Raw genomic sequence first — 72089 nt, 5'->3', positions numbered from 1 at the left:
CGGAATGTGTTGTTTACAAACCTGGGGTTTAAACTATCAGGGTTTCTTATACTAATTTTGTAATGCAGTTTAAATAAATTATTGACATTATAAAGTGACGACCTCCGAGAATTCATTTGAAGAGAATATCCCAAGATTTGTGTGTGGAATCTGTTGGTTATCTCCTTCCTTTTAACCTATCATTGCTAAGATAGGAACGGCTAGAGTTGGTTAGCAACAAAGAAACATTCTTTATGTCTTGTTTTTATTGTTAAATGATCATTTATTAAGTGTGTTTAATTCCTTGTTACTAAATTTGAAAAATTCCTTAATTAATAGTTTAGAATCTCATTCTGAGGAAGATATGAAACATTGATAATAAAAATCAAACAAACCAACAAACAAAATGCAGAGATAAAGTCATACGAGAGAATGGCAATGGTATTGTTCGGAAACAGTTCAAATGGGGCGACAATAATTACATTCATCTTCCAACACAACCACTGGAACTCAATCGCCGCTGCGATCCATTGTCATCAGCTATGCATCGTTTACAAATTATGCTCCCTAAAACATGGCTTGTGTTTGCCGAAAGTGGATTGAATGATAAGCTGGCCACAATAAGATTGCACGTGTGCGTCTAAACCGCCCCCTACGAATTAAAGACCATTTATAAATAAATAAGCAGTAACTATAATCTCGGTCTTTGCAGTTTTTATCATAAATGTAAGAATCTATAAAATATTGTCGAGACCAGGAACATCCAATAATATTTCCAAATAGCTGGTTAAGGCACTCGACTCGTAATCCGAGGGTCGCGGGTTCAAATGCCTATCACTCAAACATGATCGTCCTTTCACCCGTGGGGGAATTATTATGTGACGGTCAATCCTACTATTCGTTGGTAAAATAGCAACCCAAGACTTGGCGGTGGTTGGTGATGACTAGCTGCCTTCCCTCTAGTCTTACACTGCTAAATTAGAAACGGCTAGCGCAGATAGACTATGTGTAGCTTTGCGCGAAATTCAAAACAAACCAAACAATCAAACAAATCTCCAAATGGCCACAACGTATTTAATAGAGGTGATCCTTCTTTACTTAAGAGTAGAGGCGAGGGTTGTCCCATGATAGAGCTTTGAACTTTAAAGTTGCCAAGCTGATTTCGAATCCGTGCGGTACACCAAAATATTTCTCTTTCCTTGAGTTGTAGGTGCGTTGTAAAAGTAACAACCAATCAGTCCCTTATCGAGGTAAAGTGTTGCTAACTGCCTGGTTTCCTCTTGTTCAGTGTTTTAAAAACAGGATAGCAGTAGACAGTCTAAATAGCTTCGCCATGAACTTAAATGTTCAATAGCAACTAAAGTAATGTTTGTTTATACATGGGCCCGGCATGGCCAAGCGTGTTAAGGCGTTCGACTATAATCCGAGGGTCGCGGGTTCGAATCCCGATCGCACCAAACATGCTCGCCCTTTCAGCCGTGGAGGCGTTATAATGTTACGGTCAATCCCACTATTCGCTGGTAAAAGAGTAGCCCAAGAGTTGGCGGTTGGTGGTGATGACGAGCTGCCTTCCCTCTAGTCTTACAGTGCTAAATTAGGGACGGCTAGCGCAGATAGCCCTCGAGTAGCTTTGCGCGAAATTAAAAAAACAAAACAAAAACAAACTTGTCTATACATACCACTAAGCGTATGTTTTTACCCTTTTCTGCCCCATCACAAAGTCTATCCTTTATCTCTTTTAGTACCCCGTATCAGCAATAGTTTATGCCACTAAGCTACACTAAAAAATCTAAATTATCTACTGATACAGACAGATTTAAAATAGGCAGTGTGATATTGTAATGGACAGAGAGACAAGCCAAATTACTAGGTTGAGGGCATAGAACGTCGTCGGAGCGTGGTCAGGGGTAACACGGGCTCCGATCGCAGCGACGGAAAAATCTTCATTTCACCCTGTGGCTCGGAGATAGCCCCAGTGTAGCTTTGCGCGAAATTAAAAAAAAACAACTAAAAAGAAGAAAATCGTGGCTCTAACGAATATGAACTACTGGAAAACTCTCGTTCCAGTTTCGTAAAGTAGTTACTCCACAAGTTGCTACGTCCGTTACTCCTGCACTGCACAGGTCATTAGTTTTATTGGTATTTGTACATCCAGGTAGCGTTCGACCCTAGCCAATGGATTTTCTACTTGAGTGGTTAACCATTTCCTGCAAAAGCGTCAGTTCTGTAGCATTTATTTTCAGTTAATGATGTGTAAAGAATTTTCTAATTCCTATGAAGTTTTCCAGTAAAAGATTGGTAAATTTACGGGCCCACAACCCTAAAATCCAGTGTCTATCTCAGCGGTGAACACAGCAAATTGTTTCAATGCAAAGACACGTTGAACTAACAAAACAACAAACAAAAACAGATTTGTTCCGTACCAGCCTTCCAAAACCTCAAGCAAATGTGTACCAGAAGATGGCGCTTTTCAGTTTGCTCTACTAGAAAATATGAACCTCTTACAGGAGACGCTAATTACTTCAACATATATCGTTGTCACATCATAACAATAATAAGACAATTATAATTTAACTTAAAAATATAAAAAAAAAATGAAATTTTCAAGAAAGAAGATTTGCATTATTTTAATTGTATAAGTGAAGGATTTGTTTTTTATATATTTTTTTAAAATTTCGCACAAAGCAACACGAAGGCCATCTCCGCTAGCCTTCCATAATTTAGCAATGCAAGACTAGAGGGAAGGCAGCTAGCCATCACCAACCACTGCCAACTATTGGGCTACTTTTTTACCAAAGAATAGTGGGATTGATCGTTACATTGTAACGCTCCAACGACTGAAAGAGTGAGCATGTTTGTGTGACGGGGATTCGAACCCCCGACCCTCAGCTTACGAGTCGAGTGCCCTGACCACCTGAAAGTGCCGGGTCCTTCTTTTTTGTCTATCGCATAGAATTTTAGTTTTGTATATAACTTTGTATTTCGCTCTTATAAAACAGGACTGTTATGTGCCGGTTTTTTTACTTCGTGGTAGACCATATTGACCGATTACGTAAACTTTACGATACATTTTATTCCAGACAGGTTTTCATTTTTGTTGTTAAAGTGCAAAGCTAAATAATGAACCATCTTCGCTCGTTCCACAAGTTTTCGTAGGACAGAGACTGCGAGGCGGGTTTGGATAAAACACATTTTATTTTTAAAAGAAGAACTCACGATTCGTGGTTGAGTCACTAAACCTGGGTTAAGAAGTAATTCGTATCACGTTTATAGACCGTAAATTATAGATTTAGAAACGGCTGGGCTACTGGACGTCGTCAGGTTCACATGATAATTGCGTCAACTTTATTAGTTTTCCAACTGAAATATCTCACCTTTTCTTTTATGTGTATGTTTGTAACATACGTTGTTGATCAGAAAATAAGTGTTTGTTTGTTCTTGAATTTCGCGCAAAACTACACGAGGGCTATCTGCACTAGCCGTCCCTAATTTAACAATGTAAAAATATAGGAAAGGCAACTAGTCATCACCACCCACCGTCAACTTTCGGTCTACTCTTTTACCAACGAATAATAGAATTGGCCGTTATATTATAACACCACCCGGCTGAAAGGGCGAGCATGTTTGGTGTGATAGAGATTCGAACCCCGACCCTCAGATTACGAGCCAGGTGGTTACTTTTTCTTACACATTTTACTTGTAAGTAAGAGTTTTCATGTTTTCTATTGCCTTGTGTTATATACATAAATATATATTTATTTCAAGTTCTTATAATAGCTTACAAAATCTTATAAATAAATCCCCCGTACATATCTTACGAAGACATAAAAACGTCCACATATACACATCATTAAGATGTGAAGTTGTCTACATACATATCTCTTGAAGATGTATAGTTGTTTATATATACATACCATAAAGATGTACAACCACGTACAACTCTAGTGAAACAGTTGTTAAATCCCTTCTCAGTACTCGGTATTCACGTTATTTATATGTCCTATATTGTTTGTTTGTTTCTTTTTGAGAAGAGCCAGAATAAGTTACCTGCTGTTTTACCGTGGGGAATCGAACCTGGGATTTTAACGTTATACGTCCGTACAAATACCGTTGTCCCACCAGGTACTTCCAACAGATATGTTTAAATGGTGATAAGCACAGCTAACATTTCTGCTCTAAGCACAGAAGGTTGCTAACATTTCTGCTCCAAGTAAGTTTCTTGCAAGTTAAGTTTGCTGTGGTCTGGTGGTAAGAGCATTCAACTCGCGATCTGCGGGTCTTGGGTTCGAAGTACTTGCCTTTTTAGCCACGGAGGCGATATTAAGTGACACTCAATCTAATTATTCGTTGATAAAGGAGGTGGCGGTGGGTGGGTTATCACTGCTAAATGGGGATCGGCCAGTACAGATTCCCCTCGTGTAGCTTTGTGCGAAATTAAAAACAAGTAAAAACCACAAATCTTAGAAGTTAAATTCCCGAAGGTATAGAGTACGTTCAGAGGAAAAAAAAATTAAAGAGAGAGAACAGATGAGATAAAAAATGATTTAGTTATACAACTGTTTGGGTTTAGTTTGTTTTAAATTTCGCGCAAAGCTACACCAGGACTGTCTGCGCTAGCTGTCCCTAATTTAGCAGTGTAAGACTAGAGGGAAGGCAGCTAGTCATCACCACCCACCGCCAACTCTTGGGTTACTCTTTTACCAACAAATAGTGAGAATGACTGTCACTATATAACGCTCCTACAACTGAAAGGGCGAGCATGTTTGGTGTAATAGGGATTCGAACCCGCGACCCTTGGATTACGAGTCGAGTGCCTTAACCACCTAGCCATGCCGGGTTGTCCGTTTGGGTCGAAATTATTACCGGGAAGACTGTTTAACATGTTCTTGGATAATCATTGGTGTTTAATTAACATTACAAGCGGTCCTGTGGTAGAGCTCTGAATTTCACAGCTGAGAAGTGGCGTTTGAATTCATGCAATACTAAAATGACTTCTCTCATTTTAAATTGCGGGTGCTTTGTAAAATGAGTAAGGGTTAGTAGTGCTGTCTGCGCTGGTTAGTAGTTCAAAGCGTTCCCACTGGTTACTCGTAATCTAGTTCAAAGTCAGAGTCAATCAACAGTAGCAAGATTGGCGGTGGGTGGTGATGACAGCTGCCTTCCCTCTAGTCTTACACTGCTAAATTAGGGACGGCTAGCACAGATAGCCTTCGAGTAGCTTTGTGCGAAATTCACAAACAAACAAACCATTTTTTTTTCGTCAGTATGAAAAATAAAGTCCTTAGACCGTGTTGAGGAAATACTCTAATGATGCATTTGAAACTGATTAAAATAACTTCAGATTTATAATTTTGTTTTATTGTTTGTTTGTAGTTAAGTACAAAGCTACAAAAGGGTTATCTGTGCTCTTCTCACCACAGGTAACGAAACCCGCTTTCTGAATCCGCAGACAGACCGTTGTATCACTGGGAGACAATTTTCTTTTAATATTTATAAGATTGCACTTATTTTGATTTACAATGTGGTCAAATTGTAATAATTCGAGTTAGGCATTACAAAATATAAATTAGCAAAAATCAGGCTAATGATCCCTCTGGTTAAATAAATAAAAGTGTGATAAAAATGACAGTAAGTGAGACATTCGAGCTCTCATGGCTATAAAATTAATCAAAACAACAACTGTTTCATTTCTTATAAGAGCACCAAGATGTTTCGAATTGACAAGAATAGATGACCAATCAAAGAAACTCAGACCCGGAATGGCCAGGTGGTTAAGTCACTCAACTCGTAATCCGAGTTGCGGGTTCAAATCCTCGTCACACCAAACATGCTCGTCCTTTCAGCCGTGGGAGCATTATAATGTGACGATCAATCCCACTATTCGTTGTTAAAAGAGTAGCCTAAAGTTGGCGGTGGGTGGTGATGACTAACTGCCTTCCCTCTAGTCTTACTCTGTTAAATAGCCCTCGTGTAGCTTTGCACGAAATTCAAAACAAACTAAAACCAAAGAAACTCGTGCAGGTAGATATTACTCGGATAATTTTATGTTGTTTTATACATCAGTTAATAGATATAATTTAACAAATTTGAAAATAAAATAAAATGGGACATTCACAAGAAGTAGGACAAACGAGATAATTTCGAGGAAACATCGACCGTTTGGCTCATTTTATTTACAGATTGTAAATTATTGAAATGCTACTCTTGATGACGAGAAATAAGAATGTATCTCAGAACGGCTGGTGTGGGTTTTAACATTTTTATTGCTAAGCAGTGAACAACATTTCGACCTTCCTAGGTCATCTTCAAGTTATCATCAGTCAAGACGTCATTAGCATATAAATGATTTCTTTTGATGCTTTATCTGTTTATAACATATAAGAAAAACAGTCCTTATATCTATTAGCTGTGAGAATGCACAGCCGAAGGGCTTCTAACTTTACCTTCTGCACATAATATTACTCAACCAAGAGAGTTGGAAAATAAATAGAATAAGATAGAAGAGTGTACAATGACTACTTTCATAGTTTTAATTATTTCTGTAACACAACAAATGTGTAATAATGTTTTAATGGAGTTTTAGTTAGTTCTATAACACAGTAAGTGTATAGAAGGAACGTCTTCAGTTTTCTTTAGTTAATTAACATGAGATTTGTCTTGAAAGATTGTTTCAATAAACTACTTATGTTAGTTCTCACTAGAAACACATACCTGAGTAAAGATAGTTACGTGTAATAGTGTCTCCATTTCCTCTCTATACACGAAGTTCCGATCTTTTACGTATAATTCAGGGAACCTAATTTACACCAAACGTAAGAGATGCTCAGTGGTGTTTGTAATAAACTAAAACACTGCCTGTTTCACGCAAAGCTTCAGGGGCAGAGAACTCGTTTTCCTTCAAATAATACATGTATACGTTAAGCCTACCTATCTTTACAGACATGGATTAATAAACCGAAGGACTTTTGGAGCGTTTCAAGTAGGAAATGGAACATACGGTACTGTGAGGTTATAGTAGTTTACAGCGTGTCCTATAGACAGCAAACCCACTTAATTATTTTCCAATGCTTTAATGTCTTTGAGTTTTAATCTCCATAAACGAGGGATTAGTAAGGCGTGCAAAGTGATTCTAGTTTAAGTTAATTTTCATAAGTTCAGTAACAAATGGGCAGTAGTGTTTTACTCACGTAACTCAGGTTTGAACATTGTAATTACAGGCTCTCTTATTATAAATTCCTGTATATTATTGGCCTTAACAAAGTGTTTAAATTGTCCTCTATTTATGGATACAAGTGCAACAAATCCACAAATAGAGGGCATTTAAACTCCTAGCGGACAACAAGATACCTATTAAGCCTAGTTTTTAATTCAGAATTCGCGGATCAGTGGAACGTTAAAGCTACTCCTATAGAAAAAAAATAAATCGCTTCTTTTGAACGCATGCAAGATAGAAAGCATTTTTATCTAATTCCTAATGACAAAGAAGTAATGATTGAATAACCGAGTAAAGAAAAGATTTACCGAGTGACAGTGTGAGCTGATCGTTGGAGTTTCGACTTTACTGCCAGTTTCTCCAAAACTGGTATATTAAATTGAGATGTGCAGTTGCGAGTGGAGCACACAATCACTAATTACAGAAGGTTTATGGTTAGAATTAAGAATTGGCTCTGATACTGAGATTCAGGATACACTTCAATATTTAATACAACAAGTTGCTTGTTATCTGTTCTCTGCCAACCACAGCTATTGAAACTCGGTTTCTAGAGTTTCATATCTACAGACATATCACTGTACTATGTGTGTGTGTGTGTGTGTGTGTGTGTGTAGTATAATATAACCATGTGTGATTAAACTTACAAGTTTTTAAATCTCTTATTCACTTTCATAACTACTAAATGGGGGACAGCTAGCAGTGATTCCCCTCGTGTAGCTTTGCGCGAAATTAAACACAAACTTTAAAAGTTGAATTCTCGAAGTTTTGGAGTACGTTCAGAGGAAAACAAAACAAAAAGAGAGATAGAACAGTGAAATAAAAATGATTTAGTTATTGTCCCCCGCTAGTACAGCGATAAGTCTATAGATTTACAACACTAAAATTAGGGGTTCGATTCCCCTCGGTGGGCTCAGCAAATAACCTGATGTGGCTTTGTTATAAGAAAAACACACAAACACTCATTTTCATAACGCCCTATTCGAATATTATCAATCTTGACTCAATGTATCAGGTCATCCCTTAAGTAATGTCCGATTTTAGGTTCAAAAAAAGGATTTCAAACGTTTTTAATGTTATTTAATCAATAATGCATATTACATTATTATTAATTACTTCCTGTCAACGATTAACAAGCTTCTGCATGCTACTTCTATACACTTATTGGGGTTTGGAGTAAAAGAACGCAAAGAGTTGGTTTCCCATCTTCATGTGTTCCAAGCTCTTTTCCATCATGATAGTTCTGCAAACTTCAGAATAGTTGATAATCAGATGGGGCAAGGTCTGAAGAATAAGGAGGATGTGGAAGTTTTTCACACTGTAACTCTTCAATCTTTGCAGATGTGATCCTTGCTGTATAGGGCTGTGCATTATCCTAGTGTAATACAACACCTTTACGACTGATCAAAGCAGGCCTCTTTTCTTTCAGTGCAACATTCAAGGGCTCTACCTGTTGACAATAGAAGTCTGATGTAATCATGAGATTGAGTGGCAGCAACTCGAGGTGGATCACACCAACAATATACCACCAAACACTTAACAAGACTTTCCTAGGGTGGAGGCCCATTTTAGACTGTACTTTAGCCAGTTTACCTGTCTGTGGTGCTTAACATTTTCATAAAATATCCATTTTTCATCTCCAGTCACTAACTTGTCCAAAAAAGGTGAGTTACGTTCACGAGAGTACAGAGAAGTGCAAATGCCTACTCTTGCTCTAAGGTTGGCTTCTGTTAAATCATGAGGGACCCATTTTTCCATGTTTCGACATGTTTCCAAGCTGTTGCAGATGACGGCGAACTGTTAAATCGGTTGAATTAAGCTTTTGTGTTAGTTCTTCAACTGTTACAGCACAATCTTCATCAAGTGTAGCCAGCAGCAAGTCATCATTAAACTCAACAGGACGACCTGAACATCACTTAAGCTGTAGTCACCTGATTTGAACTTCTGAAACTGCCTCCGACACATTCTTTCATTGAGAAACTCCGCACTATAAACATCTTGAATGGTTCGTGTAGTTTCTGCTGCACTATTGCCTTTTTCAAACCCATAAAGCATTATATGCCTAATATACTGCTCAGACACATCCATCTTCGTAAGGATTTATTCGATTAATGATCTGAAAAAGTGCAGCTGGGTTAATTTATTTTATTTGTCTAGACATTTTTATACACGTCCTACTACATATTTTAGTCACTGAAACCTTTTGCAAAGAGAGAAATGGTGATGCATTTTTGTGTACTAAATTTTCGGACACTACTTTTGGGATGACCTCTTGAGCTCTTGTTAATACTATATGTTTACGTTATTTGATTCAAAAGAGATAGTATTGATTACTTACATGAAGCTTGAGCAAGATGTATTATCTGGGTCTTGCAGGGGAGACACTGGCATGACTGTTCTATACATCATATCTTAAGTTGACAACTTCTCTCATGAGACTGTCAGAACAAAACTCAATTTTCGACTTCACACACACTGAATTTTGGCCAAAAACAGGGTTTTTCATCTTTAGTATCCTTTCTATGACTCTCCAAAATAATTTACATGTCCACCTGAAAGTACATCTGTCACTTAGCTGGACGATTTTTCACAACCAAAAACTTCATGATTGGCTGTAATAGAAGATAACACAGCTGCTTCTTTACATGCATTTATCCTCGTCTTCTAGATATCAATTCTACTTCAAAGGATCCGACTAATCCTTTATTTGGAAGTTTTTTCCAAGATAATATAAACATATCTCGTATCTTTCTCTGTTATACAACAGTCTATTTATGTCGTTCTCACGTCCAATCTGTAACACTGTTTGTATAAATATTCTCATGACCCTTTTCTCTGAGATGTTAGTGTTGGTTCAAACACCTCTTCTCTAGTGTGTCCTTAACTTACTTTTCTTTCATAGTCAAATGTAATCAGTGCATTCCAATGCACTAGTTAATATTGTTCAATATTTCCAAGCATATACTTCTCTCTTCTTGAAGCATTATAAACAACAAAATACCTCATAGTAGCACATTGCTTCAGAAAATCCTCTTAAACTATGAGGTAATTATTTAAAAAATTGTAAAAATTCTGACAGAAAGTTCAAGGAAATAGTTCTTAAAAGAATAAAACGCTGAGGCCCGGCATGGCCAAGTGGATAAGGCACTCGACTCGTAATCTGAGGGGCGCGGGTTCGTATCCCCGTCACATCAAACATGCTCGCCCTTTCAGCCGTGGTAGCGTTATAACGTAACGGTCAATCTCACTATTCGTTGGTAAAAGAGTAGTCCAAGAGTTGACGGTGGGTGTTGGTGACTAGCTGCCTTCTCTGTAGTCTTACACTGGTAAATTAGTGACGGCTAGGACATATAGCCCTCGAGTAGCTTTGCGCGAAACCCAAAACATACCAAACAAACGTTGAATTTAATCGTTAGCCACCCACGGATCTTTGTCAATATAAAACAAACTACAGAGACCACGTATGTTTTGCAGTATGCCCTACTGATTTTGTGCCACTGAGATAGTTAAAGTAAAAATAAAGGACCTTTTTGTGTCTCTGTAATTAAGCTTATACCTGGAATACAAACACATGAACTGATCTCTCCAATAAGTGATGTCAAATAAAACCCTAGAAAATATGTTCCGTGCTTTATTAACACTCTTCAACTTATTAACGAAATGTCAACATCTTTATCAGAGGTGTGGTAGTGGACTAAGGGTTTATTTGACCACACAAAGTGAGGAAATGTGGTGGCACAAGCACACCTATTATAACCTCCATCTGGTGTGTGTGTTTTCTTTCAGCAAAGCCACGGCGAGCTATCTGCTGAGCCCACCGAGGGGAATCAAACCCCTGATTTTAGCGTTGTAAATCCGTAGACTTACCACTGTACTAGCGGGGGGCCCTCCATCTGGTGCTTGTCTTTATGACTAATTTAGTTCCTCCTATTAAACACCAAATTCCACTAACAATTTTAAACTACTTTTCAACTTATCCTTAAAACAAAAGTAGATGTTACTTTGCTGTTGGATTGGAACAAAGTACAATAATTTACAACAGAATGATTTAAATATAAAACCGTTTGTTCATCTGGACGGCACTTTGTTTGACTAAAAAACCGGTGATTTACACCTACTTCAATAAATAACTGTGGATCAAATGAAACGCAACTATTTGTAAACACCCGCAACCTGAAGAAAATACTTTTAATTAAGTATTGAGGTTGACTATAACACTTACAATGTACCCACAGCTGAAAGTGAAAGGTTTCTGGCAACAACACATATTCAGCTGTGGCCAGGCGGGTTAAGGTGTTTGACTCGTAATCTGAGGGTCGCGGGTTCGAATCCCGGTCACACCAAACATGCTCGCCCTTTCAGCCGTGGAGGCGTTATAATGTAACGGTCAATCCCGCTATTCGTTGGTAAAAGAGTAACCCAAGAGTTGGCGGTGGGTGATGATGACTAGCTATCTTCCCTCTGGTCTTACACTGCTAAATCAGAGATGGCTAGCGCAGATAGCTCTCGAGTTGCTTTGTGCGAAATTCAACAAACAAACAAACATACTGAGCTCGAACTCCAGTCCAATAGAATGAAGTTTAGTCCCCTCCCTGGTTCTCGATTGAAGAATTTACGTAAATTTGAACAATATATCAAGCGAAATGTTTAAGAAGCATTCGTTGTTGTCTGTAATATTTTCAAGCGTCTAAAACAGAGCATAAAAAATAATTAGAAAGAAGTATCCTTTCAAATATTTGTTTTTAAATAAGCAATGCATATCTCGTGTGAGTGTGTATAATAAGTGTACAAATAAACTAAAATACATACAAATGCTAGCCAATACTCTTAGTGATAAAAATACATAAATATTATATATTACATTTCATAAAATGTTTTGAAAGTACAGACCGTCGGGGCACCTGAATATTGTATTTGTGTAGGCTATTCTTTCGCGTGTACGACTTGATTAGCTGGGAAAAATCAGTTGCACTGCACAATAAATGAACTATTTTCAGTGACAAACATACACAATCTTTCAAAACTATTTTAAAATATTTTTCACCTGGTTAGTTAATACCTTGTGTGGAACAGTTTATTTGAAGAAACTAAACCCACTTAAAGTTTATGTAGAGAAGCTAAGAATATTATATGGATTGTCATGCTCTAACCCATAAATCTGAGGTTCTGCTTTCTGTAACATTTTAATTTGGTGTCGCTCGAAATACTTACATCTTCACTGTATCAGAATCTAGTTTCTAGAACAGTTTTTAAACACACAAAACAATCAGTAAAGGAATACAATAGTTTTGAGAATGGATTTCTAAAACAAACAAAACAGTAAATAAATAAATAAATGTGATATTCTTGAAAAGGGACTTCTGGAGCAAACAAAATCAATAGAAGTGTGTCATACTTCTTGATGACAAGAAACCCAATTGAAGTAAAAAATTTATCTCAAGACGGTTAGTATGGGTATTAAAACACTTATTAAAGTAGAGAACAATGTTTCAACCTTCTTAGGACAAAACTTTGTTAACCTGAAAATGACCTAAAAAGGTCGAAACATTGTTCTCTACTTTATTTAAATAAAAGGAGTGTCATGCTCTTGAGAATGGACTAATGGACTTCTAAAACAAACAAAACAATCAATAAATGATTGGTTGATGGTTTTGGAGTTTAAAGGCTCAAAGGGACATGGCTATCTGCATCAGTTGGTAAAACTTTGTATATATATATTTATAAATGGATATGTTTCATTTCTTTTTTAGCTCTCCACTAGCACAGCTGTATGTCTCTGGATTTAAAATGCTAGAAACTGAATTTTGATACTTGTGGTTGGCAGAGAACAAGTAACCCCCATTGTGCAGTTACGTGTTTAACTTCAAACAAACAAACATTTCTTTCTGAAAGTAAAACAAATCCACTGAAAACGTTAACAATGTAAAAAAAGGAAAAATAGCAACAAACATACAATAGTTAAACATACACAAGGTAAAATGGTATGCGCTAAAATATGGAATTTTTGTTTTGTTTCTTTTTCGTTTGGTGTTGTAAAATGTCCAGAAAAAAGCAAAACCTAAACACAATTAAAAAGGCCAATGGTCCATAAAAAACAAAAAGCTGAAAATGTAGTCAAGATAGACAGTGTCACTGTCACCAATGACACCGTCCAAAGTAAATGATAAATTATGAGTGTAAACATGTCTAAAATGATACCACCACTACCATGATGATAATGACAGCACGATAGTAAAATGTGGGCTATTATGGCGTGAGAGTTACTAAGGTCACATAGCAATGTATCAGTGCCAGATCAAATAAAAAAGTGAGGTTAAAAGGCTATGATCAACACAGAGTTTTGCCAGAACAACTTCCTCTTTACGATCCTTGTGGAAACTAGATGTTCGAAGAGCAATAGTAGGTTTGATCTGAGAAAACTTGTTGGAATGTTCTTCACTTCAAGTCGACTGCCGATTGGGACGAAGTCGTGCCTTGATCACAGGCGCATACTTCATATATGAAACAGACCCTACCGTAATGTCACCAGAGCAGACATACTTAGCTGCGGTGTTGGTGAGCTCGTTATCCCAATATAGCCCGGTATCCAGTGAAACCTGATACGAACAGATGACAAAGAAAACTGGGCCAGGTAGTTAAAAATGTCGAGAAGAACAGGGTGAGAAGTCACGTGAAGCAATTCCAGAGCCTGTAGACAGTCAATAGAATCTGTGTAAACAATACATTCATGGCAAGAGATGGTATACAACTTGGCAGTGAACACAAAAACTATGAAGGGGAGTCTGTGCATTACTACCAAGTCCTGACAAACCAAGGCACAGCTATAGGGAGATGGTTTGAGAGATGTTTGGCAAAAGCAAGCAGTTCTTCCAGTCTGGAGTACCTACCTTCTTCAGGTGACTCAGCTGCTTCGTGGGAGATGAAGGCAGGGAGCTCTTTGGTTTGGGACCACATCACTTCTCTTTAGAAGACAGAAGTCTGTTGACCTCCAAGGATTCTGCCCAAGATTGAGTGGGCAGATCTCTGTCACAAGATGATAAGTCTAGTTCCATGTTATGTTGGCATGACCATATAATGGGTTTTTACCATGAGCTCGATGGGGAGGAACCAAAGCAGCCACCAGAAACAGAAGTAAAGACAGAGACAGGTGTTGATGTGACCTGTCAACTCCCTTTTTCAAATAGGGCAACAAACTCTGAAGACAGAAGGGGAAAAACTCTTCAAAGAGGCATGGAAAGTGGGTATGCGAACCCACCAATGTGGTAGAGTAACAATGTGGAGGGCAACAGTGCATGCTACTGTTAGAAAGGAAGACAAAAATTTCCATGCTGTTAACAGTCCTCAAGCACTGTACTTCTTTTTTCCTTGATCCACATGGGACAAGTATGGGAAAAGAAAGGGTGCATCCATCACAATTGATGCAGTGAGGCTCCTTCCTACATAGATCTGCCTTGTGGTCTTTGCCACCACATCAGACACAGCACAAAGAGCCACGGCAAACGGTTTTAGAGTGATATATATATACAAATAAATTCTCAAAAGTCTTAAATTTCAAGTGGAGTTTGGTGTGTTCTGGTTTGAAGTTTCAACCAGAATGTCTCAAGATTTTAATTTTCAGACAGATTTGGTAGAGCCAGCAAACCCTTCCAATCCCTTCTGAATGAAAAAAATGGTAACATCTACCCAAGATACTTTCCAGATAGTGAGTGTAAAATTAGACATCAAGGTATTAGTTTGTCTGGAAATAAATGTTGGAATTCTCACGATGATATTTAGAAGCTGAATATTGAGTAACTTATCGTTGGTTGGCTGGTTGGTTTAATCCAACGTTTATTACTTACAAGGTATCTTAATTGTCTGCTGTTTCAACTCTACTCAGAGCAAGTTTTGCAACCCCCAAGGCAAAATAGACAAGAAGGACTTTCGTTTGATTTTCCACTACAATCTACAACTTGGATGAAAAGCTAACAAAACTACATGGAACATCAATCTGACATTCGGCCATGGATCTGTCACTGAACATACAGTTAAGCGTTGGTTCCAAAGGTTTTGAAATAGAGATGAAAGTCTTTAAGGCCACGAAGATTATGGAAGGAAGCCATCCTTAGATGAAAACACATTAAGGGAAGCAGTTGAGAAAGACCCTCGCACAACAGTGAGCTTACAGAAAAGCTATACACAAACAAATCAAGCATTGCTAACCACCTGAGTGCAATTGAAAAGACGAAAAAGTTGGATAAGTGGGTTCTGCATGAGCTACCTGAAGATCAACAAAATCAGCGTTATGATACCTGTCAAGGATGACCCTCGAAAAATTGAAGAAAGTGGGAATCAAGGTTCTGCCTAACCCATCTTTTATTCCCCAGACCTTCCCCTAAAGATTTTCGTTTTTTCAAGCATTTTGAAAAATTTTTGAACAATAAATGCTTTCAAAACCAGGAAGCTGCAGAAGAAGCTTTCAGGGAGTTCATTAACCATAGAAACTCTGATTTCTATAGCAAGGGCACAAACAGCATCGTTACACTTTGACAAAAGTGTGTTGAGTCAAATGGTGCTTACTTTAATTAAAGCATGTTTTAAACACTGATTTATACTTTTCCAAACTTCACAGTTCAATAATTACATTTATTTCTGGACAACCTAATACTATATCAACTGTAGCTTGGGATTTGGTATTAGAGTCCTCAAGCGTGGTTATTTACCAATCAAGTTTTTTAGCTTTAGTAATGTGTAGGTGAGAGGTGTTAGAAGCCACGATAAAAATTTTGGTGTCCATTGACCACACCCATCATGAAGCCCTACGAGAGGACATGCTACAGAGCTGAAAACAAGAAGCTCGGCAGCAACGTGAGGGTTTCATGGACATTATACCCAAATACCAGCATCAGACACAACATCTGTTGAGAACGTCTAATATTGGCACTTGGTTGACCCTAACCCCAAAGGATCAGCTAATTGCCCCTTCAGGACCACCCATCTACAGGAACTAAAGGCAAAACTGGTGTGTTGGGGTTGGACCCCTCAACCACCAGGAATCTGTCCTCCCACCCACAGGTCAAAATGCACATTGAACACATAATAGGTGGACATTCAGATCGCAGAAGAGGTGAAATTAAAAGATAGAACCTTCTTTCGAAGGTTTCCCTCACCACATACAAGCATCCACACAGAAATATCTAATAAAGGAAAGTGATACACTTGAGAAGGGACTTCTGAAACTAAAAACAACCAATAAGGGAATGTGGTACTCCTGAAAAAGAGTTCTGAAACAAACCACCAGTAAAGGAATGTGGTACTCCTGAAAAGGGAGTTATGAAACAAACAAAACAAACAATAAAGAATTGGTTGGCAGTTTGGAGTTTAAAGGCTCAAAGCAGCAGGGCTAGCCAAAGAGCAATAAAAAGATGATACTCTATATAAAAGAATCTGAAAGAAACAAACTGGATAAATCAATATCATTCTCTTTACAAAGGAAACAAAAGAAGGTTAATAAAATGATATCATGCACCTTAAGAAAACATTGAAGAGAATTTAAAAATCAAGGCTTTACCTTTAAATAGCTTTCAAGCATCTGGCAAATAGTAACAATTAAACTCTACATTTCATAACAAGTTGGGTTAATTTGTGTCATATACTGTAACATATAACATGAAAACCAAAATAAACCAGAAATTTTTTGTTACTGTATGGGTCCTTCTCCTATTATTTGGTTAGTATGTTGCAGCTCGAAATGAATGCAGCTAAGATTAGCATGATGTCTAATTCTAACATCCTTCGTTACTTTAATGTATCTAGATGTGAAACTATCGTACTTAAACATCAATATACTTACACAAGTGGAGCAACTCTTACATCCAAATATTCCAGAATCATGTAAAAATTCAGACTGTAAACACCTTCATTTTCAACTCTTAGAATTAGACATGAAACTTTAGAAATGCCTGATTGGTGCGGTGTTACAGATATTACCTGCTTCAAGCACTGAAACCAAAGTATTTCTCATTTCTAATACAGAAGTAGGAACCACAAACCACTGTACAGTGTAATGAGCCACCACTTAGTATCATGACATTAGAATAAGTGCCAACAGTCGTTACCTAGTAAGTACATTAATAAAGGTTTTATATGCTATTGTCGAGTAGCATGTTAAGAAGGGGTGTCATGTGTCAATGAATATTGTCATGCTATCAGAAAAGGTTCCATGTGTCATTGTTTAGTATCATATTAGAAGAGGTTGCATGCATTACTGTTTAGTATATTACTAGCAAGAGGTTACACACGTTGTTTAGTATACTATTAGAAGAGGGTCCATGTGTCGTTTACTATGATATTAATAGAAGGTCCATGTGTCGTCAATTTAGTATATTATTAAAAAAGGGTCCATGCGTCATTGTTAGAAGAGGTTACACATGTCAGTTTAGTATATTATTAGAAGAGAGCCCGTGTGTCTGTTTGTTTTTGGAATTTCGCACAAAGCTACTCGAGGGCTATCTGTGCTAGCCGTCCCTAATTTAGCAGTGTAAGACTAGAGGGAAGGCAGCTAGTCATCACCACCCACCGCAAACTCTTGGGCTACTCTTTTACCAACGAATAGTGGGATGGACCGTCACATTATAACGCCCCCACGGCTGGGAGGGCAAGCATGTTTGGTGCGACTGGGATTTGAACCCGCAACCCTCGGATTACGAGTCGCACGCCTTACGCGCTTGGCCATGCCAGGCCCCTCCCGTGTGTCATCGTTTAGTATCATATTAGAAGAGGTTGCATGCGTTATTGTTTAGTTTATTATTAGAAGAGGGTTCGTGTGTCGTTGTTTAGCATATTATTAGAAGAGGGTCCGTGTGTTGTTATTTAGTATGGTATTATTAAGAGGGTCCATGTGTCGTTGTTTAGTATTTTATTATTAGAAGAGGGTCCATATGTTGTTATTTAGTATGATATTATAAGAAGTTTTTTGGTTTTGAATTACGCGCAAAGCTACTCGAGGGCTATCTGCGCTAGCCGTCCCTAATTTAGCAGTGTAAGACTAGAGGGAAGGCAGCTAGTCATCACCACCCACTGCCAACTCTTGGGCTACTCTTTTACAAACGAATACTGGGATTGACTGTCACATTATAACGCCCCCACGGCTGAAAGGGCGAGCGTGTTTGGTGCGACTGGGATTTGAACCCGCAACCCTCGGATTATGAGTCGAACGCCTTAACATACCTGGCCACAATTAGAAGAGGGTCCATGTGTCGTCATTTAGTATGGTATTATTAGAAAAGGGCCCGTGTGTCGTCATTTAGTGTGGTATTATTAGAAAAGGACCCGTGTGTCGTCATTTGGTATGATATTATTAGTAAAGGATACTTGTGTCGTTGTTTAGTATATTAGAAGAGGATACTTGTCGTTGTTTAGTATATTATCAGAAGAGATTACATGTATACATATATATTTTGTCATATAAAGTCCTTGAGGCATATTTCACTTGAGATGCACTAAGAGCATTCAAGTGTCACACAATCTTACGATTATTAAAAAAATTCTGTAACCTAAAAATATGAATTTTTAAAGGTATTATAAAAGTATGTTTTTTTCTTTCTCACAATCAAACTGCTTGTGGTGTTTTACATGCCCACCCACACCCTTCATCATCAGTGCTTTGTGCCACTAAGCGAGTCCAGTAACCTGCTTTATTGTGGATTAGCACTTCTCCCTGGATTATTTTGTGTAAACAATACATTTCTGATATATGACTGTAAGTAGCAGAAAGGCTGTACATTTCCTTTAACCTTAGTTCCCATGGAAAATGCACACACATACACACTTCTGCTGCTCATCTGTCTTTCCTAAAAATAATAAATTTTCATAACAATAAAAAACATATGACAGCTGAGAAGCAATATCAAAATAAGTAATGAGAAGTAAGAAGTTTCACTCAAGTATTTTTAACAGATAAATTAAGGATTTTTAAAAATTTTCATATATTGCAAAAATAATATTTGTCCATTTAGACACAAAGCCATTTTTAATGTGTATTGTTGTATTACATGAATCAATATTTACACGGCTTGTTTTACACTTATAATTAAATGTTATTTTCAATTGATGTTTTTAATACACAGGATCATTTAGAGCTCTTTAAATATCAATTTTTAACTGTTTACATTTAAACACTTCAAAGTGGAATTTTTATTGGTGACAAATTCCTGTGCACATACTGGAATAAATATTATTGCATATATGGAGATGTTATGTGAACTAACATTCCAGTGTACAAATTCAATGCAGGCTAAACTGAATGTTACTGTAATGCAGCTTAAAGTAAGTACAATACAAGGAAAGTTTAGTGTGTCTTGACGGGACACTAAGAAGTGTCAAAAAAGATAAGTGAAATTGATTTTGCTGCATATTATAGTACAAGATAAATCAGTTTGTGCCAGATAGCAGCAATACAAGCTCACTAGAGCCTTTGTAGAAAATGTACAGTATCAGGCACTGAAAATTAAACTTATATTGTATGATTTGAGAATATCTATTCAATCTAAAGTATGATAAAAACTGAGGGATTTCCGATACATACAAAAAGTGAGATGGTACTTCTTGAAGCCTTAAAACTATAGTTTTGAATACAGCTTTCATCAATTAGATTATCAAAACATATGTAAGTTTTTAAATACAAGAAATATCTGGTTTACTACACCTGTGTGTATAGTTTCTTTATTCCACAGGATTTAGTGTACAAAATTTTCATACATTTGTATACATGTCAAGATATATTGATGTCTACACTTTTTTTTTTTTTGTTGTTGTCATGTAACAATTCTGAACTCATTAACATATACGTTATTTTTATATATTATTTTATTGTTCCACAAAAATAGGATTTTATGTTAAACCTGGTAAATAAATTATATTAACAGTTAAGTTTTTTAAAATGGCCAACAACATATAGAATGGTGGTAAATAAATTACATTATAGGATAGTTTTCTAAAATGGCCAAAGCATGTAGAAAGCTGGTGAATAAACTATATTATCCGCTAATTTTCTAAATGGCCAACAATGTAGAAAGTTGGCAAATAAATTATATTATTGGCTAATTTTCTAATGGCCAACAATGTAGAAATCTGGTAAATAAATTATATTATTGGCTAATTTTCTAATGGCCAACAATGTACAGAAACCTGATAAATAAAAACTTCAGAAAGATTCTGTTGTTTTTCTCTCACATTACAGACAAAAAATAAGAAATAACCTACATGAACTAAATAATGAACAACTTTCACATAGTTATGAACATTGTAATCTGTTCTATAAACATCCTCCGTTTTCTAATTAAACAGAAAATACACAACAAAAGCAAATAAGACCTACGCATGTTAAGTTCTCACATGTTATCCCAATGTTTGGTAAAAATTCAACACACAACTTTTATTTCCCTAATATATGCCTTATTTCTCCCTTTAAAATAAAAAACAAAAAAACACAAAATAAACAAAAATAACTGGTGGATATAAACCAATTCATTAATCATTATTACTTAACTGTTGTATGTACATTGTCACTCCTTTCTAAGTAATCATTTACAAACTACTTTTTTCTGTAATTTTACCTGGTGTGTTCTATAAGACTACTTTACTTCTCAGTAACCTTTATATAAATATAACATATTTCTTTAGGATTTATTCTGATCAGCAACAAAAATGATAACTGTTACGTTTTAACCTAAAATAATTATCTCCTTTATCATACTGCCAATAATGCAAGTAACATTTAGCAGGAAGTCACATCATTGGCCTTTTATGGTGGTTTACTACAGGCTCATGTTCAGAAGTAAAACAAGCCTCTTACAAATGTTAAGATGACCAGTTTAAACAGGTAGTTTTTAAATAAACATACATATGTGAGCGACCTTTTTTTCTTCATGCATCTGTGGAAACAACTGCTGACCTACAGTAACAGCACATTTAATAGCTAACTAAGTTAGTTATCCAATCCAAAGGTTTGCGTGAGTTAAGAGGGGACTTGACTGAAGATGGGAGAAGTTGCCAACATCCCCACAGAACTAAACTCAAAGCAGAGATCTTCAAGGTACGTCGAATCACTTTGGAAGTGTAAGACGGCTTGGGAACTCTTAGGAGTAAAAGAAAAGATTATAATTAATAATAGTTTGATTCCATGTCTAGCAGAAACATCACGTGAATATGATATTATGATACACTGATAGTGGTACCAGAATACATATTGTTTGGTGGTTTCATACATCACTTACTTGTAATATACAGTAGTTAAGATGGACTACGAAAACAAAACCTGAAACAAACACATGACATGCTGGCCATTCACAAAACACTTTTTTATATTTGGGAAACAATCTAATATTTAATAACACATAGATATTAAAGAAATTTGAAACTTCTTAAACTGACAAAAAGGAACTGTAGATGTTTATTAAGTTAAATGTTTTCATCAAGCGACATATAAATATTGACATATCTCAGAACAGCTGATAAGGGTATTAACACTTATTGATAAGCAGAGAACAACATTTTGACCTTCCTGAAATTACAAAAGAGATGTAATATGTTTATTCAGGTTAACCTGAAGATAACCTAGGAAGGTTGAAACATTAGTGAAAGTGTTAATACCATACCAGCCATTCTGAGATACATTTTGATTGCAAGTGGGTTTCTCATCATCAAGAAGGACATTTAAATATACTAACTATTTCTTTTTATGTTTAACCTAGGTGAGGGTATAACAGTACATCGAAGTGAAACAACCTGACCAGTTTTTGTACTTTTACTTTGATAACTTTTCTAAATTGAAACACTGGATAAGATGAACTTGGACAACTAGGAAAAGCAGGGAGAAACTAAACAATGGTAAGTTTTAAAAAAACAGAAATGAGTGTGAATGAAAACAGTGACAACAATCCTCACATGAGAAGGTGCAAGCATTGAATTATAACAGACTGAAGTCGAATGAACTTAGACTTACATGCAGTCATTAAAATAACTGATTTATATTCAACAATCTTTGACAATAATATTCAGTTTGTCTATCCAAGAAACAAAATGTACATGGAAATTACTATATAAATGTGTACACACTCCATTTCAAATAATGTAAATATATCTTCTTGACATCAGAAAAACACATAGGTTCAAGAAGTCTTGGTATAAAATGAAAATACTCTATAACCCAAGAGTTTTCAAAAGGCAAACCTTTCTTCATGGGCAAACTGAAGAAATGTCCACCTTTTAAAAGTGCTTGGGTTATAGGGTTTTTATCTTGTACATGCACCTTAATAGACATTTTGTGCAATAATATAAAGGTTTTTTTAAAAAGGTACAAAACTGTGTCATAAAATCAATCATTTGGTGATAAAGTGGGCTTACAGATTTCACTGTCTGTAGTAGTTACAGTTTTTATTACATTATTTAAAGAAATAATATTACAATAAAGATTCTAATCTGAGCACAAAAGTCTGAGCAAACATTATAAATCACAATGGGAAATACATCTATCTGACAATCCAACCTTACACACAATTTAATATACAATATTGTATAATATAAACATAGAAACTGATCTGCAAGGTAATTTTGCTAGCTTTTGGACATGTTTTGTTTCCTAAGTAGCAATAAAACCAAAAGTAGTGTTTATACACATAAGAAAACTTTGACTGAATAATTACCTGAACAAATATCAACGAGATGGATGTCATGATAGAGATACACTTCAATATACACTTTCATGAGTACAGATTTTAGTATAACATCTAATTATGTTACAGGTCACAGAGGTTGGATACATTAACAGGAGACAGTAGTATGTGATCTACTCTTTTTTTTTTTACACTAGTGGTAACCTGTAAAACATTATCAGTAGTTTTTATACTTTTTGCTTGAATTTTCTCTCTTTTATTGTTTGTGCTCTCAATGTCAGCAGTTTATCACTGGAATTACGACATGAAAGAATACCAAAAATACACCACACCAAATTTTAACTGTCTCTAGAAAGGTAGGATTATACTGTACTAAGTTTCAACTATGTGCACCTGCTCCTTGAGAGGTAGGACTACAGTTTATTTTAAGTTTCAACTAAGTATGCCTTAACCCTTTCATTATAGATTCAGCTAATTCAATGGTTTCCATACTATAGCTATTAACCCTTTCGTGACAAGATCAGTATAATATACACAAGTTTATATACACATTTACACACGTTAAATATTTATAACTTTTGAAGCACTGTGTGTATCTTCTCCAGATTTTTAGTAACGATTACAAGTTTCTTTTGTATACAAATTATATTTTTAATAGTATTTTTGCTAAAATTTGTCTGTGAAAATGTTAAGCCTGTTTCATTTCTAGTCCAATTGTAAAATGATTTTCATGATATGATTAAAAATAAAAAGCCTTTTGTCCCTAAAACCTCAAATACTATTTGTATAATCTATAAAACCTTCTTAATACAGTTCAAACATTTGTTTTCAGTAAAATTATATTTTGTCCGTTACTTTTACATAAACTATGTGGAGTCTGTAAATTTGACCGACCTTGAAATCGCCATAAGAAATTTAGGAATATAAATTATGCTTTTTTTCATTCCAGAATTACTACAAATTATAACATGAAAATACAAATGATTAGTGTCTATAGCTAAAATCACATAACATGATATATTTATAATTCTTACTACATTGACCTTCGAGTCATGCCTAGTTAACATTACAGAAATTGCACTGACATGGTGTACATGCACTCATCCCACATCAATAATATAAAACTGACCTTTAGACGTTACAAAGTAACCCAGTCTTAGTAGACTAGTATTTTGTAATATACAGTTACATTTCATTTATTTTACAATATAGTGTGTGTGTGTGTGTGTGTGTGTGTGTGTGTGTGTGTGTGTGTGTGTGTGTGTGAGAGAGAGAGAGAGAGATTATTATATGTAGAGATAAGTTAAACTTATTTTTCTTAAAATGTAGAACAGTAAATTAAGTAATAAAGCAAACAATCATCTTTTCTAGTTACAACCACTGAACTCAGTTTCTTCTTGGTATAGGTTGTTAAGGCTTTTAAAATGAAACAAAATGTTTTTTAGGTTTTATTTATATTGCTGAATAACCAAAAAAATCATAAATAACTACACTGATACCATAGAAGTACACTATAATTTATTAAACTTAGTAAATAAGATGCATTTAGATTTAACAAAATATGAAACTTCTAGCAGACTAAAGACACAACCTATCTTCTTAAAATCTTGGTTTGAAAAATGCGATAGCCTTTTCACAGATTAAAATGGCTGAGAAGACTACTAACAGGAATATTCTTAGCTGTCAATTGATAATTCACGTTATATACTGGAATGAGAGTATATAAAGGACCATTTCAAAAAATGGAAAGAGTTGAATGGGACCACCATGTTCGATTCAGTACATAAGCCATATCTCAAAAATAAAAATATATGAGGTTCTTATTTTATATTCTAGCTTTTCAATATTGGTAATTTGATATCCTAATTCATATGAAAATATAAACTTAATATTTTAAAATCACAAATACCTAATTTGAACTAGTGTTGCATTTAACATGTGACTCACAAAAAAAGATATTTATGTGTTCTTTTAACATTTACTTTTAAATTAAGAACTTAACTACTGTATAATACTAAAATTAAAATCATAATGTACAATTTGATACCAAACTTATTGACTTAAATTCATAAAATAGTACTTTAATACAATTCTGAGTGGAAGTCAACAACTGCAATGACATGGCCTTAATGATAGAGTTAATATTTTGTGCACCATCTCAAACTTTGGCAAGCTTTAGTAAAGTAAACATTTTTTGTACACAGAAATTCTGATTTTCAATTAAATATTTTTTTCTAATCACTTGCCTGTGAATACACAGATTTAGAGTGCTGATTTCTCCCAGTGCAGTTATTTTTATGTTAAGATTATGAATATTTTTCTTCACCTGAAAATTGTCAAATTTCAACTGAAATCTCCTAAATAAATATTATACACTTTTTTTCAGTAAAACTTTATAATTTGTCTGTTATTTTCTCTACCCTAATCCTCTATGCATTTGGACAGTTTGACCAACCTTGCAACCACCATTAAAAATAAACACTTATATTACCTTTTTTTCTTTCTGGAATGATTGAAAATTGTAACAAATAAACATCAATTCATACTTCAATTTTGTTTTATTGCCCTTTGACCCTTGTGTAACTGATAATCCCACACAAGTTATCAATCACTCAGCAAACTTGTAGTTCAAGTTACAATATTGAGTTACGTAATGCACCAGCTATTTACAAGCAATCTCATAAATTATTATTTTTCATTATCTTACCTAATCTACATTTATATAACCTAATAACTTCTTAATTTTTACATTTTAGCTACTTTTAAAACAATAAATAATACACATTAAGAACAAGAAACATAGTACTTACCTGCATATTTTGTACTTTTGTTGTCAATTATCACTGAAAGTTAAGCCTTTTTTACATATTTATATACTGTAATTGTACTAAGCATTTTTTATATACAGTCATGTGAAAAAGTTGGGACACCCTATGAAAGCCTGTGTATTTTTGAAACATTTTTGGATATATAGATATTTAATCTCAATTTTAACAATACTGCAAGATTATAGGAATATAACTAAACAATTAAAACTCATTAAAAGAATTTTCAAGATCTTCTGTTAATGTAATTCTACAAAAATGCATATTCTAACTGAAGAAAAAGTTAGGACACCCTAACCCCTAATAGCTAGTGTTACCCCCTTTGCCTGAAATAACTGCAGTGAAATGCTTCTTGTAGCCATCAACCAGTCTCTGACATCAGTCTGAGGAAAGTTTTCCCCACTCCTCAATGCAGAATTATGTCAGCTGTGAGATGTTTGAGGTGTTTCTTGCATGTACAGCCCGTTTCAAGTCACCCCACAGCATCTCAGTGGCATTAAGATCTGGGCTTTGACTCGGCCATTCCAGGACTCCATTTCTTAGTTTTCAGCCAGTCCTTGATGGATTTAATGGTATATTTTTGGTCATTGTCATGTTGCAGGATCAAGTTCCACTTCAGCTTTAATTTTCTTACAGATGGACTCACATGTTCCTCAAGTACCCTCTGATACACAGTAGAATGGATGGTGAATTCTATGATTGCGAGCTGTCCAGGTCCTGCTGCAGCAAAGCAGCCCCAAACCATGACACTTCCACCTCCATGCTTCACAGTTGGTATGAGGTTCTTTTCCTGGAATGCTGTATTTGGTTTACGCCAAACATGTCCTCTGTTCTGGTGTCCAAATAATTCAATTTTGACTCAGCTGTCCAAAGAACATTATTCCAGAAGTCCTGGTCTTTGTCTTCATTCTCTCTGGCAAACTTCAGTCTGGCCTTGATGTTTCTCTTAGAGAGCAAAAGGTTTCCTCCTTGCACACCTCCCATGGAGGCATGCACTTTCACATCAACAGTAGCCAGAGCCTGCTGTAGGTCCCATGATAACATTTTAAGGTTTTTGGAGATCTCGTTTAGCATCTTACAGTTTGCTCTCGGGGTGAAGTTGCTTAGAAGACCAGACCTGGGCATGTTGACAGTTGTATTGAAAGCCCTCCACTTGTTGACTATTTTCCAGTCAGTGGAATGGATGATTTCAAAATCTTTTGGGATCTTTTTAAATCCCTTACCAGACTCATAAGCTGCTACAGTTTTCTTTCTGAAGGCCTCAGACAGCTCTTTTGCTCTCACCATTGTGCCCACTCTCACTTCAACAGTCAGGAGCACACCAAACTAAATGTTTGAGGTTTAAATAGAACAAGCCTCATTCATAATGCTGAGTAACAATCTTCTAATCACGTGCACCTGGTGTGATACACCTGTGTGTGAGTTGAGCCATTTTAAGTGGGAATAAATGTGGGGGTCTCCTAACTTTTTCCTCAGTTAGAATATGCATTTTTTGTAGAATTACATTTACAGAAGATCTTGAAAAGTCTTTTCTTCAGTTTTAATTGTTTAGTTATATTCCTATAATCTCTCAGTATTGTTAAAATTGACATTAAATATCTATATATCCAAAAATGTTTCAAAAATACACAGGCTTTCATAGGGTGTCCTAACTTTTTCACATGACTGTAATTATATATCTTAATCGTACTAGCACACTATGTAATTTTCATTTATTTAGACAATGCACATAAAACACAGAATAACATTACATACAAAACAAATATTGCCCTACAAATTTTCTATAATTGGCTTTCTAATTATGTAATAAAAACCTGCAAAAATTTAGCTAATCTTGCTCAACTGGATACTGCAGGAAAATTTTTCAAATTGGAGGTGAAACACATAAAATTATGTACAGAAGAGAAGACAATATAATACATCATTTAACAGTTAAGCTCTGGCTTTCCATTGGTTACAAATAACATTAGAGAAAACTATTGTCAATTCTTGAAAAAGATTATGTGACAGGTCAATGTGATTTTCTTGTACATGGCTCTGTAAATAAACAAGATTGAAGAATAAAAGAACAATGTTTGTCCTAGTAATATCTTTATTATAATGACTAAATTACATTAACTTTTGTACTTCTCAGAGGGATGGTAAATAAATTAGACATGAGGGAAGACCTAGAGAACAAATATCACAATTCTCATGGTTGTTTAGACTGAAGGTTTTTTTAAACTTTTCTTACAAAATTAAAAACTTAAAACTTGTATAATATTAACATTTAATTTATTAATGCCATTTTGATGCAAACTTTATTCAGGTACACTGATAATAAAGTAGTTCTACATACATTTTGGATATAGCTCTCCAGAAGGTTGTGAAACATGCACTTTGACTTACCTGTAGCAAAACAGTTAAGAAAAGATAGGACAATGTTGCACTGTAAGTTACACAGCATGTATGCTTGCCACATGACAGGTACAATCGTGTACACTTGTTACATGACAGGTAAAACTGTGCTGCACTAAGTTTTAGTTGTAAAACAAAAATATGATCCCTCATAAAATAAAAACGTTTGAAAAGTGGACCTTTCTTCTTATGGGTAAAGTTGTAAGATTATGTTGTACAATGTGTTTCAACTGTGTAAAACTGTTCCTTAAGAGGCAGAACTATCTTGAACTAATTCGTGATGACGAGAAACCCACTTGAAGTAAAAATGTATTCTCAAGACAGCTGCTTTGGGTATTAGAGCTTTAATTAAAATACACCACAATGTTTCGACCCTCTTAGGTCATGTTCAAGTTAATAAAATTTTGTTAACCTGAAGATAACCTAAGAAGGTCAAAATGTTGTCCTCTATTTTAATAAAAGGAGTGTCATACTCTTGAGAATGGACTTCTTAAACAAACAAAACAATAAACAAAGAAATGTGATATTCTCCTAACTAATTTTCACTGTGAAAGGTAGAACATGTCGAGCTAATTTGCAACAGTTTACCCCTGACTCTATCCTGTACATGGGGAAAAACTGACCCAGAATAACCTTTTGAATAAAATTCTAAAGGTGCTGTCAAAAACAACAACAACACTTTGTTACAACTTACTGAAACCTCCTATAGGACAAGGGAATTATCTTACTGCTTGCTACTTTGTGTTTGACTACGAATTTATGTTCACTTTATCTTTGCCAGAACTTTACCCATACCCTCACTATAATGACTTCAAAATCTGATACTGAGCTTTCATGTTACTGCAGTATTAACTTAATGTTACACTACACACATAATGTGAATATGATAAATCTACTTACATAAGAAGATGGGCAATATCTGCATCAGCCACGTTGTCCCAGTTTTGGATGATGCCTGGAACATGTCCAATACCCACGACTCCTACAACTGTTGAAGGTATCACACCTACAGTAAATAAAACTAATAAATATATGTTCACACTATTACAGGGGTAACTCAGTCTGAGCAGTGAACTGTGACTTTGTTCGTTATAACACTTCTTAAGAAATGTATCATTGCATTTTATTACAGAGAAATTAGTATCCAAGTTGTAAACCGTGACTTTGATCAGTCACTCATCACAGATTAATTAATTACATAACTGTAGGAATATTGACAAATGAAGTTTAAAGAGACCTTGTATATATAAGTCATTCATTATACATAAGTTGATAAGAAGGTTTAAACAACCATGACGTAACACTTTTAGACATATGGAACACAAGCTTCAACGTCACAATTACATAAAATCACAAACCTCAAGAAGAATAACCATGAAAAAAAAGAGTTTATAAATGTCACTTGTTAGAACTCAGCATGGCAGCTGCTGGCCCACATCATAGAAGTTAAATTTGTGATATTCAACATCTAAACACTTCCTCAAGTTACTGAGATAAATTTACACATTTAGTCAGAAGTTGTTTGTTTCATACAAGAATGACAAAGTTTTAAACTAGTACCTAAAACATACCAATCCAAAATTAGAAATTATAAAACTTTCTCACCATTGGGAGACGACAAGTCTCGAAGTGGAGTAGCAGCAAGGCGGAGGGAATACGCTAGGTAAGTATCTCTTTCCTTGACGAAGACTGTGCTAAGTGCAGGGAACTCCCCTGACATTTCTGCAAGCATCTCTTCAAGAAGGTCTTTCTGCTTACATCTTTCCACTTCTTCCTTGCTACAGAAAATAAAGTCAAGCAGTTACTGCTACACATCTACAACATGAATGTACCTACAAAGCAATGTCCCATTATGACATGAATAATGTTACTTTCAGAACACATTTGTACAACATGAATATTACTATCACAAACACCAGAACATGGTCCCCATCATACAGGGTGGACAAATATTTTTGATCCAAAATATTGATTCACTAAAAACATATGAAGAAGATCACACAATGAATTCTATAGATAAGAGAATTGAACAGGTAAGATAAATATAAAAGGGAAAAATAGAAGATCATAAAAAGGTAGAAATTAAATTTCATATTTCCACAGGAATTTCCAAGGATAACTTGTCCCAAATACAATGTAGATTCTATTAGCCAACAACAGGTATAGTTCTGTCAATTTTGCCTTTCACATATACTCACACATTTTGATTTTAACACCTAGGACTAGAGAGCAAAAGAACTTTACAACATGAATACAAGTATGAAAAAAACAATTACTTATGTTTATAAATGACTACTAGCAAATACTCTGTTAATTGTGATTGGTGGTTTTTTCCTTGTGGAAAATACTGTGTTACTAGGGATATATGTCTGTCCATTATCTAACTATTACCACGTTGCTGGGCCAATCTCAACCAAACTTTGTGGGATGATATTTTGGAACAAGGAGGGGGCATAACTCCCATTATTGCCATTAGTGTGCTTTTATTATTTGTGGCATTAACATTAACTAAATGCATATATGACACCACGACCTTACACATAAAAAACCTACAAGAAACGTTACATTTCCTATAACACAACACACATAGTGAGGGCAGGATGGCACACAAACACATTACATATCTCAGAGAGTGTAGTAGAATCTCTCTATGGAGGAATGCAAAAAAACAAATGTTCCCCACTGTTGTAGTAATACATAAAATCAGCTGAAGTTTCTACTCCAATAGTCAGCATAAGAATGATATGAAGAGCAGTTTCTTGAGTTGTACCCATTTATTATTTTGACTTGTGACCTTTTGACTTTGGCCCATAAGACAATTCTGAGGCTAATGACAAATTAATTATGTGAAACATTGTATAAGGACATTAAGAGGAAAGTGTTGAAAGCAGGTAACAGAAAGAACCACTACCACCATTACTTGGCTCGTACCTCTTCCTTCAAATTCACCCCAACCATTGTAAAGTTTATACCATGTTTTAAGTACACGCATATATATGTATTGAGTTCTTAAAGCTTACACAAAATATTTGATGTGGTCATAATGAATTTACATACACAGAAACCTGTGTGTTTATCTGTTCATCCATTATCTAACTACTACTAGTTCACTTAGCCAATCTTAACCAAAAACTATAAGATGACAGTTTGGAACAAGGGCCATGTTCATGAGGATTAACAACTCAATCAATCTCCAGAATTGCTGTTATTGAGCATTTATTGTCATTGACATAAGTTAACATTAATTAAATAAATAGGTAGGTTACATTCTTAGACAAAAAAAACTAATAAATGTTCTGCAACACAACATACACAAAGTGGAGGAAGAGCACAAATATGTCATATATATATACACACACACACACACACATCAGACAAGTATATTAACACTCTCCATAGATCAATGCAAGAAAAATAATGTTCACAACTATTGCAACAATACATAAACTCAGTTGAAATTTCTACTCCAACAGCCACTACAAGGCTGATATGAAGAGCAATTCTTGAGTTGTACCAATTTACTACTTTGACCTGTAACCTTTCAACTTTGGTCCATAAGATACTTCTGGGAATAATAACCATCATTTAATCACATGAAACACCCATACTGCCACTTATTTGACCACTGTCTTCCTTGAATGTCACCTTAACCCATCACACAGTAGATACTTTAAATAGATACATAATGAGTTCTTAAAGCTTATACAACACTCTTGAAGTAGTAATGAATGCTGTGATAATATGTTATGTTATAAATAAATCATATTCAAGTTAGAATTTTTGTTTTATTTATCATAGTAACAACCTCCATATTTAAGTTCATAACCCAGACTACAGACAGGTACCTTACTGTGTGTGTAAAATTAATTAAAGTCTGATAAAGTTTCAATGAAAAATTGAAGATAATTATATTACACTATTCTGCATAAATAAATGTAATTAATATATTATACAAAAGCACAACTGAATGGTTTTGAACCTAATTATCATGAAAGTTTGATTAAAATAATATTAGAAAAGGGAAGAGAACTTGTTACAGATAGAAATGTAAATACTTGTAACAAGGGAAGAGAACTTGCAACAGATAGAAATGTAAATACTTGTAACAAGGGAAGAAAACTTGCTACAGATGGAAATGTAAATACTTGTAACAAGGGAAGAGAACTTGCAACAGATAGAAATGTAAATACTTGTAACAAGGGAAGAAAACTTGCTACAGATGGAAATGTAAATACTTGTAACAAGGGAAGAGAACTTGCTACAGATAGAAATGTAAATAGTTGTAACAAAGGAAGAGAACTTGCTACAGATAGAAATGTAAATAGTTGTAACAAGGGAAGAAAACTTGCTACAGATGGAAATGTAAATACTTGTAACAAGGGAAGAGAACTTGCTACAGATAGAAATGTAAATAGTTGTAACAAGGGAAGAGAACTTGCTACAGATAGAAATGTAAATAGTTGTAACAAGGGAAGAGAACTTGCTACAGATAGAAATGTAAATAGTTGTAACAAGGGAAGAGAACTTGCTACAGATAGAAATGTAAATAGTTGTAACAAGGGAAGAGAACTCGCTACAGATAGAAATATAAATACTTGTAACGAATTAATTCTAAGTTTCCTCAAGCTGCAACTTTACTTTTGTTATTTAAGTTTGTCATACCTGATTGGGTCTTTACTGGTAAGCATATACCATGCAACTCGTAGCTTTTGCCACAATGACAGGGAAGCTAATGCCCTCTGTAGTGTGATTTGGATGGGTCGGTCACCTAGATGAATCAAACATCCTGGAACTTTTTTAGCCTATCAGAAATAAAGCCAAAAAATTTATATACTATTATATATTTATGAATGTAGGATATGAAACCACACATTACAAAATGTATTAGAATATTGTAGGAAAAACCACTTCATTCTGACAGTATACAAGAACAAACAAACCTCACTCACACCGTTTTCCTGTCGTTCTTTTCAGAATAATTATATACATTAGTCAAAATAAGGTTAAACACGCAATACACAACACTTAAAATCATTTGTTTTGTCATATTTAAAACTTGTAAATCAATCATTAGAAATGCACAATGATGATATGACAGTTGTGACTTGTCCATGTTCATGTGTACAGGGTCATAAATACTGTCTGTAAGAACACACAACATAAACTAAAATCTTTGCAATATCTACTGTTATTCACGTACGTGGTCAATATGAGTGCACTGAATTACAGCATCTTCACCTCATGATACAAAAGTAGCACATCCATTGCAACTAAAAAGACATGGTATTGTAGCTTTACTTTATGTATCCTTACAACTACCACAGGTTATTTACAAAAGATGTGTACATCATACATGACTGAAGTAAAGAAACAATCTATGAACATGCTCAAACATAAATCTGTACAAGTTCAAGTTACTTGACCTACGTAAGGTTGAAAATGCTACACTACATGACTTTTAGGTACAGAAACTTGTTCTATGCTGCAGTCATTATGACTTGATAACTGACCATTCAGAGAAATCAATGGAGCACAAACTATCTTTCATAAAGACACATGAAAGTTTTGTTTATGATGAATAAAAAGTAGCCATATTTAGTGATAAAAACAATCCTGGCAGCACCAAGTTTTCATAAAACCTTAAATGTCAGATCCAGCAGAAGAATGTTGCTTGTAATATTATCTTGGTGTTTTGTCACCTGTGACAAATGTTTGGCATTCTAATTGTAAACCATTTGCAAAATTCCAAAACAAACAGAATTCTTCAGTTCCATTGGGTTTTTTAAATTTCTGTAACATTCTTGAACACAAACTGTAGTGTAACTAGTACATTTTTCTTATTTTTGTTTTGTGGAGGACAGAACTGACTGTGTTTCTTGTTAACAACATCTACATGCTACGTATTGAATTGGTTGACTACCATTTTTGTTTATGTTGTTATCACTTGTTTTGATGTTTTTAAATGTTGATGTAAAAGTGTACAGTTTATAACATTAAAAAGAATTATTTCTACAATCAACAATTATCTGACAATAATATATCTGAATTTTTTAATGAAAACATTGCAGTAAATCCTATAGTTTGATGATACATTGTAAATTTAGAAAATGAATACTCTGAAGCCAAACTAATATTGTATAAGTTTATACAGCTTTTGTATAACTGTGTGATAATACTGATGCAATTACATAGAATTGTATTTAATATTTTTCCATATTTTTACAATGATTTATGTCCCTTTATAACATTGTTTCTGAATTCATAAGGCAAGTTATCAGACTGTATGCATATTTACTATATATTATTTCTACTGTGGTATACTAATATAGAAGTTACTACAGATCATGTAACAAGATACTTCACAGGGCTAGTTCTTTCAATCAACATTTATTGAAAGACTCTTACAAAAGCACTACTACTAATCATAGCCTTAAAAAAAAAGATCAGTATTTCCTTTAAAAGTTACTTCCTGTTAAAGTAAACGTGGTTTACCTACTTTTCTGCAGAATGATACAGACACAAAATTTCACTCAGATATTTGATACTGACATGACAATGACCAGAGAAATTTTGTTTTGGTACTTTCCTCTATGCTGTTACCAGGGTCTGGTAGGTAGCTTTCCCAAACTATCAAAGACCACTAAAATGCAAGAATGATGAAAAACGCTTACGATCCCCAGAATTAACTTGTTTCTAATCAGGCTCCTTTAGAAATTTACAAAAATTTCTTAAATGCTAATTATAGGATGAAACCTGTTCCTCATGGCATAGTGCATCAAATTAATTATGCCATATTTTATTCATAAGTATTCTCTTGAGCTGCAATCTGTAATGGAAACTACAGTGTTCAGATTCTAGTTTCTACATTACACCTTTGGGCAAATTAATTGAAACAAATGGTCATTTTACAATATTTTCAGCATGGTGGCTGGTGTAGGCTCGCTGGACCCACTGATTTCCTTTAATAGACATTTTTTCACACCAACGGCATCATTAGCTGTGTTTTGCAGTACGGTCGATCTATTTTTGGAACATATGACAAAATTTTGAGGAATATTACGTCATTCAAAATTGCATTAAAGGGTAAGAAGACCAGTCAAAAAACAACTTCTTACCAACTCAATGAAGAAAAAACGGTATCAATGGGGTCTAATATACAAGAATTGGATGCAAGAACAATGGAAGAAGGTGTTATTCAGTGACGAGACTCATTTCTTCGTACAGGGTCAAAGAAGTCTGCATGTTTGCAGATCTCCAGGTGAGAAACTTTGAGAATCTCACATCAATCAATTCGTAAAACATCCCTTGAAGAAGATGTTTTGGGGCTTTTTCAGCTACTATGGTGTTGGAGGCTTACATATCGTAGAAGGTATGATGCGAGGACCACAGTACATCGAAGTTTTGCACAGAAGAGTCGTTTCAGAATTGGAAAAGAGATTTCCAGATGGATCTGGCATTTTTCAGCAAGATCTGGCTCCATCTCACACATCGAAACTTATAAAGAATTTTATGACTACAATGTGAATAAAGGTGCTAGACTGGCCTGGAAACTCTCAGGACTTAAATCCTATTGAAAATGTTTGGGTGTTTTGTAAAGAAAGACTTTGGGGAAAAGACTGTACTATGAAAGATAAGCTAATTGAGGCCATAATTGAGATGTGGTACCACGATCCAAAAATTAGTAAAGATTGCAGTCAACTCGTGGACTCGATGCCAAAGATGATTAATGATCTTCTGAAAAATAAAGGCAGTCATATCATGTATTAATTTGTGAGTAATTTTTGGATTCTCAGAAATAAAATGCAAAAAATTGAAAAAAATCGTAATTTTCCGTCTTGTTTCAATTAATTTGCACTAGGGTGTACATAGATTTTATGAAGCAAGTAAGAATAGTGTAATAGAAGTACATATCTGAGGGAATTTCACACACCATTTTTGTAAAATTGTCCCTACTCAAATAAAAACTATTAGAAAATCAGGAACAGAATCATTTGTAGGGCTCAATATGTGCATGCCCTGCCTTTGTACAAAGTGTCATATGCAATGGTATTATGCACTTGATGTCAGATAACTTACCTTTTCATGTTACACTACCATGCTGATTTTTCAACGGTTCATGTTTAAGAAAATACCAGATAAAATATATAGAAATACTGAAGAAAACCACAGTTATGCACATAAAAAGTTGTAAGGGTTAAACAAGTGCAGTTTGCAAACTGTACTTAGATAAAAACCATCTTTACTTTTCACATGAACATCACTTTCCATTTTGATTTGTCAAGGTCTAAGCCAAACTTAGGCATCTCACAGACATATCTTTAGTACAAACACTTCAGTAACACATCTGATTTGCAACATATTAGTATTATTGATTAAGAGTTTGCAACATTCTGTGAACACACTGTAAACTTGGAAATGTAGTTAATACTTATACTCCAACATGAAATAAGTAAGTTCAATGAACTGACTCTGAGAACATTCAGCAGCTAACCCACAGTTGCTTATATGTAACAATGCTTGCTTCTTTATGCTCATCCGGAGATACCTGTAGGTGACCACAGTTGATACTTCATGCTCCTCTGGAGATACCTGTAGGTGACCATAGTTGATGCTTTATGCTCCTCTGGAGTTACCTGTATGTGACCATAGTTGATGCTTTATGCTCATCCAGAGATACCTGTATGTGACCACAGTTAATGCTTTATGCTTATATAAAGGTACTTATACGTGACCACGACTGATGCTTATCCATAGATACAATGCAACATGATATGTTTCAGTGATCTGATAGTGAACATCCATTCCTCTTTAAAGCAACAAATGTCAAAATCCCACACATTACTAAATATTAATCAGATCTGTTTTATAAAAGAAACAGGAAAAAAGTACTCAATCACAGGTTTGATTTTACTACAAAAAACTATGAATTCAACTCATCTTTCATAAAAACAAATAGTTATATTATACAGGGTCATTCCATGTCAAATCAACCAGATTTTGAAAAATTTTCCAGGTGACCCCCTCAGAATGCCTTTAGAAAATTCACATGTGCTCATCTACTCATATAATGAAAAATTGCCTAAGATTAGATCAATATCTCTAATAGTTTCTGATTTACAATCCTGTAAATTTTTTTTATTTTTTTTGGTGAATTCATTTTCGGGCAACTTAAAGCTGAAAAAGTAATGATCGTAGAAGGTTGAACTTTGCTACACTGAGTGAATTAATTTCACAGAATTTGAAAAGTTTATCTCTCTTAGGATTTTCATAGTGAGGCTGTAAAATCACCTGAAAACCAAAAATTGTAAAAAAACATTGGTTTATTTAATAAGCCATAGCTCTAAAAGACTTAATGTGATACAAAGCTGAATTTTGTTTTCAAATTTCCTATAACATATCAGTTGATAAATCAGCAATTGTTGTAATTAAAGTATATTATATCTCCTGTAAAAACATTTAGCTGCATGATTTTATGAATTAGCTAAAAATAGCCCTACTTCAGGCCACACTTATTTTGTTAATCCTAATTATTGCCAAAGCAGTTTTTGAAACATTTCATTGTCACGATTATTGCAGTTTGGTGTGACTATAATTTTTCTCAGTTATCCCCTGTTGTAGCACTGTGCTTTTTGTGTCTGATTTACCTTTGTATTTATTATATTATGAATCTTAAACTCAGCCATATCTGCATAACTGTAATGCATACACAATATATTTGCATTGCCATGTGATCTAACTAGTTATGCCAATAAACTTGTTCAGAAATGAATTAATTCTTTCTTGTTTCTTACAGCTTCATTATTTAACATTGTAAAAGCTGGTTATAATATTTCAGACAGATTCATAAAATTCTGACAAGTATTTTTCAAAATTGTATGGATATATTTGCACACAGTAACACACCTGAACTGAATTTTTTTAAAATAAAAAAGTATGGTCAGAGGATACTTTAAAAAATTAAAATTTAAAAAGTAGGTTAAACACCATCCTGATTTTTTTGTATATCATATTCAGAGATGTAAGAATATATGGTAAAAATCTGAAAAGGCTGAATAACTGGTGACATGGTAAAACTGTGTCCTGAAGTAGGGTTATTTTTAGCTAAACCATAAAAAGTTGCATGCAGCTAAATTTTGTTACAGGAGATCTAACAGACTTTTAATTACAACAATTGCTGATTTATCAACTGATATGTTATAGGAAATTAGAAAAAAATTCAGCTTTGTATAATATTAAGTCTTAGAGCTATGGCTTATTACATAAATCAATCTTTTTACGATTTTAGGTTTTTAGGTGATTTTACTGCCTCACTATGCAAATCCTAAGAGAGATAAACTTGGTTTGAGATCATTTTTGAATTTTGTGAGATTAATTCAGTCAGTGTAGCAAATTTCAACCTTCTACCACCATTACTCTTGCAGCTTTAAGCAGCCAAGGTTGCCTGAAAATAAATTTGCCAAAAATAAAAAATAAATTAACTAAATTTTAGAGGGCTGTAAATCAGAAACTGTTAGAGATATCGATCTAATCTTTATCAATTTTTCATTATATGGGTAGATGAGCACATGTAAATTTTTTCAAGGCATTCTGTGTGGGTACCTGCAGCCCCCTGGATGATTTGACAGGGAATGACCCGACATTGTTATGTACTCTGAAACCATCATTTCTTTCTTTGGAATATAATGTAGATGAGAGAAACTTGTAATCAAACTTAATCAAAAAATGAAGTCATATAATGTGATGAATATTTACCTCAGCAAATGCTCTGCGGAATTCCCCACCAGGTGCCATCCCTAGTTGTTTGGTCAGGTGTGCTGACATACTCAAAAGTAGAAGATACATCACACCTTGCACTAATCCATTCTAGAACAACAATAGTTTACATCAGTGGAAATCCATTCTACAAAATAGTGCAGTCCATAAACATTGAATCTATTAATTTTTAATGAGTACAGCTAACTGAAACAACTTTTAAAAATTAACACAGATTTCAGCAAGAGATAACACTTATAGCACTACTAGTCAAATCACAGAAAAAACAAGCTGATTTACTGTCAACATTTGATTCTTGAAAAATAAAACTTGGACAAACTTCCTGTATATAACAGTATAAACTATATTATATTGATAGCCTTCTCAGTTGATTTTTTTTATTTCGCAGCAGACAGTCTGCAAACTGGGATATTGGTGTGTCATAAAAGAAAAACAAGTGTGCAATATTCTGGTGAAGTAAATCTTCACACAAAGAAGTAACTTACTTTTTGTGTATTAAACTGTCTATATTTTTGTGATTATATTATTATGTCTTCATCAGCTGGTTAATAAGAAATAAGTAAACTTTCCAGAACAATTCAAAATATTATCACACCAGTCTCCCATGCTGTTTGTTATACGTACTTTTAACAAACATCAGCCATTACAAATTTATTTCTATCTTGTTTGCATAATATTATTCAAGTGGTTTCTATACAATTAGTCTAACATACTGAGATTAACCACTGCAAAAAAACAACAACCTATAAACATTTTGCACTTAGTTAAACTTTATAGACTACATAGTATACAACTCGCTTTATATATACTGTGTATAGTGGTATTATATGACAGCACTTGAAGCTTGAAACAAATCCCTCTAAACTAGAGATCATCTTATACACCAGGTATTAAATGTGAACCTTTAATCCTGAGGTTTATGGTTAGTTTATATTGGTGGATCCAACACAGTCAGATAGTGGGCCTGATCTTCTCTGAAGAGTTTGGTGAATATTATATTTGCAAAGATTACTCTACACTGCAGGATGCCTTGACTGCTCTAAAAGTTAAAAGCCACAGCAGCAGATAACTTTCACATCAGCATAACAGTAAATATGCATTGAAAACTAACTTCATTAAAAATTACACTTGTCTGTATTTTGTTACTAATACATAAAATACAAAATTTATTTTAATTTTGAAACCACAAGTAAATGGAAGGTAATATTAAAAAAGTAAATACATAATAACAATGATCTTGTAATCTTTCAACTTCAATACCAAGTATTTTAATATCCAGTATTAACTTTTTGTTACTCAAATATATTGAAATAGTTATATGGGACTTTGTGATTGAAGTTGAGCCTAGTTCTCGCAAAAAGAATGAACTCCAGATGTGTCCCTGTCTCAGAGTAAAATTTCTTTCATTAAAAAATGACAGCAAATTAATATTGAACAAGTAAAGAAAAATAACAATGATACAGAGATAGTAATATCACAAATTACAGAAATCAAGATACACATGGGTACAGAAAACCATACAAAAAATCCATATATAAGAAACCAAATTTGTCCAAGAAAAACATTTATCTTCAACTAAATATTGAATTCATTTCATCAGCACAAATCTAGGTTTGAATAAAAACATTTAAACTGAGTGACAATATTAAGCCTTCATGTCTACTTAGATAAAGAATTTTTGTAAGACTTTGTGTATTCATCCTTACTTTGTTGCTATACGTTTTTGACCATTCCCATACCAACATCATACATATTTTTTTCAGAATATTTTTAAAAATTGTTTTTCTTCTTTCTTTAAATATTACCAACGAATATTTTATAATAAATAGCAGTTGTTTTCTCAGGAGCAGTTTTAGTTTAGTATGATGAGTTGTCTTGATGGATATCACATTGAAGCAAGTGAAACTTTACACTGCTTCTACATTCTCAAAGTTAGAATGCAACGTTTTGGTGTGTAAATCATCACCACAACTTCAACCTTTGGTGAGTTAGCCTTTGTGATGTCAGAATCACAACAATCAGTAGAATATTTTGCTGTTATGCTACTCACCAGTTCTCTACATTAGTGATGTTTCTTGGCTAAACTGAAGGTTTTAAAAGTTTTTGAAAACCTCAAAAACTTAAGTTAGGTGTTTATAAAAGTCTTAAATTATTATAAGAGATTTGAGACTAGGATAAGCAATACATAAATGTTGGTCAATTTATTTTTTATCAGGCCATCTCCACATATTAAACACAATTGTACTCAATGATATTTATTGTCTTTAAAAAACAAACAAAAAACACTGGTAGTTCCTTTAACTGAATTTCTCAGAATGTAAAAGACATGGATTAATAACAATTTTACAGTATGTAGCACCATTAAGTAAGTAACCTATATGTCAAACATCTACCACTTTAATCAATTATACTTGTTATAAGGCATTAGTATTTAGGCCTATAATTTATCTTGTCCATTGAGGTGTTTCAAGAATTATAATAGCATATAATACTAGTTTTCCAACCACACTATGGTTAAACACGGTATTGTTAGAACACTATTATTAATAATTTCTAAGAAAACAGACAAAAAAAATGTAGCATTTAAAAACAAGCCTAAAATACTAATGTTATATTTATTATAATCATGCTTTGTCAACTCATAAAAGGCATTCATACCATAAAACGGGTTGCACTAACAAGCAGTTTATATAAATGCTGTTCCAAACACCACTGTATTTGTTGTATCTCAGCCAGCCTGAAGAGCCGAACATATAGCAAATACGGTGTGGTTAGAATACTATTCTTATACTCTCTTCTAATTCTTGAAAACTCCTACAGGACTAGATGAAGAATGTAGTGTTAAAATATATAATAGGTTTAATACTAATGCATAACAAATAATTAATTATAACTAAGCTTTGCCAACTTGTAACAGGCATTCACTTTACAAAGGTTGTTGTACACTGTCTTCTTTCTGTTCATCCCATTGTCTTAAAATTGATGCCAAATAGTTACATTTTTTTACACATTTCAGAGATATTAGTTGATTACCAACTAGTTTGCTACTACTCTTTTAACAAATGTATTATATTCAACATGACAGAGATAGTCCTAGTCCACGAAAATAAATATTTAACAAAGTTAGAAATCTGAAATCTTTCCCTAAACTTGATACACACTTCTATGTGTGACACTTATGTTGATTGTGTATGTAAAATATTAAAATGTATAATGAATATAATATTAATACACTTACCTGTTTGATGGCATCCCGAACCTTCTCAAGATTCATGTTTCGAGACTCCTCTAATATTGTTTTTTCATCTAATGCCAAAATATTAGCTCTTCTTCTGCACAATTCAACCATTACTATGTCTGGCTGTGTGGCAATAATTGTCTGAAACACATACAACACAGCTCATGTACCAACAGTGTACATATTTACAATAAATGACACAAACTGTTCATCTTAACACACTTTGCAGTGGTTACTGAAACCTGAATTATAGGGATTATGTTATTTTGAAATAATTTTGGAAACTCACCAAGTTGTTAGTCCATGTTTCCATGTCTATTCATGCTTCATCTCACAACCACACATCTTGAGAATACAACTGTAGTGTAGTTTCCATCATATCACAGTCTGTGATAACACTATAAAATTCAATCTAGTGTACAAGGAAGATGGTTTCCAAGTACACTTTTCAACAGTTTGATCACAAAAAAATTCACATGTGCTGTCATCTAACAATTTTATAATTATATCTTTCACATGGAAAACCATGAGTAACTGTTTTGCTCTCTACACTTGAACCAATATGGCATGGAAACAACTTGGGTCACTTTTTCAAACCAATACCTTTCTGCATTAGGTTGTGTACTGTTTTTTGGGAGCATTTGTATGACTTTTACATCTGATCTTTCTGCCTATAGCTCTTCAACTGTTATAAAAAGCAACAGTTTGTTTACTATGGTGTCCCAAATTTATCCATATTCATCAATTTTCAAATGCAAATTCAAAATAATTTTAACATAACATACTAAACCCTGTATTATTTGATAATCTTCAATATAATTATTTTACATAAATTTATAAACACCCAACACAGATATATAACAATGAAGCACTTTTAGATAGCATAATACTGAAATTAAACAAGTTGGTTTTTATATTTATAACAAGGTTTGATTAAAGAAAAAAAAATGAAACATTAAACTGCACATTTATGTGTACTTAGCTTTGCACTACAATTATATTTTGCAAATAATGAATAAATATATTTTAAAATATGCATCACGAGGTTACCTCAGAAAGTTGAAGACAGCTTACTGATAAAAGGAAGCAACTACAAACAACTGCATACTTAATACAAACTGTATTATTTTCATGGCCACCATGCATTTTACAGTATGTGTGAAATCTGTGTGATTACATGAAGCAAACTCGTGCATCTATCAGTTAGATGAAAAGTTATCCATGATGTCCGAAAGTGTTCAAACCATCAAAATCTGCTACACTTTAAGGAGTCTGTACAGCATATGATCTTCTAAAGATAGCAACTGGGTAAAAGCAAAACTCATACTATGTATTTGACATCAAGTTGGTATGAAGAAGGACAACTTTATCCACTTCTGACTGAGAAATGGACAATGTCTTCAGAATCTCACATATATTACAATTAGCTGTCTAAGTACACCAGTCCAACTCTAGCAGGGTAAAGCAGAACATTTTCTGCATGTTACAAATATTTTTTTCTTAGCAGACCTGCCAACAATAAAGTTTGAAAAAATAGTAAGATATGTAAATCAAAATGGAGTTGATTCTAATTATGTTTTATTTCATATTTACTAATTAGAGCAGGGGTGTGCAACAGGCGGCCCGCGGGCCACAACCCGGCCCGCCAAGCCATTTAGTGTGGCCCTAGTTGTTGTAATCTAACCATGTGGCCTGATCTATAATCCAACGCAAATGGAATATTTTTAAAAGCATCGATCCTACGGGATTCCCAGGCTTCGACTCGACAAACTTCTAAAATTATCTTTGCTAGAGAGGAGCAGGCCGAATTCGATTGGTCGGCCTCCTTAGGGCATGAATAGGTGACGTGCACTAGCACTATTGTCTACGACTCAACGTCATGTCCTGAACCTCGCCTTCGCCCGCTGACGACAATTTTCCCTAACCTCTGCTGTCCGTCATTCATTATTGGTGAAAATTTTATTACCTTTTACAGTTACTACAAGAGATTGAAGGTAAATTGATTATTATTTAGCATATTGTTGTGACTTTACTGAATTTATTAAAATTTTTGCTTTCAGATGCATCTGATTCTATGTACAGTGTGACCTCGTTATTCGCGGGGGTTACGTTCTTTACCCTCCCCGCGAATATTGGACGCAGTTTTAAAACGTATATGTATGCGATTATATACTATATGAAATGCTTCCCAAACACTAATGATACTTATACTCATTGATGCAGTAGTAATGTAGCAATATTGCATACTGTTATGTATTTCACTAAATTGTACCGTGCGTTACCGGGCTGTGCTTTGCCGTTTGCGTTGTTGGGGAAGCTGAGGCAGTCAGCCAATAGCAGTCCAATCTTGTTTGGTGAAGACGACAATTGATAAAACGGCTTGATTGAGTAAATACAACAGAAATCTCCTCGAAAAGCCCTTTCAGTCTCTGTGACCTACAAAACGCAGTTCGCGCATAACCCGCGAATATGCGGGGCCGCGAATGGCGAACCGCGAATAGGCGAGGTCACACTGTATTTTGCTATTCTCAATTAATTTAAGTACCGGAAGGCTATGATCGGGATGCCAATTTAGAAACATGTGTTTCTGTCCATAAGAGGTTCCATGTGTAAATAAATTCTATGTTTTTTTCTACTTTGCTATTTTCGTGAGAATAATTTTTGTTTTGATTTCAGGGCTAGTAAAATGTCAGCAGTTAAGAAACGAAAAATTGATGATGAGGGAAGGTTATTCAACAGTGAATGGTGCACAAAATATCTTGTTGTCCCACATAATCAAGGTGTTGTCTGCCTCGTCTGTCAAACTACAATTGCAGTCATGAAAGAGTACAATATTAAGCGACATTACGCAACTAAGCACTCCTCCCAGTTTGATGAAATTGTTGGTCAGGCACGAAAGGACAAAATTGAACATTTAAAACATCCATTGAAAAGCAACAAGGTGTTTTACCACTTTCAAGAAAAATTCAGAACTGGTGACAAAACTGAGTTTTAAGCTTTGTGAATGTATGGCAGAAAAGGAAAGCCTTTCAGTGATGGAGAATTTATTAAAATTGTTTAACAATATTCACAGAATATGCATGTCCAGAGAAAAATATTTGGTGGAGCAAACTAGCCTTTCCCGCTTTACTGTCTCACATGAGGACAAAAGATCTTTCAGAGGACATCAAAGAAACTTTGAAAGAGAAATTGAATTCGTGTGAAGCTTTCAGTCTGGCTTTGGATGAAAGCACTGATATCAATGACACATCCCAACTTGTCATTTTCATCAGAGCTGTTACTGCAGGCTTTGATGTTTTCAAGAGTTTTAGATATGGCAAGCCTTTCCTCCACAACCACAGGACAGGATATTTGTGAACAAGTGCTTAAGGTTGTAGAAAAGTTTGAACTGAATCCTTATAAATTATGTGGTGTTACAACAGATGGTGCTCCTTCCATGACAGGTAGGACAAATGGATTCACCAAGAAATTTCTAACTGCAATTGGAGCACAAGACGAAGTTGTAAGCCATTGCATTATTCACCAAGAGAGCTTGTGCACCAAAGTTCTGGATTTTGCAGAAGTCATGAAAAATGTCGTCCAATGCGTAAATTATATTCGAACACGAGGATTAAATCATCGACAATTTAAAACTTTTTTAGATGAGCTGGACAGTGAGTATTCAGATGTTTTGTACTTCTCTGCTGCACGCTGGCTTAGTAGAGCTGCTACTTTGAAGAGATTCTGGAATCTGCGAGAGGAGATTAAGTTCTTCATGGAGAGCAAACGTCAGAATGTGGACTTCTTGAGCAATGAGAACTGGCTGAATGACTTAGCATTCCTCACAGACATTACACAGCATCTGTCTGATTTAAACTTAAAACTACAAGGAAAAGTCAACTTGTGAATAAGTTGTTTGAGCATATTTGTGCTTTTGAGAAGAAATTGGAACTTTTCCAGGTTCAGTTGAGAAGAGCCATATTGACCCATTTTACATGTCTTGCAACCAGGAAACTGGAATTTCCTAATCTGGATTGCACCAAATATGGAACCAGTGTACAAAAGCTGCGTGATGAGTTTGCAAACAGATTTCCAGATTTCAGACAAACTGAAATTAGATTGAAATTGTTCGCTAAACCTTTGATTTGGCAGTGGAAGACAGTCCTGATGATTGCCAAATGGAACTCATTGAACTGCAGGCTGACATGGACACTAAAAGGAAATTCTCTGAAAACAGTTTGCTAGACTTTTACAAACTCTGTGTACGTGAAAAGTTTCCCAATTTGTCCCGTCATGCACAAAGAATTGCCTCCCTTTTTGGTAGCACCTACTGCTGTGAGCAATTTTTCTCCAAAATGAAGCTCATCAAAACCAAATGTAGAAGTCAGCTGACTGATGAACATTTGACCAGTCAGTTAAGAGTGGCAACCACTTCTGTCAAAGCTGATATTGACAAGCTCTGCAAGGACTCTAAATTTCAAGTGTCGCACTAAAATGATCACTCATGCAAAAATATAAAATATTATTGCTTGCATTTTGAGAATTTTTTTTTAATTTATTGTGCATGTACACGAATAAGCTTGTTTTTTAAGTGGCCCCGCTTGATTGATGAAGTTGGTTATATGGCCCACCGACGAAAAATGTTGCACACCCCTGAATTAGAGTATACTACTGATTAAGAGCCCCGCAAGAAGCAGTCTTGGCTTTCTTTAGTAAATCATCTGTAAATTATTGTGAGAAACATAGTTTTTGTGCCATCTCCCTTACCAGCACTGATTCTAAGGTGGAATCTGATACTGACCTTGAAAGTCTGTCCTGATTATGCAAACAAGTGAGGAAACCCTCTAACAATTTGCATGGTATTACAAGGATAAACTTCTTTGCTTTGGAAAACTTCTTGTATTGCGTTTCCCACCTCATCTTTCATTTTTCCAATATCATATCAACACTTGTTTGCTGACTCTGACATCTACATCAGTCAATGGATCACCAAGGTAGGTGATAAGTTGTTGCTGAAGACAATTCATTGTACTGGCCCAAGACATATCCACAATGAATGGTTAAAATTTTCCAATTACGTGCTCCACCAATTTCAAAGAACTTTTTTCCAACAGATACATCTGCTACTTCTGCATATTTCATATATTCCAATGCAGTTCCATAGTAATTTCTTATGTCTTCATAGTTAGAAAGCTGGCTTCCTTTCTCAAGCTTTGGAAGGAAAGATTCAACTTTATAACCATTAACAAAGTTCTAATTTTTAATTGAAGTTTTCTCTTTTTCAAATTTAAATTCAACATTTTTGAGCAACTTGAAATTGCACGTGATGTCACAAGCCTGCTTAAGAAGTCCTTGAACAGAGCCAAACAATAGATGAGTGGGTTCTCAGATTGTAGATTCAAATTATACTTGTCAAAGATTTGAATACAATTGTTCAGAAATAATGCATATACAACATATATCCTTGATGTAAGTAGTTTGTAAATTTTTTCCTCTTGCAAATAAGTATTTGTCAGGTGTGTCTTGTACCTTCTTACTCGGCTTTGCAAATTTGTCTGCTACTTTCCTTGAGGAACCATCCACAGAAGATCCAAATCTATATTCAAAAACCACATTGACAGTCAGCCTCTCCTTGGAAGTTTTTTTGTGCATTTTGCTAAACAGTCACACACTTTCTCCACTGACATTTCTCATCTGCAAGGTACAGACTACATTTATATGATTTTGTTTCATTTTCTTCTCCAAAGTATCCCTTCTATGGCCTCCACTCCCAATTAAACTCTGCAAGCATTTTCCATGATACATGCACACATGCTTCAGAATAGTTTAAGTCTCCCCATCACACAGATTCTGGTATTCTCTAAGTTCTTGTTTCCAATTTACTCTCTTGTCCAAAGAGTATTACAGGTTAATGATAGTTTCATCAAACAGATATTACAGCTTTGCTGATTTTTCTACTGCCAAATGGATATGACTTTCCATAATCACAATTTCAGGGTTAAGTTTCAGAAAATAACCTGCAACTTCCTTTCCTTCTTATCACATTTGTGTTCTCAAAAGTCTATGATAACGATTTTTCACTTTAAAAACTCTAACTATAAATCTTCATGAAGCAGTTCTGTGATATTCTCACCAGTTAATTTTTCAGTTATATTAGGATTCAAAAGTAAATCATTGAATGCCTTTTCTTTGTTGTCATTAAAACGTCATTACAATAGGGTACAGTTTACTGTCGGTCACTGCTGCCATTAGAAGACAAGTTGAAAGCTCTACTTTTACTGTTACTCACATTTCACTGCTAGCCATTTCTTCAACTATTGCACAGGTTTTGTTTCTAAAGCATCCATATATTTTAACAATTTCTGAATCCAGAAACATTTTGGTAAAATGTTTTTGGTCTGAAACCATCAAACTAAAAACTGTGTTCCACAATGGAAGTAAGTATTCAGACCTTATCACATCATTTACTGATTCTATATCAGGTTTTACAAAAGATGAGTCCACTTTATTAATTCCAGATGCCCTCCAACAATCTTGCTGGTGTTTAATAGTTTTTTTTGTTATTTTTACCTCCATGAACAATGAAAAAATTTAAACACAAATTTTACATCTTACATAATACATAAGGATGAGACACTGTCCTCTAACCTTTCTCAATACTCATACCTAAACTTCTGCTTGCTATACATTTTTTTCCTACCATTTTTTGCTCAAAATTGGTCTCATGCTCTAGATGCTCACTACTTGTATGTTTTTTGATAGACATTAAGTGTTTACAAAGCTAAGAAGTAAAACAGAAAGCAGTGAATTACTTCAAGAAAATTATTAGTAGCAAAATATGGCAGTGAAAAAAATTCCAGAATTTCACATAAAACCATAAACTAACAATATTTCATACAGGTGTAAAATGAAAAAACATCAGTACAATTATGTTTGAATCAGCAATGTCTGTCTTGATACGCTAGTCCAATTCTGATATGACAATGCAGAATGTTTTCTGAATTTTACAGATTTTGTGATTAGATGATTTGCTGTGACATTCTGATGACTCAAGTGCTGAATGATCATTCTCATGCTATGCAGAGGCATGAACAGAAAAGCAATAGCACACAAACCCAGAAACTTGTCTTTGTAACAAACTACAAACAAATGAACAAACTCATCTACATAACTGACAGTTGTGAATTATTTTTACTTTAGCAATTCTAAAATTATGCAATTTATCCTTTTTTACTGTTAGCATAGGTTCATTTAAAAATTCAAAATAAAAAGAATTTTGTGTGTAAGAAGCTCATATTTGATTAAATTAATTTTTTTCTCAACAGTGAAATGTCTTTTCTTCTACTAAATCCTGAAATTAATTTATTTTCTGTGAATAAAACACAACCTAGTTAGTGAAGTTGGAACATTCATTTACTAAACCTTTAGTTCTATAGTTTGGGTTTATACCAAAATTTATTAGCTATTACAAATACTTAAAAAAGAAAATATAAATTAGAGATTTATTAAGACCTGTAACATGCCATACCTCAGATACGTCATTCTGACTTTCCTCACTGAAGTGTGCTGTTCCTACTAAGTACACTTTACAACCTTTGGCTGTCTCTAAAACTGTCACGGTTTGAGGAAGTTTCGGGTTGGCTTCTCTCATCTTCCACTTGTAAGGTTTACCATAAATTCCGTCATCATCCAAGTCATCATTGTCTTCCAAATCTGATTCAGATCCACCATCTGTTACTTCATCTCCAGATGAAACTAGTCAATAGATAATGTAAGTAACTATTTCATTAGTCTCACAGTAAAAATGGCATCTCTCATTATTACGATTTTAACCAACAGTAAATGGATGTTTACATTATTCTGAACTGCATTGGTTATAGGTTTTTATATTTTTATGTCTCTCACTGATTTTTTTGAACCCAACTGTTTTCACATCATCATGAATGCATTATCTACTGATCTTACCAACAGCAAACAGTTACTGACCACTTATTTAGATTCAATGACTGATAATGTATAGTGACTATTGATTTGAATCAACAGCAGACACATAACACTTCCATTATTATAATGATTTCAAAAAGCAGATATACAACACTTAGATTATGAAAACAATCAACAGCAGACAAATAACACTTCTATTATTATAATGATACCAAACAGCAGGTATACAACATTTAGATTATAATAAAAATCAACAGCAGACACAACACTTCCATTATTATAACACCAAACAGCAGATATGCAACACTCAGATTATTATAATAACAATCAACAGCAAGCATTTAATACTCATTAATCTGATAACACAAAGAACCAATATACTGATTCATATAACACTTTCATTTCTTTGATAATAAAAATCATTAACAGACTTGACAGCCATCATGGTAAAAAGGGATAGAGAAACAAATATAAACAACTCACAAGATAAGAAACCCAATGATGCATTTGTTTTTGGATGACAGACCAATCTATACATTACTGATCTTCAGCTTACCAACAACAAGTCTGGTTTTATGGTGAAACTTTAGGTTACTTCCAGTATGGGGTGGGTGTGTCAGATGAAAACAAGTAAGTTAAATCATAACCTGAAACTGAGGCTCTAAATATTAGTACACGCTATGTGTGTTCAAAGTGTAGTAATTAAATAATTACAACATTCAAAATTTAATAATAAATTTGGAAACTGCAAACCACAGGTCATCCACTACAAGCAGGGGAATCTGCATAAGTGAGCAAGAGGGGATGCACTTGTCCCCACCTGGAAAATGAGAAAAATAATTCTCTTTTTTCATTCAGCCGATGTATACAAATTTATTATTTAATTCACAACACCTCATATCAGAGTAGAAGATTTTAAACTTCTTAGACTTTATAAAGCTTTTCTCTAATTTTATCCCTTTAGCAGTTAAACTGGTTTTCTACTTGTAGCAACTTTTTTTTTTGGTAATTAACTTAGTTACCAGTAATGTGAAAGCCAATATAGACTAAAAGAGAATTTAAAACATACATATATATATATATACACACATATACACACACACACATATTGCTGACCAAACTCTTAAGGCCAATGAACATAAAGAAAAATATGCATTTTACGTTGTTAGACTCAACCGCTTTTTTGAGTAGAGCTTCAAAAGATGAAAATAAGGGAAAATAAAAATAAATGTTTTTAGCATTTAATAGGAAAAATGTGAACACTATGAAATTAGCCTGAAATGGTCAAAGGTTTAAGACCATACCAAAAAGAAGTCCTAAACAGGGTAGGAAATACCCAACAAGAGGTCGCAATAGTAAGTTACATAGCCATCATTGCGAATGAATACAAACATTCAATTTGGCATGGTCGATATAAGTGTTTGCAGAAGGCTTCATGAAGATCATGCATTGTTTGGAATTAATGCCCATTTCTATAGACTTCCCTTGCCATCTCCCCCTAAACATTTTCAATGGGGGTTCAGTTCGGGAGAACACCCTGGATGGTCCAAAAGAATCATGTTATTCTCCATGAAAAAGTCCTTTGTCCTGGAGGCACTGTGGATTGCAGGCCTTTCCTGCTGAAAGATCCAGTGATTTCCACACAAGCGAGGGCCTTCAGTCAATAAGGATGCTCTCTCCAACATGCCAATGTAGACAGCTGCTGTTTGACACCCCTGTATAACCTGAAGCTCCATTGTTCCATGGAAGGAGAAAGCACCCCAGATTATGATGGAACCTCCTCCACTGTGTCATGTACAAAATGTCTCCAGTGGGATATCCTTATCATACCAGTAATGTTGGAAGCCATCTTGACCATCCAGGTGAAATTTTTCCTCATCAGAGAACAAAACCTTCATCCACTTTTCTATGTCTCATGTTTGGTGCTTCTCAGCAAAGTTTAACCTAGCTGTTTCGTGATGTGGAAGGAAGCATGGCCTTTGAAGACTTCTACAGTTTTTAAAGTCTTTTCCTTGCAGATGCCATCTTATTGTTCTTGAGCTGTATTCTGTGTCTGTAAGGGCCTTAGTCTGGTTCGACAATCGGCTGGTCTCTTGCTGGACAACCCATCGAATCCTCCTGCTCAACGCCGGCGAATCTTTCTTCGGCCAACCACTTGAAATTCTTGTTCCGTATCCCTCAGGGTCTTTTAAGAAATTTGCAACAGCAGTTTTACTATGCCCAATCTCACCAGCAATGGCACATTGAGAGACAATTCTGCCACATTCAAACTCTGTCATTGTTTTAGCCTTTGACATGTTTCTACCCAATGTAACACAGGAGATATCAGTGGGAGATGTTGACAACGCTAATGCTTGAACACAAATTACTAAATTTTGTTACGTGTTTACTGATTAATGCTTCATTTCAGTATGGTCTTAAACTTTTGACCAGCTAATATTTAGACTAATTTCATAGTGTTCACATTTTCCCTATTAAATGCTAAAAGTTTTTCATTTTTATTTTCCCTTTTTTTTATTTTCATCTTTCGAAGCTCTACTCAAATAAGTGGTTGAGTCTAACAATGTAAAATGCATATTTTTTCTTTATGTTCATTGGCCTTAAAATTTTAGCCAGCAGTGTGTATATATACAGACACACAGATATATAGATATATAATTATAAAAACCCAATAAAGTCAAAACAGTTCTTAAACTCAGGGAACTGTCACACTTAATGCATATTAATTTACCTTCAAGGACAGTGCAGACATGTTAAACATATTGTAACTACTGTTTTTTTCTCCATGACCTCCTTTACTTTGACAATCTTAAGAACAGATTTCACCTTATTTTTTTCTTCTCTTTGTTTTAGTTGCACTATTTATTTTACCATCTTTAGCACACAAAAAAGGGTTAGGTAAGACAACATTCAAGGTGACCAAAGGACACTTACAAATGCTGATGCATTCAAAAGCCCTTACATTTATTTGTGCTATTTACATTATTTTCTGATAATATTTGGTTCTGTGTCTTCCTACTACTTGAACATCTTTCATCTACTTTAATACTTTGATTCAAGAAAGAAGGCTAAGCTTGTTTTGATTAGATATGACAGAGTAACTCTCTTTTTACTCTATTTAAAATTGTAACTTTAGTTTATATTTACTTTCCATATCTTTTATTCTCTAACTTTTAATTCAGTCTATACTCTGTACATTTCATTGTAACTGACTTGTTTATTGTTGTTTTTTTATTATTGGGCACCTAACCATCTTTCCATAATTGCCTGTAGCTGGTAAATGCATAGTTACTGTTTAGAACACTACAGTAACAATCACCTGAGTAAGGCCCTCCAATAATTTCAGTTTTGTTCTCATAACTATAAACACATCTATTATGACCTATGGATATTTTTATATTTAGTTTTATTTTGGTATGTGTGGTTTCTGCACAAGCTTATGTAGCTATCTAAATCACTGTCTTCCATATCTTAAGGTTGGTGAAAACAAACCCAAATTATGTACATCACTATCAAATTGCAATTGATGAAAATGAATCCAAGTCAGGAAGGCATGCAAGTCACTGTGTGTCACAACTTGTGACAAATTATAATGCAACAAAAAAACAGTGTACAATGTCTTAAAGAGCATCTGGTGAAATGTAGTCCACTCCTCCCAGTACAAGTAGTTTTTAAAATATAGTAATTCTAAATGTAGGGTTTTGTTCTTTATAAATTCTCCTACAAATGTACTTGTAAGTTACAATTAAATATACACCAGTTATCTGCCTTGTCACTAATTATGCAGGACAGTATCTGCTCCCTCTCTCTCTTTCTCAAAAACAAATGGTTGGACACTAAAAAGCATGTATCACTGGATACTAGCAAGATCAAAGTTACAATGCACAGGTATTCATAAGTTGGAGAAACCTTAAACAAAGTTTTGTGAAAAACACAAATCACATACTTCTAAAATAAGATAAAAATTCCAAAAAAGTTCAGCAGGAATGTAACAAAACATATTCTGGTTAAAAGGTTAGCTCAAACATGCAGCTGTACATTTTATAACATGGATATCATGTACTAAAACTAAAGTACACTGCACATATAAACATTAGGGGCAAAAATATGAGCTAGCTTCAAATCTCATAAATAGAGAAAGGTCAATCATGTCTCTGACTCTTGCACACGTGTACATTACTGAAGAATATTCCAGCAAAATAATCAAACCACATGATCACACACTAAAGTCTGAATTGAATTATGTGCTCTATTATGGTGATTTCTATGTAGCAAACCTTTACAATTTATTATAAGTTGTAATAAATTTGTGTACAGTTTTAACAAAAACTAATAAAAATAAATCGGCGAGAGAAAAATACATAGAGGAATATCTAATTTCAGGAAAGGAGTCACTTAGACCAGGGTTTCTCAACCTTTTACACCTCAAAACCTACTTAATTATTTGTATCCATGGTAAAGGCCAACATAAGCAAATGACTCATTAGTTCAGAACACTTATAGCATAACCTGGTGGCAGTGCAAAGCTGGACATTTCATTATCCACCAATTGAAAATCACTGTCATAAATTACCCCTCCCTAAAGAATCAAAATATTCTGTGCATTTTAAAAACTGTGAAATTAAAAATGTGGGAGCAGCTTATATCATATTTGTGGCACATTTACTTTTTTACAATGCAAAAACATAGAAATCCAGTATATAAAACTAAAATGGTAAAAGTAATTCTAAAAATTAAAATAATTGCAACTTGCATGTTTTTATCACATTCTAGCTTAAGCCTAACTACTTTTGCTTCACATGTAAACTAACCTCCTTCCGAAGATAGACAACTTATTTCAGGTTCGCCTTCTACGTCCATCTCTTTTATGTTTGGTGTTACATTCTGCTCTGAATTACTTGCTGTTTCTACACACTTAGTGCTTGGAAGTAAAAGTGTCTCATCATTACTAGAGCTAGAAAGTTTGTTGTGAACAATGTTACTTTCTGGAGTCACTTCTTCCTCCTCTTGAAAAGTACACGTGCTACTAGAGTTTTTCATGGAATTTAAACTTGAGTAACCAGAATCACTGTCCTTCATTTCTTTTACAGAAAGACTGCAACCACCAGTAAGTTGATCTTCCTGAACAGATAATGTTGCATCTGAAGAAGTTTCAACTGATTCATCTTGACAACTATTATTTATGTTCTCAGACCAAGTTTCCAGTGCATTCATAACTGTAAATGTGTTAGAATTTTCAGATTGACAGCATACTTCTGAATTGTTATGTAAGGCATCAGAGTTGCTATCAGGCCCTTGTTGCATTGACTCACTACTAGAATAACATGCACCATCATGCACTACATCACCATTCTTTGCATTTTCTCCAACTCCAGGTTGATGACTGTGTGTCTTATTACTACCCTGAACCATATTCAACACACTTAGAGTTTCTGTCTTCTAGTGAAACTCTGCCTAAATATGAAGAGAAAGGAATCAGAAGCTAAATTAAACACATTTGATGGTTTTGTTAGTTTGTACTATATATGTACAAAATAAACACAAACTGTTTTACATAGATAAATTTGAAAATCAACTTTAACCTCAAAAAAAAAAAAAAAAGCTTAGAGTAGGTTTTCTGCATGATTTAACATTTGTTAAATGATATAATCATGGCCAATATATAAATAATTTCATAACTTTTTAAATCATAATGAAGAAACCTTTCCTCAGAAGTGCAGGTATCCTAGTTGCTTTGTGTCATAAAAACACCAAACTTTCCTCAGAAACACAATAATAGGGCAGTAAACATGCATGGATTACAACTAGCAATAACCAAACAAAAGCTAGCAACTCAATAATAATCAACCTCCTATAAGCATTGACTATAGCAAACAGTGTCATGTTAAATAATAAACAGAAATTCAGATTAAACTGTCATAAAAGTAATCAGTGAACCAAAATCAATATGTTCAACCATCACTTTATCTAAGTAACTGAAATGATACTATTACAATTTTGTTCATCTCATTTCAATCAATGTTGTTCAGCTTAAACCAGTTTTTGATCAGTTATTCACATGTCATACACAGGTCAGTGTATATAAGGGAACATTTCCAAAAACAAAGAGAGATGAGCAGGACCACTGTGTTTGATTCAATACCAGTGGTATCTTAACAAATAGAAAAGGCAGGAGGTTCCTATTTTATATTCTAGTTTGTTGATATCATTATTAATTTGTAAGAAACTATACCTTTTGTATTTTGGCATCTTAACCATATAATTTGAGCCAGTGCTTCATTCAACATTTCATGTGACACATGAAATTCAATGTTTAAGTGTTTTTAATATTTAAATTAAAAATTTAATAATTTATAAAACTAAAATTTGAATTAAAACAAACAATTTGATACCAAACTTACTGACAAAAGTTCATAAAATAGTAGTTCAATAAACTTTTGAATGTAAGTTAATAAACACAATGATGCAGCCTTTGGCCCATGACCCACATATATAGAGTTAACTTGTATTTTGAAAACCAAAATTCTGTGACTATTGAATCTTTGAAATACTAGGTAGTCACCAGTGATTTAGGCCAATGTTACTACAAATAGGATTCTTCACGATCTTATGGGAAATTACTTCACGTTTTTTGTAGTGGAATTTATTAATTACTCAAAATCACAAAATCTTGCTAAAAGTTTGTACTTCTGTACCTTTTCTTTGAGCTTAACTTGTATATAATATTTCGATTTCTTTACACATCTTTATGTACATCTCAATAAAAATATATCCATAAAATTACAGGACTACCACTTTTGTGACCGAAAAGGTTGATGTTGATACGTTTTCTACTTGCAATAACCACTTTGAATACTAGTGGAGCTATATGTTTTGCTCCTAACTATTTTATTGGCTGCTCTATATTTCAAATTTGTATTGCAGGTCCACCCCACTGACAGAAAGATGGCTCTGCAAAGGAATAAAATGGTCAGATATATTTATAAAATGCTTTATAATTTTAGCATCTGTTTTGGGGTTCTCTGGGATTAATCTATGGACCTTTTTATTTTAGTTCCAACTGAACAACCAGGGCTTTACATCCTAAGCAGAGAGTTAACTATGTTGTTCATTACAACATCAAACTTCATAGTATAAGTATCTGTTATAAGACTTCATCAATGTATAGCCTAATAAACAAAACAAACAATTAAAATGACCAATGCACACTAAAAGATCAACAGTAGTAGTACTAATAGGTACTGAGTGGTAGTGGTACCAAAATATTTAATCTGAGCTGCCACAATAATTAATGGCATATTGTATTTCAACTATACTCTATTACAATTAATGATCACTCGAAGATTTTTAAAAAATATATCAAAACAAATAAAAAGATAGTTATACAAGTATTTACATTTTGTGTTTCCTATTACACAAACTTTTAACAGTTTATAAACGTTGGCCAAGAGTACCCACTGCACCTATAACAGACCTGATAACATGTGACATTACATTTATAATTGTTAAAATTAAAAAGGCATACATACACTTACCTTTGAAAACACTAATACGCACGAAACATACTACTCACATCTCATACTGGTATCACTTGTACCTACACATTCCGTAAAGTAACACCAACAGAGATACGAATATAACAGTTAAAAACAACCTGCACAAAAGCACAGGCGAAAAACACGTCACAAAATCTGCACGAAATGACTTCTGGGAATGAAGTACGAAAAATATATAAACACAAAAGAGCACTTCTAGATGCAATATAATAAAGTATCATCCGAAAAGGTTGTTATACAAGTATAACAATAAAAATAAATTAGACTAAACTATAAGACAATAAAGAAGAGATTAGAAGCATTGCAGTCTTATGGTGCTATAATACTGTAACTGCTTGTCTGGTGCCTAGTATACATAGGATAAGCTTAAATCCTTTTGTTTTTCTTTGTTCATAGATTCCGACAGGAACCAGTATGATACATACACACTCACACAAACATTATGAAAAGAAGAAAAACGAAATTAATTTATTATATTCTAGAACAAAAATGATATATATAGTATTTCTTGTGTGGTGATAAAGATTTTTTTCACATTCGTTTTCAACCTTCTATCTCCATTTCTTTTTATTCATTTTCAAATCTACAGAAATTTGAAATAACTAACAACAGAAACACAATGGCTAAGCAATAAGTTTGAGGGCTCACACCGCGAAAGTCCAATTTTCGTTACTCACGGTGGGCACATCACAGGTAGTCTATTTGTGTGATTTTATGCTTTTATGGAATTAGACCTAGAATACCTTGATAGCGCCGGAATATGGTAGTCAAGAAAACTTATTATCTGTTAGCTGTCCCCCAGTGGCTCAGCGGTATGTCTGCGAACTTACACTGCTAAAAACCGGGTTTCGATACCCGTGGTGAGCAGAGCACAGATAGCCCATTGAGTAGCTTTGTGCTTAATTCAAAACAACAGCAAAACAACAAAATCTATTAGCTTAATCCAATACCTCATTTTATCTGGACATTGATCGGAATTTAATGTTGTCCCCATCAGTAAAAGTGAGTTTTCTCGGGGTACTCACTTTCGTTCTCCTACCCCCCAAATCATTGGTATTGGATTTGAAGATCCCTGCTACAGCATTTGGATTTATAAGACATCCTCCAGGGCAGATAAAGGTCGTTTGTTTATAGTATCTTGTAGACGACTTCTCTTCTGACCTTCTCGTCGCTGGACCTACCTCGCTTTCAGTTTGCCGTCTTATCGACTTTTTCGTGTTCTCCTTTTAAAACCTTTCAATAAGCAAGGGTCAACTTTTCCTAGTGCGGGGCGAAGAACACCCCCGAGTCAAATGGTTTGAATTTACAGAAAATGCAATTCAAACAATTTGAATTTATGAAGATCTATTTCTCAAACATTAAACACAATTGAGATGGTATAAACAATTTATCCTAACGCGTTTGTTTTGTTGTGTTTTTTTTTGTAGTTTTACAGGTTAAAGAACTTATCTGCCGGACACGGAATAGTTGCACTGCATTTGTTTTTGGCCTTGTGTTTGAGAGATATCTTACCATTGTTACATGAAACACTGATACTTTTGCATTTTGGTGACCCTTCTTCTGATTGGTCAGCTACAGACATGACAGTAGTTAGAGTGATTTGTTTGTTTGTTTGTTTTGGAATTTCGCACAAAGCTACTCGAGGGCTATCTGTGCTAGCCGTCCCTAATTTAGCAGTGTAAGACTAGAGGGAAGACAGCTAGTCATCACCACCCACCGCCAACTCTTGGGCTACTCTTTTACCAACGAATAGTGGGATTGACCGTCACATTATACGCTTCCACGGCTGGGAGGGCGAACATGTTTAGCGCGACGCGGGCGCGAACCCGCGACCCTCTATCTAATTATCGAGGAAGTCAGTCTATCTCGGGTTTGAGAGAACCAGAACCTATGAAAGCCTCAGTTATTGTCTTGCATATTTCATTTCAAATTCATTCAGTTTTATTCTAACTTTATTTCGTTTTCTCAACCTGAAAGATATATAATTCAGTTTACATAAATCGTGAAATAAACAAAACTTTTTGTTATTGTTTTTGAATTTCGCGGAAACGTATTTGAGGACCATCTGCGCTGGCCGTCCCTAATTTTGAACCTACTGGAGAGAGAAGGCAGCTTATCAGAATCATCCATTGCCAACTCATAGCCTATTCTAAGTGAATAGTGGAAATTAGTCTTCTTTCTTATGATGTATTCATAGCGCCAAAGTACAGAGCAAAATTTTTGTTTTGAGGTAACGGGACACAAACCATGGACCCTCAGATTTACAGTAAGACACAGTAACCACAGAGCAACGCTCGATTCTCCTCCTTTATGGCCGTTAAACTTGTTTCTTTTTTCTATATGCTTATTTTTACACATTATTCTTCATTCCAGCCCTGTTTTTGAGCCTCTTGTGTGAGATTATTTGTGTTTCATACTGTTTCTCTAAGCCTAAATTACCACAATCTAAACGTTGCTATTAATTTTTAATTTCAGTAGTAAATTATATGCACTGGTTATTACGGATACGAACGGTTATATGTTAAAATGTAAATTCACTCATATCTTAACTCTTGTCATTTCTGCTATCTCAACAATTGTGTCAGAGCAATGATTTTTTGAATGCAAGTGTAAATTCTTTTACTAACGTTCAAGAACAAGCCAACATATGAAACTATTTAATGTTATCTCTCTCTGATCGTTAAGCTTGATAGCCAGTGGTATTTAGATCGTTGTGCTGTCTTATTCTTTTGGTAGATATGATCTTAAATTTATACACAATTTTACTTCTCAGCCGTTTAGATTCTTTTAACTTTTTCATTTCTTTACATTAACGAAATAAATATGCAAAAAAAATTATAGTAAAATAGGTAATTTGACACAGTTATTTTTATCAGCATTTCCGATTTCAACTTCAAAGTAATTATCATTTAACATGATCACAGTTGGGCTTCTATCAGGAACAAAACATATAAGAAATAAAACAAGTAAATAAAATCGGTAGATTCAGATAATAATTTTATAATATAACAAAAAACATTATTTGTATTATGAGAGCTTCATTTAATAAAAAATGACACTTTTGCTTTCAAAAGTACAAGCAAAGTCTTATCCTAATGTGTTTTTTTTTAATTTATAAATTCAGCTTCGAACCAACAAAATACTGTTGTAAGGATTTCTGTTACTGGCAGGTTCTTTTGGATTATTTGTTAATGCAGAATCAAAACCACTTACTGATAATGTATTCTAAAGTCAGCCAGTATGGGTATTAAAACGTTAATGAAAATAAAGTACAGAACAATGCTTCGCCCTTCTTGAATCAACTTCAAATTTGTTCGTTTTTTGAATTTCGCGCAAAGCTACTCGAGAGCTATCTGCGCTAGCCGTCCCTAATTTAGCAGTGTAAGACTAGAGGGAATGCAACTAGTCATCACCACCCACCGCCAACTCTTGGGTTACTCTTTTACCAGTGGGACTAACCGTCACATAATGACGCCCCTACGGTTGAAAGGACGAGCATGTTTGGTGCGACCGGGATTCGAACCCGTAACCCTCGGATCAGGAGTCGAACACCTTACCACGCTTGGCCATGCCGGGCCCGAATCATCTTCAACTTAACAAAAAACAATTTACAACTGACCGTTCCTGGGCACGTCTCAAGGACGAGAGTAAAAACACATACGAGATTTAAGGGATCGTTGCAGTTAGATGTTAGGTTATTAATTAATATAGGTACCAAGGAGTTCATTTATATTGGTTATGATAGATACAATTGTCTTTTCTTTGAGAACAGCTCATAACACATAGCTTAACTACTATTTACTGGTAGACGCAGTACAACAATTTCACTCGCTTGAAAATTGTCACACCCAATCGATCAGTGGTAAAATTTATGGATTTGTAGCATTAAATGCAAAATTCGTTTCCCGTGGTGGAGAGACAAAACGCAAATAGCATATCGTATGGCTTTGCACAGAAACAACAAACTCGGTTGCTAATTCTCTTACTCTAAAAAACGCATTGTATATCTGTTATTACTTCAGGAAAGCGCAAGTTCTGTAGTGGGTTAGTAGTAAAATTAACTGTAGTAGTTCAGGGATGGGGCGCACTATATATTTAATTTTTAATAATATCAGCTGTGGACTAATTAAATGTAGTGGTTCAAGGAAGAAGGCGTACTATATATTTAAGTTTTAAAAAATCACAGCAATGGACTAAGCAACTGCTGTAGTTCAGGAAAAGGGCATACTGTATATTTAATTACTAATTTGTTTGGAATTAAGCCCAAAACTACACACTGGATAATATATGGTCTGCCCTTCACTGGTATCAAAACCCGGTTTCTAGCTTTCTAAGCTCTCAGACATACTGCTGTGCCACTGGGTGGGAGCTTAATTATTAATAATCACAGCACTAGACTAATTAACTACTGCAGTTCATATATATACTATCATATATATTATTTACCAATTTAGTTTAAAATTATAATTTTCATATTTTTGTTGTTTCTCATAGTTCCCCTATTTGGAAATACTCAAATAAGTTTCTAAATTGCTTTTAAAGTGATTCAGTGAAGGTCAAAACCTGCGTATTTGGTCATTGTATGGGAATAATAACATTGTTTCTAATTTCCGAGAAGAGTTATTCCTGTCGGCAAGGGCCCGGCATGGCCTAGCGCGTTAAGGCGTGCACTTCGTAATCTGAGGGTCGCGGGTTCGCGCCCGAGTCGCGCCAAACATGCTTGCCCTTTCAGCCGTGGGGGCGTCATTATGTGACGGTTAATCCCACTATTCGTTGGTAAAGGAGTAGCTGAAGAGTTGACGAAGGGTGGTGATGACTAGCTGCCTTCCCTCTAGTCTTACACTGCTAAATTAGGGACGGCTAGCACAGATAGCCCTCGAGTAGCTTTGTGCGAAATTCCAAAACAAACAAACAAACCTGTCGGCAAATCACAGAATAGTGACAAATAAATGTTTACTGCCCATTAGCCAGCTGCGCTAATTTGAGAACCAATCACGATTTTCTTTTATCAAGAACTCAAGAATACATTAACATATATGCTTGGGCTTGGTAGAATAGATTCCCACACATTTTATCTAGAGTTCACATAATTTAGTGTTATTGTCAGTTTAATTTAACTTTCAAAACTCTCTCATCCAGGATTCATATAGTCTTTGTCTCCCATTCCAATGGGTACTTACTAGCGACCCTTTGATTTCTATGAAATTTTATTATACATTGAATTTAGAGAGTCTATCTGAATCTCAAGAGTACCTCATTCTTTGGGCTTCATTGGTCACCTGAGCAATAGCACATTGTCTAAGAAGCTGAATTATATCACATCTAACTATATTAAATCCAATATAACTTGCAATTAGAAAATGCATTTTGTTTTGCTAAATCATTTGTGAAATGTTGGAGAAAATTCCAAATTAAATGTTTGAAATAAAGAATAATTGTGATAATTTAAGTTCTTGCAGGATTTGAACATGGCACCATTCAAATTACAGGTAGCTTCTCTACCAATTATCAGTTTGCAAGTAAGGTATTTTTAATAAGTATTAAAACTATTATAGAATAATTATTTTTTATTACTGAATGAGTTTTAATTACTTATTTACTCCAAACAAATGTTTTTGGTTGTTACCTTTTCTGTGGCTTATGGTACAAAGACATAATAACCTATTGCCTTTTATTGTTGGTGAGGGTGAGGTTGTTCTCTTCAGATAGGTAGTTGATTTAACCTGACAGGTAGTGTGGTCTCTTCAGCAGGTTGATTTAATTCTGGAAAATCCCTCTATGAAGTTAATTAGTTGACCATTTTCCTTCGAAAGACAATCTCATTAAATTTCCTTTGATTTTGTTCATCTGTCTTTATGGATTCTAATCTGATATGCTTTACATTGGTTGTCTTATGTACCTAGTAATTCAATGATTGTTGTTATTAGAAATTCAACCCTTTGTGGTGTAACTGTTGTGTACTGCAAAATGCTTTCTGGTCAGAAACTGTGAACAAATGTTGAAGCAAGTCTTGCCTCATATTCATGTCTGCCTGCATGATTTCTGTTCACAATATGCATATCTTCTGAATTTTAAATGTCCACACATTATATTGTGCAGAAAAACTTGGTTTCCACCTCCCAAAGGCTTTTATTTGCAGTTTCTGATAACATAATTTTAAGTTACAATTAAAACATTTGTTTTGTGTAAACAGTTGTCTAATTAATCAACTGAAATCTTCTGGATATCTATCAGAGAAAGAGATGATGTACTTACAATTCTGTAATTCAAGAATGTTAATTTTAATTTATCTGCAACTTTAACTGATTCTAGATCAATCACTAAAGGACCAGCTTCCTTTAAAGATATACATTTATTGTTTTAATCTAATTTGAAAATCTTTATCTACTGTGACATTTATGCCTTGGTCATGTACAAATAAATCAATTATTTGGCATAGAGCACTTGGATAAGATAACTGGGCAGATCTTTACACATTTTTTTATCTTGTTCCTAAAGTTTGATTTAGGAACTTCCTCCTGGTATGACATTCCAAATGTGTTTGATAAAGTGGTCACTTATGTCTGGTAGTTGTTACAGCTATCTATTGAAAAAGTGGTTAACGTTGTTAAAGCTAGTCCTTTTAAAATTATATTGCAGAATGAATAATTTGTTGTTTACTATTATATCTGTTGCCATTGAAAATATTTCAAATCAAGGCTGATGTCTGCTAGTTTTACTTTTCCACTATAATTTATTATTATTAACTTCTGATCTCAGTAAGTTACCTTCTTTGCATGGAATTAAAAATAAAATTTGTTGAACTAGTCCCCTAAATTTTACATTGTGATGAAGCAGTGGTGTAGCTACAGTTGTTCAGAAAGGTTTGGTTTGTGTTGAATTTCTCACAAAGCTACAAGAGAGTTATGTGCATTATCAATTCATAATTTAGCAGTGAAAAACTACTGGAAATGAAGCTAGTCATTATAGCCTACCACACCCTCTTGGGTTCCTCTTTTACCAATAAATAAGGGATTGGCTGTCACATTATAATGCCTCAAAGGCTGAAAGGAGGTGTATGTTTGGTGGTTTGGTGGGACAGGAATTTGAACCCACAACCCTTAGATTGCAAGTTAAGTACTCAAACCACCTAGCTATGTCACACCATCCAGAAAGGTGCTGCAATCATAGGTGACAAAATAAACTGTTGTAGAACTTGTTGGCTTCTGCTATTCAATATGGCATATGCAATGGTCTTTGAAGTTGTAATTCTCTAATAGATGCCAAGAGATAGGGAGAGATGAAGCTTGTTTGTTCATTACATTTCTAAACTTAGTTTTTAGATGTTTTATCCTAACATTGATGTACTTCTGCAAGCTCTTATGGCTTCTTCAATCATATTAACACCTTTCTTTAGTTCTTTCCTGTAACTTTTGGTAAAACAATGGATTGAACTCTTGTCCTTTATCAACACTCAACACTTTGTTTCTGCTAAGATACATCTCTGGCATTTTCTTTGAAGCTAAGTGATTGGGTATTTTTATTTGCCCATTGATGTAATTCCTGGAGGAAGCTCTCAGTGGTTTATGTACCTAATTAATTTATTCTATTTCCACCATAAATGACCAACTTTCATGTACACCTTCTTTGTCTTGGTCTAATTTGTAAAACTTTAAAGTATAGCATCTATGAGATAGGAAGAGCCTTTCCATAGCCAGTAAAAACTGATTTATAAAAGATACAGTGCAAAAGTGTTAGGGCAGAGTCAAAAATTAGATTTCAGGCTACTTTAAAAAAGCAATAGAAGGTAAATTACAGGTGAAACATCAAAATTTATTAATCTTCAATTTAGTACAACAGAAACTCAGTGGATGAATTCGTGTTCAGCAAATAGTTAATATTTTGTGTGTCCCCCTTCTGTTTCAATAAATGCAGAGAGATTTTTCACACATTATTGCAACATATTTAATCAAAGCATTTTTTGGAATTTTATTCCAGATGTCTCTAATATATCCCCATAAAGTTTCTTTGGAAGTAACTTTTGATTTGTTAAGTTTTTGATCTATGAAATCCCAGATCTGCTCAACTGGGTTGAGATCAAAGTTCTGTATTGTTCATTGTATCATTTGAATAACTCCAGCAGCTTCTTTCTTAGTTATGTAATTTTTTGCATAGTTGTGATGAGTATTTATGGTCATTATCTTCTTGGTAATAGAAGCCTTTACCAATAATAAGTAAACCACTGGATCTATCATGACAGATGATGGCACTTGTACTGGCCCATTATGCTATCTATTTATGCAAATATCTCCTGTAAACTCAGCAGAAAAATACCTCCAAACCATCATACTGCTTCCCCTTGTTTTATGATAGGTTCTATGCATTGAGGTAAGTATCTTTTACCTTTCTTCTGTTGGACATACATTTTGTTTGTTTGGAACTAAGCATAAAGCTACACAATGGGCTATTTGTGCTAAGCCCACTATGGGTGTTGAAACCTGGTTTCTAGCAAAGTGAGTCAGCAGACATATAACTGTGACACTGGGTGACTCAGATATGCAACCTATGCTTTCAACCAAGTATATCAAACTTGGACTCATCCATCCTCAATACCCTTTTCCAGTTATCAACAGTCTAGTTATCACACATTTTAATAAATTTCAGTCTCCTGACAATACTTGGCATTTGAAGTAAAGGTGTTTTTTTAATTGCTAATGACCAAATATTCCATTTTCATTAAGTCTTTTTGACACTGTACATCTGGACACTTTTCTGTCATTTGGTACATGGTTGTTTATCTCATACTTGAGATAAGTAGCAGTCTTTCTTCTGTCCTGAAGCCTGCATAAACAAAGATACTTAACATCAATGTAACTGAGTTTAAGAGTTCTGTATCTTCCTTTCTTACTTCCAAATTTACATTACTAAGTCTCACTACCCAAAGTGTACCTAACAATGTTTAGGGAGCACGTTGGAGAGTTCAACTAGCATTAATAGCTGTAAAGCTGCATGGTATATCTGATTAATAACAAATATAATATTTAATTAACAATATTATCAATGGTAAATAAAAATCAATAAATTGGAAAGTATTCATGTGGACATTTCCCATTACCAGTGGGATATAATATGGCTGCATTTTACACACATCACAATTATCTTGGTTATTTTACTACCAAAAAGCGCCTGAGTACAGAATGGATTGAAGATTAAAATAATTCCTCACCAGTGTGCAAGAGCCATTTAAGAATATTATTCTCCAAGCATTTCCACTTGAAATCTAAAATTTATAGGTGAATATCAATAAAAATTAAATAATGAAATGCTACTTCAAATTATCATGTGAAGAATCATATATTATGATATACAGACACACACAGATATAATGCCCAAAGTATCAGAGTGCCCTTTGACCAAGGAACTTGGTGGTCTAGTCAATGAATCCTCCAAAGAAACTTATTTAATATAAAACAAACACAAGACTAGATATAGTACAGGACTGGACTATTATAGCACTCTCATAGTCTCAAGATTCACAGTATGTGTTTGTAGCAATTGGCCACAAACTGACAGTCTGGGCATGCTAATGACATGTGCTAGCCAAGTTGTTCTGGAGTTGTACATCATTGATGTTATACACACAAGCTCTTGCCAGACATGACTCATTTAGTAGCTTTATTGGGCATAATGATAACACATAAGCTCTTGCCAGATCTGACTCAGTTAGTATCTTTATTGGACATAAAAAAAGAGAAGGAAGTTCATCTTCAGAGAAAGCTGATATTACTAACAAAGCCAACAGCTCAAGTGGAGGAAGAGCTGGTATTACTTACAAAGCCAACAGCTCGAATGGAGGAAGAGCTGGTATTACTTACAAAGCCAACAGCTCGAACGGAGTAAGTTTAAGAGGAGTGTAAGGCCACATTAAGGTTCCAGTCAGGAATGAAAGTTGGATGAAAGGTTTAGTGAAGTAGGAGGGATTGAAACAAAATGTAAATGACAGGAAAAACCTGAAAGTAACAAAAAAGGCAAAATGTAGTTGATAAAACAGTCTGAAAACCATCAATAGTGAAAACTGACAACACATGGTTGAACAAACAAGTGAAAAGGTCAAAAGGTGGTCCACAGTAGGATGGCCTAGAGAAAGGAAGTAGTTGATGGTCCATTGTAAAAAACTCATCATTTCTATCAATGTACGGATAAGGTTGAAGAATGATAAAATGTGATAAGGAAAAGGCTGCACCACTGGAGGGTCAAAAGTTCTGTAAGCAATAGAGCCAAAAAATCCCACATGCAAAAACAAAAGGATGATATATCTGTACCAAAGAGAGAGATATGTTTGGAACAAGAGAGTGGGTATCAGACAAATGATGATGGAGTATGGATGCCAACTGATGAAGCAAAGGAAATCAGGGTTGTGCCAGTTAAAAGAAACATCATTAACATTACCTAATAAGGAATGTTCTGTATCAAAGCAAGGACACTAGGGGGAAGACAAAGAGAATGAAATCATACTGAAAAAGGCAAAGCCAATCCTGGCTGAGAATATCAATTGCCAAGACTGAAGAATAAGGAACTGGGGGCCATAAGAGAGGAAGTTTGATGTTTGGATGAATGGCAAAGGCATCAATGAAAAGCATGTCCAACTGAGAGCAACCCAATAAAAAATCTGAGGGTGGAGAGGCCACTCTGGCATAGAGCTGTCTGGTCAATATAGGCAATTAGTCATGAGGTTCAAAGCCCCCAGCATATGGCAAGCCATGAGATAAATCCAATTAAAATGAGCCCAAAATAGCAGATCCAGGTTCCATCCTAATGGTTGATATGATAAATAATCATGGAATTGTCAGAGTAGAATATGATAAACTAATCCATGGGAAGAGGAATTTGGATTGTGTCTGATGAACAATGAAAAGTTTGAGTAGGTAAACAGTGAGTAAATGCTTCTTGGGAGAACACAGTTGTGGTGGTGACTAGTGGATATACCCACTGTGTTATTGGTGGTTACCAAGACAATTCCCTAAGATGAGGAGAGGAAAGGCTCAAACTTAGGATAACAGATCCTGAGAAAGTTTTCACTTGTCCACAATTTTCACTGCATGACGTGCATATCTGTGTGATCTAAAGGAATGAGTAATTTGAGGGAAGCTAGTGTGACCAAATGTTAATGACGTTTCAATGCTCACTGGTGAAAGCTCAGCCCAAATGGGAAAAAAGTGGAAGAACACATATCAAATGTAGGATGAGCGTAATAAAAAACCTGGATGGCTTGACAATCCAGCCCAACCAAGCAGCATCCTGTAGAATGGTGGAAGTGTGAGAAAATAAGTCCTCCTGAGAAGAGGTGGGAAAAAGCCACTTGTCCATGCAATAATGAAACTCCAGCCTTAATCCATCAACAAGGCAGATGAATGCCCTCATGACTTGATGGAAGACATAAGAGTGAAACAATGCCAAAAGGAAGAACAAGGAACTAGAAGAACCAATCCTAATAGATGAAAAGCAAAAACATCTGGAGGATGGGGCAACTATAATTTATAAAATGTCCAAAATGTAGATCCTGGTCATCTGGTCTGAGTTGAAACATTGAAGAAAAAAGCAGCCTTCAATACTGAATTATAGGGATGACAAGAAAGTGGTTGAGAGATGAAAAGTCAATAACTGGACGTCAGCCCCTGGTCTTCTACAGCTACAAAAAAGATGATAATTATAACTAGGAGTAGGAGTTAAATACCTTCTCAATAAAGTTCATAGCCAAGGGATCTGAGACCACATCCTTGAGACACTGAGGATAAAGGAAATTGGAGACAAGAAGTGAAGTGGAGAGATAGGTTGTGGATGAGAATCTGAAGCATATATTTGTTAGACAAAAATGGAGACCAAAGACTGGTGAAAAAAGACACAAGGACCTCAAAGGGTAGTCACTGATGAGAAGAGCAATTACACTGATGTTTAAAACTTGGAGAATGGGAAGTAGAAGAAGGATGGGAAGGGGAGAGATGGATTCAGCAGGCCTAGGAATAGGAATATAACGTAAATTTGAGAAATATGAAAAATCAAAACACACAATGAGAAACTGATGCTAAGCCACTTCATCCCAGGCCTTCAGTGAGTCCCGAACAACCTCAAAGACATCTGGGCTAAGAAATGTATCCTGACAAATATAACACAGACAAGAGTGAAGTAGGCATACATTAGTCAGGAGAGTATTTTATCTCAACAGCAGAGGAACCAAGTAAGGAAGGATAGAACAAATGAAGAAGTGTGGTTCAATGTGGTGACAAGAAGAGAATAAACCAATTCAGAAATATTCTCCAAAGTATCATGAAGTGCCTCAGACATAAATTGAAGTGACAAGAGGTAGTAATGCAGGAAGGTGGTCAGGAAGAGACAAAGGCATGAAAACTGGGCACTATAAAGTAAAATAAAAATTAATGGATCTGTCTCTGGTGTTGAAAAAAAATCATTAGACAAGGAATTCAGAAATGAAAACGAAGAATGGTTGTATGCCAGTACAAAAGAGCCAAATAAACAAGGAAGATGATACATCTTAGTATGGGTACACAGTTGTTCAATAAATGCACATGTATGGACCCTAATGTCAAGACAAAGTACTCTTGAGTATGGGTATCAAAGTACAGGAGAAATAAAAAGATAATGGGAAAAGAAGGAAAAACAGCATACATGCAATATCATGTCAAGGAAGAGATCAGAAGAATGAGATTTTTCTTTAACAGGTAAAGCTGTGCTTAAAGCAAATGCTGGTGTGGAAAATAGCTGGCCCAAATCATCATTATCATCCTGGTCTTGCCCAACTTGGGCAGAAGAAATGTTGGCTGAATGTTTGGGGAAAGAAATCCAGTGTGCATGAAGGAACCCTCAACACATTTAACAATGGCCATCATGTCCTCAGTAGACATTATCACATCATGAGATGAAGTGGATGTTACTGTCAGTTAGTAATTAATAATGGTGGTAAAAACCATTATGAATGTTTGTTCTAACTAAAAGTAAGAAGAAAAATATGCTGGTTATGTGAATCATGAACATTGAACTAGAGAACCTAAAAGAAATTTAACTCAATAAAAAACAATCATAAATCTCAAGTAGTTAATTAACAGTTTTGAAACACATACATTCTAGACAATGTTGGAGAAAAGAATGAAGTTATTTTTAGCACAGGTTCCTAGGGGGAAACTAATGTACAAAGAGGTTGTGTCATCTTTCTATTGATGAAGGGCTTTCATTACATGATGGTGGTCACCATGCACTAGCTCAGCTCACAATAAATATAGGAGTTCAAGTCTCAAAACTAGTAACATACACACTTCATAAGCAGATGCTCAAAGGAATCTGTGTGTAGAAATGAGTATCCATCAGGATGTTAAAAAACAGTATTAATAGTTTATATGTAGTTGGTAAAAATAAAGTTCAAAAACAACATTCTTCATTCAAATCCATCAGCTCATCCTTAACCATAATCATGACTCACAATTTTTTACCCAATAGCAAAGTGCCTTTTTTGAATGGAGAGTGCAGATTTGTGTGCAACTTGTATAGAAAGTCACTGTTTCTGTTTAGAATTCAGTGGTCACTGTTAGCATAGCAAATAAGGTGTCTTCAATCATTGGTGCTCTCCAATTTGAATATTTTCCACTGTCTATGACTGGACATTCTACTGTATAAAAAACAATAACTGGCAAATACAATATACCATAAACATGGACTTATAGACTGTTATTTTCTACTTGGTGTATTTTAAGGATACCACTAAAACACAGTTACTTGCACAATCTTGAAATAATTAGAAATTCATAAGACTAATTTGAGGGAGGACAGAAACAATAAGTCATTGTTGGTGGAATGAAATATAGAAGTCTTTGTTTTTAACTGTCTTTACATAAATTTTAGTTACTGCAAACCAATAAAAGATTAAAACAATTGATTTTCTAAGTAGTAGGCTATTGCACTATAATTGATAGAGTTAGAAGAGAAATAAGCAAATGAACTGCATTTGAATTATACGTAAATGAAACTTTATTTGATCAAAAGAGAAAGTGAAATAAACTGCTTGTAAACAAACAAACAAAGACTACTGGTGATGTATTACTGAATGACACAAGTCACAAAAATCACAACAAGTCTTCATCCTTCCAGGACAAAAACAAATTTTTGAACAGAGCCAAGACTACTCTCAGTAGCTAACCAGTCAGAACTTTTTTTGCTCTGTGCAACATGTGTAGATCAGTCTCACGTGTACAATATAAAGAACATGATACAATTATCATATGAAAGAGTATGTAGTTTGTATAAATATATCTGGTATGTTTCAAATTAGTGCTTTATAAAAATTAAAAAATATGAAATATATACAATGGTAAGTGAGATATGTAATAGTTCTATGCAACAAACTTTTCACAAACAATCTAACTACGCTGCTAAAATCCAACACTAAGCCTGAGCAGACAGAGCTATTAAGAAAGGCTGTTACTGTAGTATATACACATAACTATTATTTCTTATCTTCTTTAGTTAGCAAGGTAAACATTTCAGTAC

General features: G+C 34.5%; 1 protein-coding gene across 2 annotated transcripts; it reads right to left on the bottom strand.

The window, feature by feature from the left end:
* Window positions 1–19875: 19875 nt before the first annotated feature.
* LOC143240538 (traB domain-containing protein-like) lies at window positions 19876–57981 on the bottom strand. 2 transcript variants are annotated; one of them, XM_076483132.1, is made up of 9 exons: window positions 57534–57981; window positions 54810–55452; window positions 49583–49809; window positions 42076–42216; window positions 38817–38927; window positions 32727–32866; window positions 29670–29842; window positions 28965–29070; window positions 19876–21305 (listed from the first exon to the last, which is right to left on the bottom strand). In XM_076483132.1, the coding sequence occupies exons 2-9, from the start codon at window positions 55408–55410 to the stop codon at window positions 21140–21142; spliced, it is 1665 nt and encodes a 554-aa protein (XP_076339247.1). In that variant the 5' UTR covers window positions 55411–55452; window positions 57534–57981; the 3' UTR covers window positions 19876–21139. The 2 variants fall into 2 exon arrangements, with proteins under 2 accessions (XP_076339247.1, XP_076339249.1); XM_076483134.1 differs by having other exon boundaries at window positions 57528–57663.
* Between the last annotated feature and the right edge of the window lie 14108 nt (window positions 57982–72089).

The sequence above is a fragment of the Tachypleus tridentatus genome, chromosome 13 (genome assembly GCF_004210375.1).
Source record: "Tachypleus tridentatus isolate NWPU-2018 chromosome 13, ASM421037v1, whole genome shotgun sequence".
NCBI classification, from domain to species: Eukaryota; Metazoa; Arthropoda; class Merostomata; order Xiphosura; family Limulidae; genus Tachypleus; species Tachypleus tridentatus.
This window is presented reverse-complemented; position numbering and strand designations above follow the sequence as displayed.

Coding starts and splice junctions, on each gene's coding strand:
- LOC143240538 (XM_076483132.1), bottom strand. CDS start 55,410: ATGGTTCAGGGTAGTAATAAGACACACAGTCATCAACCTGGAGTTGGA. Junction 42,217..49,582: donor GTCAGAATGACGTATCTGAG/GTATGGCATGTT, acceptor TATGTGTTTCAG/ACAATTATTGCCACACAGCC. Junction 32,867..38,816: donor TCCGCAGAGCATTTGCTGAG/GTAAATATTCAT, acceptor TATTTCTGATAG/GCTAAAAAAGTTCCAGGATG.